General features: G+C 49.7%; 2 protein-coding genes and 1 long non-coding RNA gene across 4 annotated transcripts; 1 reads left to right on the top strand and 2 right to left on the bottom strand.

The window, feature by feature from the left end:
• Window positions 1-965: 965 nt before the first annotated feature.
• LOC115897725 lies at window positions 966-13,448 on the bottom strand. Its single transcript, XR_004057510.1, has 3 exons — window positions 13,316-13,448; window positions 3,476-3,539; window positions 966-3,190 (listed from the first exon to the last, which is right to left on the bottom strand). It is a non-coding gene; the product is annotated as an uncharacterized LOC115897725 (long non-coding RNA).
• Window positions 13,449-13,473: 25 nt separating this feature from the next.
• On the top strand, window positions 13,474-39,304 carry CIB2 (calcium and integrin binding family member 2). 2 transcript variants are annotated; one of them, XM_030931643.1, is made up of 7 exons: window positions 13,598-13,824; window positions 21,269-21,303; window positions 24,358-24,451; window positions 32,693-32,804; window positions 34,564-34,711; window positions 37,996-38,191; window positions 38,604-39,304. In XM_030931643.1, exons 4-7 carry the CDS (start codon window positions 32,736-32,738, stop codon window positions 38,623-38,625), a joined length of 435 nt encoding a protein of 144 aa, XP_030787503.1. In that variant the 5' UTR covers window positions 13,598-13,824; window positions 21,269-21,303; window positions 24,358-24,451; window positions 32,693-32,735; the 3' UTR covers window positions 38,626-39,304. The 2 variants fall into 2 exon arrangements, with proteins under 2 accessions (XP_010376961.1, XP_030787503.1); XM_010378659.2 differs by lacking the exon at window positions 24,358-24,451 and having other exon boundaries at window positions 13,474-13,824.
• Window positions 39,305-39,887: 583 nt separating this feature from the next.
• On the bottom strand, window positions 39,888-51,262 carry SH2D7 (SH2 domain containing 7). Its single transcript, XM_010378660.2, has 6 exons — window positions 51,087-51,262; window positions 49,649-49,738; window positions 45,833-45,998; window positions 45,332-45,544; window positions 42,339-43,013; window positions 39,888-40,469 (listed from the first exon to the last, which is right to left on the bottom strand). The coding sequence occupies exons 1-6, from the start codon at window positions 51,260-51,262 to the stop codon at window positions 40,419-40,421; spliced, it is 1,371 nt and encodes a 456-aa protein (XP_010376962.1). The 3' UTR covers window positions 39,888-40,418.
• Between the last annotated feature and the right edge of the window lie 793 nt (window positions 51,263-52,055).

Genomic DNA, 52,055 nt, shown 5'->3' with positions numbered 1-52,055 from the left:
TTATTATGAAGACTTTAGCATCTTGGTAAATGTTTATGGTTGTTCAGAAAAAAATCAAAATTTAAACTATTATCTATGTTCTCTTATAACTTCTTTTTATATGTGAACAAAGAGTAGAAGGAAACCTGCTCCCTCCCACAGAATTCCCCCACCCAATAAAATTCAACTCCAGCCTCCTAGTTGCTGAGGCCAAAAGCTTGAAGATCAGCTCTGTTTTCAAAATAGGTTCAGTTTTGGACATTTTTCCCCTTGGCAGCTGCTGCCACCAGGGTCCAAGTCAGAGTCATCTCTTGAGCCACCAATGCAGTGGCCCCCAAACTGGCTTCCCTGCTTCTGCCCCTTAAAATCCATCTCCTGCCAGAGGGATTGTGTTCAAACATAAGACAGATACATCCTTTTCTGCCCAAAACTGCCAGCGACATCCTCTCTTTCTCCAAGTAAAAGGCAATGCCCTGGAAGTGCCCCATAAGGCCCTAAAGGGTCTAGTCCTGATAGCCCCTCTCTGAGCTTCTCCCCCACCATGGTCTCCCTTGAGGCCAACCTACCTCCTTGCTATTCTTTATCAGGCCATGCTTCCTCCCACTGCAGGGCCTTTGCACTTACTGTTCCCAATGCCTGGAATGCTTTTTCATATGGCTTGTTCCATCAGCCACTCCCCATCTCCCCTCTCCCAGTCCCTGGCAACCACCAATCTATTTTACATCCCAATGTATTCACCTACTCTGGGCATTTCATATAAACAGAGTCATACAATATCTGGTCTCTTATGTCTGGCTTCTTTCATTTAGCATGATGTTTTCAAGACTTATCCATATCATAGCATGCATCAGTCCTTCATTCCTCATGACGGTCAAGTTATATTCCATCACATGAATAGACCACATTTTATTCATACATTCGTCAGTTGATGACCGTTTCAGTTGTTTTCACTATTATGAATGACACTGCTATGAACATATGTTTTCTTTCTGATTTCCTTTATTGTTCTTGAAATGTTACTTGTCAATAAAAATTGTGTTCCTAAAAAGTCCTTATACCTCAACTTTCTAGCAGCACATGTATTACCTAAAATGCACACCACCTCCACTGCCCGTGCCCCGTCATACGTCATTAAAGCCCAAAATTGCACGCTTCCCTGGAGGAGTGAAAAGATGTCTGAGATGAGTCTTCAATCAAGAGATTTTTCCCTTTGTCATACCTCCCTGTTAATAAACAGGAGACATGGCAGAGCCTAGCGGGAAGGAGCTGGGCCCTGAGGAAACTCACTCCCAAATGTTCCACTGCAGTGACTTCAGGCCAAAAAAAGTTACCCTGAATACTCGTGTTTCCACAGATGGGTTTTACTGTGTGGTCCCTCCAGCCGTCATTGCTGAGCCACCTACTATGTCAGGATTGGACAGGAAGTCAGAGGGGCTAGAGATGAAGCATTTCTATCCCCTAACTTGGAGGGAGTTCCTAGCCTCTGAGGGTCTGGGCAGGTACACAGATCGCCACAGGAGCAGGGAGACACTCAGGGCAGCTCTCACTGGTCTATTCATACTGCATGGAGAGACTCAGCAATGATTACTGATTAAAAAGATGAATTGTTACTATGACTTTGCATTTCCACTCTTCCGTGGCCTTGAGAGAGAAATCAAGGCCCACAGAGCCACTGGCCCTCAGGCCCCGCCACCTAGAAATCTCAGGGCTCTCCAAACTTTCACAATGAAAACTGAACTCATTACTCTCTCCAAAACCTGCCCTCTCTCCTGTGTTCCCATCTCAGCAGAGGGCCTCATCACCTACCTAGGTGGTAACCAAACCAGAGTATCAGCCTCAATTCCTTCATCACTCATTCAAAAAAGATTCTCTATGCATCTGTGATATTCCAGACCCTATGCTAGACACAAAGAAGAATGGAGTGACCCAGGGGAGGTGAAGTCCCTGCCTCCTGAACCTTAGAGTGGTTCTCAATGCTGCCAGATGCTCCCTTTTTATAACAAATATTTTGAATATCCTCTTTGCCATCCTGAAATGAAATTCATGGATAATCTAAACCACTTATACACGTAATGAAAAAACAAAATCAATATAATGCTGCTACTGTAATATGAAAGAGAAATAAAAGGAATACTGTAATAAAATAATGTGTTTCAATACATAAATGCTCAGGCCTAATACTCTAAAAGACATTATAAAGCGGTCACATGCTTGCATCTACTTTTAACAAGTAAGTTTGGATTTGAGAGAGGTATGATAATATTCAGGCCACAGTTTTTATCTTTGACATTTAAAAATAAGAGCTAAAAAAGTAGATCTTAATAGACCATGAATCACAGTGATGGTGACATTCACAAATGCAGATGAATACAGGTGTGCTGTATGGCGTCAAGCAAAATTCTTTTTTTTTTTCTTTTTTTTTTTTTTTGAGACAGGGTCAAGCAATCATCCTACTTCAGCCTCCCGAGTAGCTGGGAATGCAGTCATGAGCCACCATTCCCAGCTAACTTTCTAATTTTTTGTAGAGATAGGGTCTTGCTATGTTGCTCAGGCTAGTCTGGAACTCCTGGGCTCAAGCAGTCCTCCTGCCTCAGCCTCCCAAAGTGTTGGGATTACAGGTATGAGCCACTGCGCCAGGCCAGGTCAAGCAAAATTCTTAGTTGCCACAGGCATCTGGGTTAATTTCTTCTTTCTCAGTCACAAGTCATGTTGCCATCTCCGATGTTACCTCCAAAATGGTGATCAAGTCTTGTTAAAGTTTTGAACAAAGTAAATTTTATTCTTCCCTTGATTTGTATTCCTGGACAATTGAACAAGTTAAGATCACACAAAAAGGAGTTTATTTATAAAACAGAGTTGGGTTCCAAACTCAGGTCATTATAAACAGGTTTGTTTCCTACAGGAGTATCTGATTGATCTCCTCAAGATCCTGCAGGACATGAGACATTCTTCACTCGGCAGGATTGTCCCAGCATTACAGAACATCAGCATCCCCAAAACCCAGGCACTAAGTGGAAATAGTACCCTCTTGTCATTGCATCCATAAAACACCCATATAGCTCAAAACATTCCTTAGGGAGCAGTATCCCTCCTGTAAGAACACTGATCTGGAGGGTAAATATTCAAGCAGTTGATCCCAATCCACTGAAACAAATGCTGTAATATGGATTCCAGAGTCTGTGGGTCCTCTAAGCCTGGGGTACCTCAGGAACTAGGGGAGATGAGACAGAGTGTCATGGGGGTTACAGCAGAGATTGTTACAAGCAGACAAGACTTAAGGGAGGCCAATTTTCCAAACAGAAAGAAGAGAAAGAAAAGGAGTGCCAGGCAGAAAGGATACCAGGAACAAAGGGCCAGGTGGGAAGAGGTGGAGAAAGGCAGGGTCCAGACCACATGCACCTATCATGGCAAGCAGCTTGGACTCTGTCCTGGGGAGGTAATGGGGCGCCATCCAAGTCACCATGTGCTTTACTCATAAGTGCATTATTTTGCTTACTGAATGTTCACCAAAAGATTTGTCCTCCAGAGGCCCATTTGGGGATAGCATCTCTGGAGCCAGCCTATAAATAAGGAAATAAATGCCATCAGGGGTGTTGATAGAATCAAATTGACCTGACTTACCTCCTATCTGTTTATACTGCGGGGACTGGCTTTGCTCTATCTGCCTAAGTCCATGGGTCAAGTTCAGAGGATGCTATAAAAACAGTGATAAAACTTCCTTCAAAGCAGATAATGACTCCCAGTCCATCTCTCTTTCTGGAGTAGCTGAGCCTTGGGCTGCAAGGTTCATGGAGTAAATACTTGAAAGCCTATTCTCATAGTCTCTGGGGTGGACAGAGGAACTAGCTGCCCCTTTCAAAGGGACAACATTTATTCTCAGTGTAGGTGCCAGGGCAATGGTGGAAGATCCTCCAGGCACGCCTGGGTCCCAGTTCTCACATTGACATTCTCCAGATGTGTGAATTTGACCTTCCATTCTGTCACCTGCAAAATGGAGTTGTTAACACTCCCACGGGGAATTCAGAAGACTCTCTGATTAATGTAACACCTTATAACATCTTTAAAGATGTTTGAGTAAGCTGAAGCTAATAGAATGACAAAAGACTTTGATATACTTTGGATATTTGTCCCTGCCCAAATCTCATGTTCAAGTGTAATCCCCAATGCTGGAGGTGGGGCCTGGTGGAAGGTGTTTGGGGCCAGATCCCCCATGGCTTGGTGCTGTCTTTGTGATAGTGAGTTATAGTGAGATCTGGTCATTTAAAAGTGTATGGCACCTCCCCCTTGCTCCTGCTTTCCACCTGTTATTTTATTCACCTTCTGCCGTGAATAAAAGCTTCCTGAGGCCTCACCAGAAGCCATGTTTCCTGCATAGCCTGCAGAACCGTGAACCAATTAAACCTCTTATCTTTATAAATTACCGTCTCAGGTATTTCTTTATAGCAACGCAAGAATGGCCTAACACAGACCTGCTGAAGCTCCCATTCTCCTGGGCTAATCAGAAGATCAGAAGATGCAGGGAAATTGATTAAATCAGAACCCTCCCTACACAAACTTCCCAACAATCCTCCAAACACGGAAATGAACATCTAATCATTCAGGGCCTGCCTCTGAGGAACTCATAGTAGCCTGGGAGAGCCACAAAGATAGCTCTGGAAGACAGTTCATATTATGACAAGATGCTTCAGAGACATCAATGTGACCTGAGTTGATGGAGCTTGGGAAGGGTTAAGGGATTCCCAGGTAGTTTTTGTTCCTTTTGTGTAAACCATGATGTCAGGCCTCTACAGACACAGGAACCCCAGCTCACTGGGATTCTCCCAGAGGTCTTGCAGAACCACCTTAAGTGTGATGAAGAGCTCTTCTCAGTGATGATGAAAGCAACCTGTTCTTAAAAAGTATAAGAATCTGGCCAGGCGCAGTGGCTCACGCCTGTAATCCCAGCACTTTGGGAGGCCGAGGTGGGTGGATCACCTGAGGTAAGGAGTTCAAGACCAGCTTGGCCAACATGGTGAAACTCCATCTCTACAAAAACAAAACAAACAGACACACACACACACACACACACACACAAAATTAGCTGGGCGTGGTGGTGGGCGCCTGTAGTCCCAGCTACTCAGGAGGCTGAGACACAAGAATCGCTTGAACCTGAGAGGCCAAGGTTGCAGTGAGCCGAGATCACATCACTGCACTCCAGCCTGGACGGCAGAGTGAGACTCCATCTCAAAAAAAAAAAAAAAAAAGTATGAGGATCTAAGACATTTGGGGTGCTATTTTCACCCCATAGACACCCCCACCTTCCTCTCTGATACTGAAAGCTTGGCGAGTATAATCGCCTGATAGGTTCTTCCTACCCACTGCAAAAACAAAATCATTATATGTTGGCTTAGTTAACACATTTTTATGAAAAATAATCATATATTTGAAAACAAAAATATTTAGTGAGAAGAGTGGCATTGTTTTACATGCTTGCAAATGTCTTTAGAGCTTGGCTTAATAGAAAACTGCTCGGGCTGGGCGCAGTGGCTCACACCTGTAATCCCAGCACTTGGAAGGCCGAGGCGGGCAGATCATGAGGTCAGGAGATCGAGACCATCCTGGCAAACATGGTGAAACCCCATCTGTATTAAAAATACAAAAAAATTAGCCGGGCGTGGTGGTGGGTGCCTGTAGTCCCAGCTACTCGGGAGGCTGAGACAGGAAAATGGCGTGAACCTGGGAGGCGGAGCTTGCAGTGAGCAGAGATGGCGCCACTGTACTCCAGCCTGGGCCACAGAGCCAGACTCTGTCTCAAAAAAAGAAAAACAAAAAACAAATAGAAAACTGCTGAATTGCCACATTTGCTTCTTCATTCAACCTGTTGCAATATCACACACCCACATAACTTCTGGAAATCTTCACTCTACACTTGTGAGAAAATGAGAATGAGAAAGGCAAATAATGTCTCAGTATTATTATGAGATATTGTTGCGCTTGCAGACTTTCTGCAAAGATCCCAGAGACCCCAGGAGACCCACGATCACACCCTGAGAGAGGCCATTCTAGAAGCAGTTGGGACTTTACCCAGAAGCCCACACTTCAGACACCCTTCCATAAGGGCTTCAACTGTCTTGATGCCATTCCAGCAGCAGAAGGTCTGTTCATTAGCAAAATGGATGGCTGAAATAATTGTCCATTGATCAAATGAGTGGTATTTTAGATACGTGCAGGGTTGTTCAAATACCTCTGCTCTTGCACACACAGGACATAAAAACCTAGGGAATTTTGATGGGGTCTAGGTCTTAGGAGTCCGTCTGGTCTCAGGTTCAAGTTTCTGAGTAAGGATGCAGTTGTCTGATCCCAAATTGAAGGTTGTGTAAATATTGCTGCTTAAATATTGTTTGCATCTTCCTTGAATGAAATCCCTTCCCCCTTTTCTTTGAGACAGAGTCTCACTCTGTTGCCCAGGCTGGAGTGCAGTGGTGCAATCTCAACTCACTATAGCCTCCACCCCTCAGCCTCCCAAGTAGCTGGGACTACAGGTGTGTGCCACCATGCCCAGCTATTTTTTGTATTTTTTTTTTGGGGATGGGCGTCTCACCATGTTGCCCAGGCTGGTCTCAAACTCCTGAGCTCAAGCGATCCTCCTGCCTCAGCCTCCCAAGGTACTGGGATTATAGGCATGAGCCACTGCACCCCGCTTGAACTAAATCTTTCAAGAGGGAAGCTTATTGAAATATGCAAAAGGTCAGGAGCTAGGCCTTCATTGAGCTCATAGAGAAGGTTATATGAGGCCGGGCGCGGTGGCTCAAGCCTTTAATCCCAGCACTTTGGAAGGCCGAGACGGGCGGATCACTAGGTCAGGAGATCGAGACCATCCTGGCTAACACGGTGAAACCCTGTCTCTACTAAAAAATACAGAAAAAAAAACTAGCCGGGCGAGGTGGCGGGCGCCTGTAGTCCCAGCTACTCAGGAAGCTGAGGCAGGAGAATGGCGTAAACCTGGGAGGCGGAGCTTGCAGTGAGCTGAGATCCAGCCACTGCACTCCAGCCTGGGCGACAGAGCAAGACTCCGTCTCAAAAAAAAAAAAAAAAAAAGAGAAGGTTATATGACTGTTGGGGACCTGCTTGCTGGTAAGTGATGGTACAAGGTGTGGACTTCAGTCTGAGACTTGCTTGCCTCAGATCCCCTCATTTTTGTTTTGTTTGTGGGAGGAAACATAACACCCTTACCTACCACTCATTACTGGAGATTACTGAGATCTGCAGTAAAATGAAACTAGTTGTGGATGAATTGGTTTAGGTCATTTCATGATAGATATGGCCATAACAGGAGAGAGATGAGGGGGGCTTGGACCACAGTGATAGCGATGGAGTGCTAAAAAGTGGCTGGCTTCTAGATATGACTGGCTGTGCTAATGAACTGAGTGTGTGGAGTCCGAGGAAAGGAGAAAAATCAAGGGTGCCTCCAAAGATGTCAAAGGTACCCAAAAGAGTGGGTGGGACAGGATCCAAAAGAAGCAGATTTGTGGGGGAAATTGACCGGCTCCTCCCTCAACAACAGGACAGTCACCATCCAGGTGGGGTCCCATTTGAGCCATCCAATAACTTCTCACATCCAGAGTAGCTTCTGGGGAAGGCTCTAGGGCAGGTCAGGCTCCCGGAAGGGAGAAAGGGGTTTCATTCTGTTGGCTCTGTACTAAAGGACCAGTCACTATATCCTCCAGTAAGAAAATATTTTTCAAGTCAGAATATTTGGGGATCTAGTTGATTAAATGTTATGAACAGGTCCAGGAAAATGTACTCTTTTAAAGGGTGTTAGTTTTACATTTGCTAAGACCATGTGCTAGACCCTGGGAGATTCCTCTCTGTCTGGGGATACAGACAAACATGTAATCCCAGCTCTCCTGTTTCTTAGTGTTTGAGAGGGAAAAATAACCCTCCCCATGACAAAAAAAAAAAAAGTCCCAGGGTGTGTATTTATTTATCCACCAAATATTCATTAAGAACCTGCTATGTGCAAAATGCTAGAGAAAAAGAGACAAGCTGTTCAGTGCTAAGATCTAGGTCAGGTTAAACTAGGGGTGTGTGTGTATATGAGAGACAGAGAAAGAGAAAGAGAGAGAGACTGAGGCAGACCTGGTAACTGCTCACACACTACAAATCACAGCCATGTCAGGGAAGACGCCAAGATCACAATGCTTTATAGGTAAAGATAAGAGTAAGATTTGAATTGCCCTAAGATAGAGAAGACTCCCATGAGCCAAGAGGCCCTAAGCTGATAAAAAGTAGACGTGGGCTGGGCGCGGTGGCTCAAGCCTCTAATCCCAGCACTTTGGGAGGCCGAGACGGGCGGATCATGAGGTCAGGAGATTGAGACCATCCTGGCTAACACGGTGAAACCCCGTCTCTACTAAAAAATACAAAAAAACTAGCCGGGCGAGGTGGCGGGCGCCTGTAGTCCCAGCTACTCAGGCTGAGGCAGGAGAATAGCGTAACGGAGCTTGCAGTGAGCTGAGAGCCAGCCACTGCACTCCAGCCTGGGCGACAGAGCGAGACTCCGTCTCAAAAAAAAAAAAAAAAAAAAAAGTAGAGGTGGGATAGTAAAGGATTTGAGTGAAGGACTGGGGAATGACTCACGGGGCCCACAGGGCTGCTAGAAGACAGGCTGCAGGCTTCATTTACTTTAAGAGATGGTCCCACCCAGACCTTGGGCTTAGGGATTTTCCATCTCTGTCATTAAGATCTACCTAGATTCAGGCTGAGAGGAGGATCACAAGGTCAGGAGACCGAGGCCATCCTGGCTAACACAGTGAAACCCCATCCCTACTAAAAATACAAAAAAATAGCCGGGCGTAGTGGCGGGCGCCTGTAGTCCCAGCTACTCAGGAGGCTGAGGCAGGAGAATGGCGTGAATCCGGAAGGCAGAGCTTGCAGTGAGCTGAGATCGCACCACTGCACTCTAGCCTGAGCGATAGAGCGAGACTCAGTCTCAAAAACACAAAACAAAACAAAAAACAAACAAACAAAAAGATCTACCTCGATTCTAAGTCCTAGAAGAACAACTTGCAGATTGAGTTGTTCTGCAATAAATGCTACCAAGTGCTTGTTTGTGATGCAAGGTCATCTCAATCACAAAGTGCATCTTCATCGCCAACGAGCACTTGGGCAGCAGGTCAAGATGACCTCTCATCCCAAAGAAGCACTTGGTAGCATTTATTCCTGTTTTGTTTCCAAATTTTAAAATAAACTTCATTGTGTGAATCAGAAATGAAAAAAATAACCTAACATTTAATGAGTATCTGGCACCCCTGCTGCCTTTTCGTGTTATGTTATTTATACAACTGCAATTGACAAGGAGTCAGCCCCCTTTAAACAGTGGTAATCACGTTTCCCTGTCCTAGACTGTGTGATCAAGAGAAGAGTCTGCTAGGCCATGGTGGCTCACGCCTGTAATCCCAGCACTTTGGGAGGCTGAGGCAGGCAGAACACTTGAGGTCAGGAGTTCGAGACCAGCCTGGCCAACATGGTGAAAACCCATCTGTATTAAAAATACAAAAATTAGCTGGGTGTGGTGGCTTATACCTCTAGTCCCAGCTACTCAGGAGGCTGAGGCAGAAGAATCACTTGAACCTGGGAGGCAGAGGTTGCTGTGAGCTGAGATCATGCCCCTGGGCGACAGAGTAAGACTCTGTTTCAAAAAAAAAAGAAGAGTCAGGGCCCAGATTTAAATCTACCTATTATCAGCTGTGTGACCTTGGGCAAGTCACCTTCTCTGAAACTATTTCTTTATCTGTGAAATGGGACAATAATATGAAACTCTACAGACTGCGGAGGCTATTGTGGAATAATCAAATTTAGTAAATACAGCACATCCAGTACAATTCTGGGCACTAGATAGGTAATCAGTAACGTTTCATTCTTCTCCCTCGGCCCATCCTCCCTTCCAGCAAACACACACACTCTGTTCCTTGGGGACCACACTCAACATCAGGGAGCAGCTAAAGCACAGGATTTTGAATCAGAGAACGAGGTTAGAGCTTTGCTTTGCTACTTCCCAGCTGTGTGGCATCAGGCAAGTCGTTTGGCCTCTCTGAGCCCGAGGTTTCTCATCTATAACATGGAAATTGTGTCCCTTCCCCTCCTCACAGCATTGCTCAAGAGAGAGAGCTTCAGATGGGCGATGGTAATAATGATCTAAAAGGATTTTTTTTTTTTTTTTTTTGAGATGGAGTTTCGCTGTTGTCACCCCAGGTGGAGTGCAATGGCACAATCTTGGCTCATGGCAACCTCCGCCTCTCAGGTTCAAGTGATTTTCCTGCCTCAGCCTCCTGAGTAGCCAGGACTACAGGCGCGCCACCATGCCAGGTCAATTTTTTTTTGTATTTTTAGCAGAAACGGGGTTTCGCCATGTTAACCAGGCTTGTCTCAAACTCCTGACCTCAGGTGATCTGCCAGCTTCGGCTTCCCAAAGTGCTGGGATTACAGGTGTGAGCCACTGCACCCGGCCTAAAAGGATTTTTTTTTTTTTTTTTTTTTTTTTTTTTGAGACGGAGTCTCACTCTGTCGCCCAAGCTGGAGTGCAGTGGCCAGATCTCAGCTCACTGCAAGCTCCGCCTCCCGGGATCACGCCATTCTCCTGCCTCAGCCTCCCGAGTAGCTGGGACTACAGGCGCCCGCCACCTCGCCCGGCTAGTTTTTTGTATTTTTTAGTAGAGACGGGGTTTCACCGTGTTAGTCAGGATGGTCTCGATCTCCTGACCTTGTGATCCGCCCGCCTCGGCCTCCCAAAGTGCTGGGATTACAGGCTTGAGCCACCGCGCCCGGCCCTAAAAGGATTTTTGAGAGGAATTTTCTAGTCTGGTTGGTTGCCTCTATTTCTCCCCTATGAGAAGAAGGGCTCCCGGGACTGAAAACACAGTCCTCTTTGTAGAGGTTCCAGATTTTCTACCTGGAACACCTGGTATGCAAATGAGCAGCATGTTAGCAATTGTACAAGTATGCACCAGAGCAGGATCTGGACACACAGAATTCTGGCCTGTTCATGCACAATGTGGAATCTAAGATGGGAAGAAGAAAAACGTGTAATAGTGGTTATGCGGTTTCAAAAGGGTTTCCTTTTCCCCAACTCTAACATGGGAGAAAGGGCAGGTACTGAAGAATCCTTTAAATGTGCCTTCTCTGCTCTAAAATTCCACATTCTCTGAATCTCTGGGGATACATCCTGCCTTCTTTCCCATGGGTGAGGCCCTTATTGCATGCGTCCACAATGAAGAAAAGACGGTGAGGTGACCCCTGAAGGCTGGTCACCAATCCCCAGGCTAATGAATTGCTTCTCACTCCTCTGATAGCTATTGATGGTGCCTCTGAAGACTCTTGTGATTTCAATAGGGTGACATGTCTGTTTAGCTGGCTGCTGTTCTCACCAGGGAGTGGCAAAACAAGGTTGGAAAACCCCAACCAGTAGCCTCAGATATAAAAGAAAACTAAAACCACGAGGGATCGTCTGCCAAACTTGGAGCCCTGTTCCCATCAGAACCCACAAGCCTCAGCAGCCTAAGCAATCATTCTCAAGTGTGGTTCCAAGACCAGCTGCATTAGCATCACCCAGGAACTCTTTCGATACCCACATTCTTAGCCACCCCAGACCTACTACATCAGAATCTCTAGGGGTGCAGCCTCCCAAGTAATTTTGATACATGCTCCCAGGTGGTTTTAGAACCACTATCCTAAAGTAACAAACCATGCATTTTAAAGCATAAAGTCTTGATCTCACCCAGGCATGGTGGCTCACACCTATAATCCTAGTACTTTGGGAGACTGAGGCAGGAGGATCACTTGAGCCTGGGAGTTGGAGACCAGCCTGGGCAACATAGTGAGACTCCATCTCTATTTATATAAATAAATATATATATATTTATTAAAAAAAAAAAAACCTCCCGATCTCTTCAAAGTCCACTTTCAGTTGTGGAATGGTATGTTGAGCCAGTGCCTGGGTCCAGTCCATGTTCTATTAATTCCTAGCTGTGGGACCCTGGGCAAGTTACTGAACCTCTCTCAGCCCATCTCTTTGCCTATAATATGGAGATAATACCTACTGATTCAGTTATCCTGAGTTTAGAAATAACAGTTGTATGGGCTGGACCCCAAAAAGATAGCAGTGACTCCATTTGGTGGATGGGGAAGGAGTTCAGTACATGCCACCACAACATATGCTGCTCTGGCATATTGAGCATTTGAGTTAAAGCCACTTGAAAAACAGCAGATGCAAGAAGTGCACTCTTGATCCTCCTTCTTTTTCTAAAAAACAAGAGATGAGGCTGGACATGATGGCTCACATCCTATAATCCCAGCACTTTGGGTGGGAGGCCAAGGTGGGTGGATCACTTGAGCCTGGGAGTTCAAAACCAGCCTGGGCAACATGGTAAAACCCCATCTCTACATGAAATACAAAAATTGGCCAGGCCTGGTGGCTCACGCCTGTAATTCCAGCACTTTGGGAGGCTGAGGTCGGTGGATCACCTGAGGTCAAGATTTCGAGACCAGCCCATCCAACATGGTGAAACCTCGTCTCTACTAAAAATACAAACAAAATTAGCTGGGCGCTGTGGCATGCGCCTGTAGTCCCAGCTACTCCAGGAGGCTGAGGCAGGAGAATTGCTTGAACCCAGGAGGCGGAGGTTGTAGCGAGCCAAGATCAGGCTACTGCACTCCAGCCTGGGCGACAGAGTGAGACTCCATCTCAAAAAAAAAAAAAAAAAAGAAGTATTTAGGTTTTGCCAGTTCTCAGGGTCTTCATTTCCTTATGAGGGTTTCCACGTTGTGTAAAACTTGTATTAAATCTGTTTTTCTCCCCTTAATCTGTCTTATGCCAAATTAATTCTCAAGCCCAGCCAAAGACCCTAGGAGGGCAGAGGTAAAGTCTTGCTTCCCTTACAATGGCATTTGCTTAAAAGCTCCAGAAAATGTCTTGGCCTTTGTCACACTTCTGTGAACACAGTCAAGTCCTTTAAATCCTCTCAAGTCTCACGTTTGTAACCAAGGGCTCAGAGAAAGCCAAGTAAATCCTGACCTGCTCTCTAAGGAACCCAGAAGGTCTGAGATGCCCTGCCTAGGCCGCGGCCAAAGGCCAGATGGGCTTCCCGAGGCCTGGCCGGGAGGGCCTCAGATGTCAGCTTGACTGACCCCCTCCTTCTCCCCAGAGCGGGAGGGCCCCGGGAAGGGCTTGACCAAGATCACGACGCGAGACGCTGGCGGAGCGCGGCCCCAGCTAGATCCACTCACTCACAGTACTCGCTGCCGCCCTCGCCCCACTGCCCTCCTCAAGAGGGTTTTTTCCCAGGCCCCGCACCCTCACCCGGTGCGACCTGGACTCCCACGGCGGGACCCGGGCGCACGCCTCTTCCTGCCACAGGGCGGCGTCGCCGCCGCTCCGGGTCTTTGTCCCCGCCTCCGAGACCCCCGCGCGCCCCCAGCACTTCCGGCCGCGGGAGCCCAGGGTTCGTGCGGGGTAGCGTCTCCCGCGGCCAGGTCGCCCCCTGCCGGGACCCGGGCGCGCTGCAGCCGCGGAGCCGGGTGCCCGCCCCTCTTACCGCCGGGGGCGGAGTCGCTGCCGCTTCGGGTCCCGGTCCCCGCCTCCAAGACCCCCGCGCGCCTCCTCCAGGCGAGCTGCGGGACGGGAAGGGTCCGGCCGCCGTGGGCCGCTGCCAGCCGCGGGGCTGCCAAGGGCCGCTGGCGAGAGGCGAGGGCTCCGAGTCTGGCGGCCGCTGATGGGAGGCGGAGGCCGGGCGGGCGAGCGCCGGCGCAGCGGCCACCATGGGGAACAAGCAGACCATCTTCACCGAAGAACAGCTAGACAACTACCAGGTGAGCTCGGCGCGCCCGGCCCCCAACGCTGGCCCCGCCGCCCCTCCCTTTTCTCGGTCAATGGCGGAGGCCTCCCGAGAGCCAGCTCTCCCGGGTTCAAACCCTGCCTCTGCCTTCAGCTTGCCGCGTGACCTTGGGCCGGTGACTTCCCCTCGCTGTGCCTCAGTTTCCCCAGCGGTGTAATAAGAGCTCTTTCCAGTTGGAAGAGCCTCTCAAGCTCGCCTCTGCCCAGCTACTCTCGCCGTAGGCAGGACCCGAACCCCTCCCAGCCACCCATTCCAGTGCCCACCTGGCCCCGAGAGGGAGTCAGTAAACTAGGCTGGACAGAGGACCGCCCTCCCCGCTCCCTGCGCCCCTAGTCCCAGGAAGGAGCCCAGGAGAGCGAGTCTCTGTAAAGCAGAAATGAGAGCTGGGGTCCTGTCTGGGCTAGGAGTGGGATGTGTCAGTTCCCACATACAGTCTTCAGTTGGAACTGTCTTGTTTATCTGCTGGGGTTCTCTCCTTCTGACCCCAGCATGGAGATAACTGGAGCAAGAACGCAAGCCTGGTACCAGCCTTCTAGGGCCACCTCTCCCAGCTCCCTTAGGCCCTCGGCAGCCACCTCCTTAGACCTTTCTAGGTTTTCCTGCCTCCAGAGCCAGCTTTCCAGATCTGGAATCCCAGTACCATCCCACCCAGGTAGAAACTTCGCTGTGGTTGCAGGATGAAGCCCAATCCCTTGGCTTACCCAGAGCCCTGGCCAATTGCTCAGTTATCTCTGCAGCCTCAGTCTCCCCAGGTCCCTTCCCTGCTCTCTGCATGGCAGCCTTCCTAAACCCATTTGCAGTTGCTCCAGCTCACCAGGCTCATTCCTCCCTCCCTCTCTCCCTCTGCCCATGCCTTTTCCTGGGCCTGGATTCCTCTCCTCCCTCCAGATGATCTCTCTCACCCTTCAAGTCCCACATCTGATGCCTCTCCCCTGACTCCTCAGGTGGAGGAGGCAGGATTGTGTTGTGGCCTGTGTAACTGGGCAGGAGGAACACCAGCAGAGTCTCCATAGGCACTTGTTGCCTTCATCAGTGCTTACTTTGGCTGTGAAGGAAAGCAGGCGTGAAGTGTGGGTCCTCTGAAGTGGGTGAAGGTAAAACAAAGGCCCCTTCTCCTCCTAGAAGCCCTACTTGTCAGTAATGGATTTCTCAGCTCCCCAGGTGAGGCCCTGGGAAGGAAGAGGGGAGACACATTTATGAAGCACCTGCTGTGTACCAGGCACAGTAATTGATGCCTTCTATGCATCAACTCACTTGATCATCACAGTGAGGTAGATTATTAGCCCATTTTACAGAAGTGTAAACAGAGGCTGAGGAGCCATTCAGGGCTCACACAGGATTTCAAATCTTGACTCCCAGGCTCTCTTCTTTAGTTGAGAGTGGACTGGGCTGGGCCATGTGTGCTCTTTGTCCCCAAGGCACTCAGTCTCAGACACTCAGAGACAGACTCTCACCTCCAGTGTGTGGCCCTTGTGATAGAGGCAGGTGATGGAGTGTGTTCTAGGGAAGGGCGCTAGTGGGCAGTCGGAGGCTAGCAGGGAAGGGGGCAAAGTCCAGAAACGATGCAGCACTTGAGCAGGCCTTGGGAAGATATGTGGAGTTTTGCCCAATGGGGCCCAGAGGAGGCATTCCAGGTGGAGGGGACAGCTTGGATAAAGGCTTGAGAGTGGGCAGGTGCAAGCAGGCAAGCCATGCTCAGAAGTGAGGAGTAGCTTCAAGAGGGTGGGGAACCGGGGTTCCCACTCCAACCAGCCTGGCATTGGGTTACTCATCGGAGCCAGTCCCAGTGTTAGGTTCTGATCCTTTGCCAGAGCCTAGCTAGACCCTGCCAGGCGGGGTGGGAGAAATGAGTGCTGTGAAACCTGAGAGCCCCACATCTCCTTCCCTCTGGATCTCCAGCCAGCCACGTGCCAGCCAGGGCTGAGTGGGGGTGAGCCTGAGTTACAGCACCCTCTCTCCTAAGTGACCCCTAGGGTTTCTTGGGACCTCCCAGCCTGGCAGTCTAATCTTTCCCGGGCAGGGTGTACCCTCCTGGTTCCCGGTGCCACTGATTCCCAATGTTCAAGCTTCTTTCCAGACCACTCCTCTGCATTGTACAGCCATTCCCCTCAAACCCAGACCCCTCAAACTCCAAAACAGGAGTCACAGCCTCACCAACACCCACTGCTGCTCCTCCAGCCATTCCAACGCTCTGCTCTCCCTCAGCCCATGTTTTCAGTTAAGAACAAGGCCTGTTACTCAGCCTCCTTTGTGGCTCACCTGGAGGTCCCTTCCTCCATCCCCACAGCCAGGGCCCTGGGCTAGGTCTGCTCAGTCTCCTGCAAACTGTAGGTCTGACTGCTCCCTCCCACGCCCCTCCTGCCCATCCCCCTCCAGCCACCTGCCCTCTTAGTTCTTTCACTCTTCCTTCATCTCTTTCTTCCTCCTTCCTTCCTCTGTCTTTTTTTTTTTTTTTTTTTTTGAGACAGTCTCACTCACTCTGTTACCCAGGCTGGAGTGCAGTGGTGCGATCTCGGCTCACGGCAACCTACGCATCCCAGCTCCGCCTCCCAGGTTCAAGCAATTTTCCCTGCCTCAGCCTCCCAAGTAACTGGGATTACAGGCACCCGCCACCATGCCCATCTAATTTTTGTATTTTTAGTAGAGACAGGGTTTTGCCGTGTTGACCAGGCTCAAACTCCTGACCTCAGGTGATCCACCCGCCTCGGCCTCCCAGAGTGTTGGGATTACAGGCATGAGCCACCGCGCCCGGCCTCCAGCCTCATTTCTTACTCCCTTTCCCTTTGTACCCCAAGTTTCAGGCACACTGAAGGGCTTCTGGCCAAGCCCTCCCTCACCTCTGGCCCTTGTTCTCCTGCTGCTCTCCCTTCTCCTTTGCTAACCTAGTCTGGCCCATGTATCTGTCCAGGCCAGGTCTCACCTCTTTGGGATGGGCTCCCTGACTCCCTCCCCACCAATCCATTCAGCTGGGAATACTCAGGGAACCTGACACATACACATCCCCAGTCCCTCTTGTGGCCACAGAATGGTTTATACTGGGCACCTCACTGTTTACACTCCATCTCCCTTCTTGTATGGCCCCTATCCAGGCACAGAAGAGATGCTTGGAGGATGCTGTCAAATGAATGAACAAATATTTGTTAAGGCATGGCTCAAGGAGAGCAAAGAACTCTGCACAAGGATTCTGAAGCCCTAGATTCAAGTCAGCTGGGTAGTTGATGCTGTGGGCCTTAGCAAGCCACTGTTCCCTTCTGGGCCTAAGTGTCTCCACCTCTAAAATGGGAACAACTATTAACCTGGCTGTGCTCATGTCACAGGGCTCTTGTGGGAATCAACTAAGATCACTGGAGACTGACCTTGAGCTGTGTGATGGTCACCTGGGCAGTGCTGAGGCCTGAGCTGGCAGAGCTGGATGGAGAGCCATTTCCATTACAGCTGGGACGGCCCATGGCTTGGCTCCTGATGGCTGGCACAGGCAGACCAGGCATGTAGATGGGAGGCAGGCAGGCTACCTGAAACAAGTCACCCTTGAGTTGAGCTTTGGAGAAAGGAAAGGGTTTGGACAACCTGGAGAAAGAGGAGAGATGGGGAATAGGGTGAATAAGGCTCGGAGGCAGAACTCAACTTAACTGGGAAGACATCTAGGCTTCTACTGTGAAAGCCCAGCCTGTCCTGTTTTCTGCTGCCAAAGTTCTGAGGGTCCATCAATCCTGGGTTAGGCCCCCTCTCTGCTTCCCTCCTTTCCACTCCTCATGACCCGGACCTGAGTTGGGACCTTTGCCTGAAGACCTGTCGCTGTGTCCCTATGTACTGTCAGGAGCCAAGCAGTGATGGGGCACTTGCTCTCCAAAAGTATAAGAAAGGGTTCCTTCAGACATGGGGCTGTAGCTCCCAGGGAAACTGAGGATGTAGTGGTGGGCAGGGTCATTGGCGACTCCAGAGAAGGAAAAGACAGCAGAGCTACCGACTCTGGGGAGATGCCTTTGGGGACCTTGGGTGGTGGATGGGGCTTTTGCATTGTTTCCTATCAGCTGGGGCCAATAGACTTCCTGTACCTTATCTCATTTCCTCTTCACACTGTCCCCTTCAGAGAGGCACTATTTCCACTTTACAGATGCAGAAACTGAGGCTCAGAAAGGAAAATGACTTGCCTAAGGGTCTGAAGCTAGACTAGAATTTAACTCTGACTACCAAACCTTTTCCCCTGCTACACTTCTAGGCCACCCTGAGTCCTGAGAAGCTTTTAAGAACACCTGCCATATTCACTCCCTGTGCACTGCCTTCCTGGAGTGAATCCCAGGGAAACAAGTCAACAGAAGAAAACGTGAAACATCAGTTGATAAGCAGGTTCATGGCAGCTTTGTCAGTGATGTTAAAACCAAGAAACAGGTATTACTAAATGTTCAGAAAGAGAAGAAAGGTTAAGACTAGGCAGGGGCTATGCCCTCACTGAGATACTCTGCAGCCACTGAAATAACGTAACTGCTGTGGAAGGCATATGTGGAAAAATCTGATCACTTATCCCACAAGCCTGTGTTAAGCACCTGCTGTGTATAAGTATAGGAATACACAGCAGATGCAGGACATGGAGTGGTTGGTGTACAGTGGTCATGGCTCTGTTTGTAGTCATAGGCAGTGGTCAAGAAGCACAGAGGATCTTTTCTTGCCTCTGCTTCCTTGCAGTGGGGGCCCCAAGCTCTACTCCCATTTAAAAGAAAAAAAGAAGGCCAGGCGCAGTGGCTTATGCCTGTAATCCCAGCACTTTGGGAAGCCGAGGCGGATGGATCTCCTGAGGTCAGAAGTTCGAGACCAGCCTGACCAATATGGTGAAACCCTATCTCTACTAAGAATACAAAAATTAGCCAGGTGTGGTGGCGCATCCCTGTAATCCCAGCTACTCGGAAGGCTGAGAAAGGAGAATCACTTGAACCCAGGAGGCAGAGGTTACAGTGAGCTCAGATCATGCCACTGCACTCCAGCCTGGGCAACACAGCGAGACTCCATCTCAAAAAAAAAAAAAAAAGAAAAGAAAAGGGAGAAAAAGGAAACACAGAGGCCTGAGTTCCATTCCCAGCCCTCCTGGGCTGTGTGTGCAACTGAGGGCAAGCTACTCAACTTTGCTGAGTCTCAAGTTACCCATCTTTAAACTAGAGAGATAATGCCTGCCCCCATTGGCTAATGATAAGGATTAAGCCAAATTGAATATTCAGAGCCCCAGGTGCCAGATGCATGGTACATCATGTACTGGCTGTGATGTGATTTTCAGCCTGGGCTGCATGTTGGAACCACCTGAGTGGCTTTGAAAACTACTGATGCCTGGGTCCACCCTTGGGGATTTCTCTATAATTTGTCTGGGGTCTGCTGAGGGGTGGAGGACACAGGTATCTTAAACAGCCCCCCAGGTGATTCTGCTCTAGAGCAGACGTCCTCACACTTCAACATGTATCACCATCATTGGGAGGGTTTTTTAAAATGCAGATCTCTGGGCCCCACCCACAGAGTTTCTGATTAAAGAGATCTGGAGTGGAGCCTGAGAATCTGCATTTTCACCAAGTTCCCAGTGAGGCTGATGCTGCTGGTCCAGGAGCCACAGCCTGAGGACCATTGATGTAGGGAGGTGTAAGTAATTGTGACAGGGAGCAGGGTTATAGGGGAAGTGTTTGCATCTTTTGCCAGTAGAACCCTTGAATCAGGACCTGGATAGTTCCTTTCCAACACATGGGATAGGAGAGAGGAGAGGGGAGGGAAAGGAGGACAGATCAGCGGGGAAGAGAGCAGGAGCTGGGATCTCTCCCCATTCCCAGTTCCGCTGACTGCCTCCTCCAGGCTAGGTGGGAGAGCCCTGGCCCTTCTCACTGGGCACCTTAGACTATGGAAATGGCCCTGGGGTGGAGGGAAGTCCACATTCTGGAGCTTCTGGAGTTTGCTGAGCAATCAGCCCACCCTGTCTCCAGCCTGTCTGTGCCTGAGGCCTGCTAAGTAGGGAGTGTTCTGTCTGTGCTGGGTGAGGAGTGAGGGCACTGCTTCCCCAGCCTGAGCCTTTCTGGGCTCCTACAGAGGAGCCATTGTCAAAAGCAAAGCTGAGACCCCCAGGAGAACCCCCTGTGTTTCCAAGGAGGCAGCATGGAGCCTTAGTCTAACCCCCAGGGAGCAGCAGCTTAGAACAGACTTGTTGGGCCAAATGGGGCCTGGAAATTCCTGCCAACTCTTGCCTCTTCAGCTCTCCTGAAAACACCCAGTGGAAACCCCAGATGTTGTGTGCATCCTGCGGGCGTCCTCTCTTTGGCCCTCTCAACACACAATCCAATTGCCCTGATGTCTAGTAGCTTCAGGTCTCATTCAGAGCAAGCCTGGCTGTTTGCAGGCCTGAGTTTCAGCCATTCACTCCTCATCAGAGCTGGCTGTGGTCAGCTTATGGCCCCAGGAGGCCCTGCAGGCTCTGGGCTCTGCAGACCTAGGAGGCCTTCTTCCTTCATGTTGTAACAGTGAACAAAGGTGGAGGAGCTAAACAGCAAGGGAGGTGCACAAAAGCCCTTCACGGCTGGGCATTTTACAAAGTGCTGGGTCCTTTTCACCTCCATACTTTTCACCAAGGTCTGGCATAGTGGCCATTGTCACTGACTCCCAGTGGTTGATACTCACCTTGGGTAGGCCACGCTGTGGATGGAGGCGGGTCATCTAGACAGACAGGACCCCTCTGAGATGAGTTTGTCATCTGGATGGCCCTAGGAGCCAAGTGCTGCCCCCACCTGGAGTAATGCTCACCTGGGAGTCCCCAGCAGTGCCTACCTTCACCTCTACCTCGGATGCTACCCGGTACCCTGCCCATCTTTCTCCTTCCCGTATCTCCCTGGCCTCTTCACTCCCTTCCCTGGGTGACCTCATCCCTTTCTGGCTTCAGACACCAGGTACATACTGATGCTTCCCCAGTCTATGTGCCTGGAACTCTCAGTCTCTGAGCCTGGGACTGCACAACCCCCCTAGCACCATGCTCAGGGCTACAGTGAGGATGGCACCCCATGCAGCTACACGAGGTGGCCCTGTGGGTCCTCATTCGGAGTTGTCCCCCAGCCACTTCCCCATCATCCCCCAGAGTATCCCACTGGCACTCAAATCAGCCACGCATACCTGTGAGCATTCATCTTCCTCCTAAATGTGCACCCTAAAGCATGCTATAGCCCCCGACCATGCACTAAGCTCCTTAGGCCTAGCCCAGGATGGACAAAGGTTTTGGGAGGCATTTTCTGTACCTACTAGAACCAACTTTCCCCAGTGGGTGAGGGTGGGGTGGGGAGGGGTAGTAGTGACTCTTCTGCCCCCAGTCCGCGGCTATCCCCTGTGAGCCCTGTGGCATCGAGGCCTCTGAGAAAGAAAGGGGCCTGGGAATCACACACTGACTATGTGTTTTCCCTCGACAGGACTGCACCTTCTTCAATAAGAAGGACATCCTCAAGTAAGTGTGGCTTCTCGTTCACCCTGTTGGGACTGGGACTGGGGCCGGGGTGAGGCTGGGGCACCCCACATGGGCTGGCTGTGCTAGCTGGGGCTGAGGCGGAGCATTGGCATCTGTCAGGAACCACATTCAGGTCCCCACCCCGCCACTGGGCTGGTATGGAGTTAGAGCTTCCCACTCCTCCCAGGGCCCAGATCCTCCTGCTGGGGAATGAACATCTACTTACTACATGCTGAGCTTTCGGGTGGGTGGTTTCAGGCACATTCTTATTTAATTCTCATTGTGACCTTATAACAAGAGAATCCATTTAACCCCATTTTACAGATGGAGCTTAGCAACTTGGCTGAAGTCACAGAGGCAGGGACTCAAGACCCAGCCTCTAACTCCAGGTCCCTTGCTATTTCACTGCATCCTGGGTCCTGGTATAGGAGGGAGTCCCTTTCTGTTGTTAGACAGGGGTCCCTAAGGGCCCTTTGGCTCTAGCTTTGATGTTCTTCCCCTCCTAGGATGTCTAAAAGTTGAGGGCATGCCCATCGCCCCTGAGCTATTCATCAGGGCGCTGCTTCTTCCCAGGACAGCCCTTCTCCTTGGTGTTGGTGGGGATGGGGGTGGATCTGGATGGCAAAGATGAAGGGGATTGGCAGCCTCAGAAACCCAGGACCAGATGGTTAGCAGGAATCACTGAATACCAAGAAACCTGCCCCATGGGCCTCAGTAGGCCCCTCTGCCTGGGCTATCAGGTGGCACTAAAAGCCAGCGAAGTCCCAGGATCACTTTCCCTGGAGATCGACGGTCAGGCTGGGACCAGAGCCCATTGCAACTTCCCAAGAGAGCCGTGCTGCGGCTTGTCACTGCCCTAACCACTCTGCTCATTCAGTCAGTGCCTCTCGGCTTTCCTCTCTACCCAGGCCATTCCAACCTGTACCCTGCATGGGCAGGGGCCATCCCACTTCCACCACCTTAGAAAGTCTGGGCAAGGGGCAAAGCCCCCAGGCCTGGCATCAGTAGACCTGGGCTCTACTCCCACATCTCAGTTCTATGGCCTTGGGCAACCATTTGACCTTCCCTGAGCCTCAGTTTTCTTCTGTATAATAGGGATAGTGAAAGCTACCCTCATAGCATTGCCGAGAGGCAGCATCACTGGGGTATAGTGTTTGATAGGTGGGATTTGCCCTGTAGCTTGAGACATGTCAGGGGTGAGGTCCCCATTTGGACAGCATGGCTTTCAGTATTGGAATAACAAAGCTGTCACCCCTAGCATTCTTGTGGCACCTTTTACCTTTCAGAGTTCTTGGCATGGAGCCTCATTTGAGCCTCACAGGGAGCTTCGGATCCCCTGCATTTGTAGATGCCAAGCCCAGGCTGCCTGTCTTCTGAGGCCCACCATCATTTTCATTCTGGCAACAAAAGTGCCTTGCCCCGGCCTTTGCACTGACTGTCACCACTCCCTGGAGTGTCCTCCTCTCCTCTGCCCACAGCATTGTTGTGCATCCTTCCAGACCCAACTCCAGAGTCATCCCCTTTATAAGCACCCCAACATCCTGCCACCCTAGTGCTCCCCCAGCTGCTCTAACAGCCTGTTAGGGGCTCTTTGGGTTTCTGGGCCCAGGTGCCCAGCTCCCCCCAGACTTGCTATCAGGCAGGACTAATGGGGAGCATGGCACCTGTTAGCCACCACTGACCATATGAAGAGTGCGTGGGTGAAAGACAGGATTGGCTGAGGGAGAACATTCCAGGCTAGGGAGCAGCAGAGGTGAGACACAGGCCAGCTTTTCCCACTCCCACTCCCACTCCCATCCTCCAGTGGTCTCACTGAGAGCAGCAAAGTTGCCTGTGTGGGGAAGAGGAGAGAGGAGCTCGAAGGCCAGTCCAGGAATCAGATCCAATATCATGGGCCTTTGGTGGTGGTTTTAGTCCATTCACATGCTGCTATAAAGAACTGCCTGAGACTGGGTAATTTATAAAGGTAAGAGTTTTAATTGATTCACAATTCTACATGACTGGGGAGGCCTCAGAAAACTTACAATCATGGCAGAAGGGGAGGCAAACACGTCCTTCCTCATATGGCGGCAGGAGAGAAAAGTGCCGGGCAAAGGGGAGAAGCTGCTTATAAAACCATTAGATCTTGTGAGAATCACTATCATGAGAACAGCATGCCCCCATGATTCAATTATCTCCCACCAGGTCCCTCCCATGACATGTGGGGATTATGGGAACTACAATTCAAGATGAGATTTGGGTAGGGACACAGCCAAACCATATTAGGGGTATCCCTGGCCCCTTGGAAAATGAGGAGCTCCAGGCGGGTGAGAGGACTTGGGGAGGGGTTTTCTGGCTCCCCACAGCCCTGGCCTGCACACCTCTGCACGCATCAGCACCCTAGGCTCTGTAACTCAACACCAGAGCAAAACCCAAGCCTGAGGCCCTGTCTGCAGCTCGGGGATGACATTGCTTGCAGGAGCTGTTTTCTCACAGGGCCCTGTGTCCGGGAGGGCTGGGTGACGGTGTTATTAAACATGAAAAGAGCTACCTGGAGTTTTGCTGCCCACCTGTCCACCCTCAGGGAAGGGTAGTAAGACAAGGCAGGATTCAGGATTGCCTGTCCCTGGAGAGACCAGGCATGGCCATGATGGCTCAATTCCAGTTTCAGCCCCTTCACTTTTCTCCAGCCTTCTCTGTGGAGAGGCCAGCATGACTGACTGCCCCTCCAGGAAAGCCCTCTCCACTGTTCACATCTCAGGTCAGGGTGACACAGCTGAGGCCTGGAGCCCGGAGAGGGCAAGGTCAGCTGCAGAGCCAGGCTGTCCAGCCCCAGGCCTTGCTCATCTTCCCTGCTCCCGAGGGCCTTTCAGGGCTGCTACTCCCCACCCCCACCGGGATGGTTTTCTTGGTAAGCTGCTCCCTGAGTACTGATCAGATGGCGAGGAGGAAACTTGAGCAGGAAGTGTTTCTTTGCAGGTTGGGGCCCAGCTCTCTGGCAGCTTTGGGGCAGTGATACTGAGTCACAGATAGCCTGCCTCCAATTCTCCTTCCCTCTGCCCTGCCCGCCCCCAGGTAGATCCGATTGCTCCCCAGGACACAGCTCCTCCATTCCCACACTGAGCCCGAGTGGGCAGCCCACCCTGTTCAGTCACCTTGCTTTCCATAGGTAAGAGCTTAGCACTTCGACTTCCCTTGTCCCCTAATTTAGGCTGTGCTCTTTTAATCAGCGGGACAGTAGTCCTTGTCCCCTTGGTACACAGAGAGGCCCACCCAGCCAGCACCCCAAAGTGTTTGTCTACTCGTTCCTTTATTGTTTATTTTCTCAACCTTTTAAAAGCTTTGTGCAACCTGTTTTAATTACTTACTACACACATACGTAATGGCTATAGAAAAATTAGAAAATGAAGCCAGTCAAGAGAAGACAAAAAAAAAATTACCTGTAAGCGTATGACCCAGAAATAGTGGCTGTTAACCTTTTGGTATATATTATGCCAGTGTTTTTCTTTTGTATGTGTTTATCAAAAAGTCAGATCATGGTCGGGTATGGTGGCTCACACCTGTAATCCTAGCACTTTGAGAGGCCGAGGTAGGTGGATTACATGAACTCAGGGGTTTGTGACCAGCCTGGCCAACATGGTGAGACCCCTGTCTCTAAAAAAAAAAAATACAAAAGTTAGCCAGGTGTGGTGGTGTGTGCCTGTAGTCCCAGCTTGGCACCTGTCCGAATAGTCAAATTCTTAGAAACAGAAAGTAGAATAGTGGTTGCCAGGGGCTGAGAGGAGGGGGAATGGGGAGTTATTGTTTGATTAGTATAGAGTTTCAGTTTTAGAAGAAGGAGAGAGTTCTGGAGGTGGACCAGTGGTGATGATGGTCGCATAATAATGTGAACATATTTAATGCCACTGAACTGTACCCATCAAGATGTTGAAGATGGTACACTTTATGGCATGTGCATTTTACCACAATTCAGAAAAACTAATAATTAAGATGGTAAATTTTATGTTTTTTAAAATTATTATTATTATTATTACTATTATTTGAGACAGAGTCTCGTTCTGTCGCCCAGGCTGGAGTGCAGTGGCTCAATCTCAGCTCACTGCAAGCCCCGCCTCCCAGATTCACGCCATTCTCCTGCCTCAGCCTCCTGAGTGCCATACCTGGCAAATTTTTTTTTTTGTATTTTTAGTAGAGATGGGTTTCACCATGTTAGCCAGGATGGTCTCGATCTCCCGGCCTCGTGATCCACCCGCCTCGGCCTCCCAAAGTGTTGGGATTATAGGCGTGAGCCACGGCGCCCGGCCTATGTTATTTTATCACAATTTTTTTTTTTTTTTTGAGACGGAGTCTGGCTCTGTCACCCAGGCTGGAGTGCAGTGGCGCGATCTCTGCCTCCTGGGTTCAAGCGATTCTCCTGCCTCAGCCTCCTGAGTAGCTGGGATTATAGGCACGTGCCACCAGGCCGGGCTATTTTTTGTCTTTTTAGTAGAGATGGGTTTCACCATGTTGGTCAGGCTGGTCTCAAACTCCTGACCTCATGATCTGCCCGCCTTGGCCTCCCAAAGTGCTGGGATTACAGGCGTGAGCCACTGTGCCCGGCCATTTATCACAATTTTTAAAGTTAAAAAAAGGTAAGACAAAAGATCTTCCTGTCCCCTTACTACCCAAGATAATCACTAACATTGTAGTGACCAGCCTTCCTTTTAGTCTTTCTTTTTGTAGGTATATAAATGTATACAAGCTTTTTTTTTTTTAAATGGGATTATACTGTGCAGTCTGCTTTTTTCATTTAACATCTTGCAAACAACTTTCAATGTCATTAGATATTCTGATATAGTGTTTTAAATGGCTGCATTTAATGGATATTTCTTAATTCGTGTAGTTGAACATTTAGATTTCCAACTTTCCACGATTTTAATTTGTACTTCAGTGAATATTCTTGTGGTACCATTCACATAACTGCACATGTCTGGGTATTTCCAACAAATTGCCTGATCAAAGATATGGATATTTTTAAGACTTTAGCTTTTCCCCCCACTGCTGTTATATGCTTTTTGTCTTCTGACCCCAGATCATTCATTGAATAACCCAAGAGTCTGAAGCTCAGCTGCCTGTAAGGGGGGCCAACATGCACTGTAAATAAATGAAGCTGTCTAGTTGAGTGGGAACTCTTTGGAATGGATACCTGCAAAAATAGCTGCTCCTTAACCCCAGCTGGTTATTGCCTTGGGGGACTTTAGACCATCTTGATGAAGAAACCTAGGTTTATAGTGTAAGATCTTTCAATCTGTATATGTTGGCAAAAAAATTCTAAATTTATTATTTTGACATAATTTAATTATTTTAAAATGCTATGTGAAAACTAGGCGTGAATGTGGATTGCTGGTTTGTGACTTTCAGAGGAATTAATGTTTCCCCCACTGATTTCAAATGCTGTGTCATGGGCTCATTCTCATTTATGTTGGTATCTACCACTTCTAGTCTGCCTTGTAAATGCCAATGTCTATTTCATTCATTGTCCTTATTATAGCTTTAAACTGTTTTAATACCTGATAGAGACAAATGTTTCCCCTGTTTCTCTTTCTTCAGGGTTCCCCTGCAACACTCCTACATTTATTCTTCTAAACAAGCTTTTTTTTTTTTTTTTTTGCCAGTAGCTTGAAGAAACACTTAACCAAACAAACTTTTGAATTGGTCTGGTTAGATCCCAAATAGATCATTTGCAGATTTTGATTAGGATTGTATTCATTTTATAGAAGAATGAACAGAGCATTGTCATCATTACGGCATTAAGTCTTTCCAATCAGGAATGTACAATAATTATCTAGCTACCTAAAATATTTTTATATCTTTTGTTAAACTGTCATTTTTTTTTGATACTTCAAAATTAGTGCATTTTGCACCAATTTTATACTTAGTTGTTTTTGTTTTTTCGGTTCTTTTAAATTGTGAATTTAACTTTTTTTTAATTAAAAAAAATATATAGAAACAGTCTCACTGTGTTGCCCAGGCTGGTCTCAAACTCCTGGCCTCAAGCAATCCTTTCCCCTTGGCCTCCCAAAGCACTGGAATTACAGGCATGAGCCACTGCACTCAGCCAAATCCTATTTTTGAAAAGGCTAATGTTGATACATAATAGAAAAACTGTTGTGTAGAAAGGCTTCTGAACTCTATTTCAAATAGTCTTTAAGCTAATTATTTTTGGTTTTCCAGTAAATGATAACGTGCCTCCTCTCCAATATTTAAGTGTACTGTTTTACCTAATTAGTTTTAACTAATTACATTCCTCCCTGAGTATCTGCAGGGGATAGGTTCTAGGACCTCCCAAGGATACCAAAAACTGCAAATGCTTAAGTCCTTGATATAAAATGGCATAGTATTTGCATATAACCTATGCACATCCTTCTGTATAATTTTTTTTTTTTTTTAGGCAGGATCTCAGGCTGGAGTGCAGTGGTGCGATCATGGCTCACTGCAGCCTCAAACTCCTGGGCTCAAGTGGTCCTCCCACCTCTGCCTTCCGAGTAGTTGGGACTATAGGCACATGCCACCATGCCTGACTAATTTTTATATATATATATATATAAATATTTTGTAGAGACAAGGGTCACACTGTTTTGCCCAAGCTGGTCTCAAAACTCCTGGGCTCAAGTGATAGGCTTACCTCGGCCTCCCAAAGTGCTGGGATTACAGGCATAAGCCACCATGCCCAGCCCCTCCTATATACTTTAATTCGGCACCTCCTGTACACTTTAAATCATTACATTACTTATAATACCTGTGTAAAGGGTTGCTATACTGTATTAAGGAAAAATGACAAGAAAAAAAACTATACATGTTTAGTATAGATGCAATTTTTTTTTTTCAAATATTTTCCATCTTCAGTTGACTCACAATGCAGAACTCATGGACCTGGATGGCCAATAGTAGATTGATTCGTGCTCCTGGGGGGAAATGTTATGTAATAATGGTGATTATAGGCATCCCACATTGACGGGTATATCCCCAGTATATACAAAAATTAGCTGGGCATGGTGGTGGGCACCTGTAGTCCCAGCTACTCAGGAGGTTGAGGCAGAAGAATTGCTTGAACCCAGGAGACGGAGGCTGCAGTGAGCCGAGATTGAGCCACTGCACTCCAGCCTGGGTGACAGTGCGAGACTCAAAAAAAAAAGAGAGAGAAAGAGATACCCTTTTGTTTCTGCTCCTAAGCAGAAACTCCTTTTGTTTCTGTTTTACTAAGAATTTTAAGTTTTTTTTTTTTTATTGACAAAGTATCATATACTTTAAAATACTTTTGACCAGGTGCAGTGGCTCATGCTTGTAATCTCAGCGCTTTGAGAGGGCGATGCGGCAGATCACTTGAGGTAAGGAGTTCGAGACCAGCCTGGCCAGCATGACGAAACCCCATCTCTACTAAAAATATAAAAAAATCAGCCAGGTATGGTCGCATGCCCCTGTAATCCCAGCTACTTGGGAGGTCGAGGCACAAGAATCACTTGAACCCAAGAGGCAGAGGTTGCAGTGAGCCAAGATGGTGCCACTGCACTCCAGCCTGGGTGACAGAGTGAGACTCTGTCTCAAAAAAACAAAAATATTTTAAATTTTTATTAATAAATACTTCTTAAATTTCAAATAATTGAGAAGTAGGTGAAATAACAAGTAAAAGTTAGCCTCCTTCTTTTCACAACTCTCTACTCCCACCTCACAGGGACTATCAGTGTAAACATGTAGTATATAACTTCTCAGATATTTTTCTGTATCCACACATACAGTCATAAATGCATCTATCAAATTGGTCAAAATGTTTTTTACTTAATATGATTTGTAGTCACAGATTTCCAAATATTGAACTATCTTTGCATTCTGGAAGAAATCCTACTTGGTTCTAACATACTATTCTTTTAAGGTCTTGGACTTGATTTACCAGTATGTTATTTTTCTTTCTCTACTTATTATTATTATTTTTTCTAGATGCAGAGTCTCTGTTGCCCAGGCTGGAGATCCTCCTCCTTGAGCCTCCTGAAGTAGCTAGGACTGCTGATGCATATCACCACATCCATCTAATTTTTATTATTATTATTATTATTTTGTAGAGACATGGTCTCACTATGTTGCCCAGGCTGGTCTCAAGCTCCTGGCTTCATGCAATTCTTTCACCTTGGCCTCCCAAAGCACATTTAGATTACAGTCATAAGCCACTGTGCCTGGCCCCTAGTATGTTATTTTATAAGACTTTTTCATCTATATATGCAAGTACCATTGGTCCATTCTGGATGCTGCATATTAGGTTCTCGTATCAGCGTTCTTGTTAACTTTGTAAAATAAAGTGAGGGCTTTCACATTTCTTGCCTCATACTCTGTAGCAGTTCAAGTAGCATAAGTATGGTTTCTGGTCCTGATGTTACGGTAGGACGAATATATAACTCTTCTTGAACTCAGTGTCCTTTATTGGGGGAGAGGTGACAGAGATGTGGTTCTTTGACAATGCTTAGAGTTTCTTTCACAGTGATTTGGTTTTTCAAATTCTCCTTGGATTTTTCTTTAAAGAAAAATTCCAATGTGATTTTAGTTATTGTTTTAGAACAGATCTGTGTCCCAGCTGGCCTTCCCACCCCAGAAGATACCTCCTCAACCCCGCCAAGCACCCATAGCCTCTCTCCCTAGTCCACCCCTTCCAGGGAGTCTCTGACATGGCAGGCAGTATGCTAAAAGTTGCCAGTTGAAGGCCAGTGGTTTTACGAACATCCAGGGGTGAGAACAGTAGAACAGCCCCTGCTTTACTGATAGGGAACTTATCCTCCAGTGGATTAACCCACTTACTCACACTGCTAGTGAGAGGTGTAGACAGGGCTCCAACCTCAGCCTGACTTCATGCTCCTGCTGCAGCCATCCCACAAAACTTCGGAGGTGTAGGCCAACCCCCAGAAACACTCCAATATCATACCCCGACACATGGGGTAGGGTCAAGGTCAAGTGGGAAATGTAACAGTTGGAAGCACAATGGATATGTCAAAGTACCAGAGGCATGAATTATGAAAGAATATGCATGAATTTTGGAACAAGTGGTTATTCCTTGTTTGGGAACAGTGTAAAAAAAAAGTTTTCCTCTACACAAGAAATAGGAGCAAAGAAAGTCCTCGAGTGCCCTCTTGTGGAGAGTCTCAGCTTGATCCCACCACCCTGGCATTTGCTGAGCCTCCTCCCACCCAAAGTACAAGTTTAGGGGTTTTCCCCTCCAGCTCTGTCTCCAAGTCTTGGCACATCCTTGTGATTTCAGGCCCTTTTTAGGGATGTGTGACTAGCAAAGTGGGCATGTGGCATTTTATCGTTTATTTGCCCTGGACAGGCTGTGAACCAGGGGATGATGTGCTTACCAGGGCTTGACTTGCAGGGAGAAGCCAAGTGGTTGGAGTCCAGAGGTCCTGGGTTCAAGTCCTGTTTCTACTGTTCATTGGCTTTGTAGGATGCAGCACTTGATTCTTGAGCCTCAGTTTTCACCACCTGAAAATGGGAGACTAATATCTACCTCTCAGGGTGATGTGGGGATTAAAATGAGTAAAGCAATCCACAGAGATTAGTTCAGGACCTGGCACAGAGTAAGCACTTGCTAAACAATAGCTGGTGTTATTATCTGTTTGAGCTGGGTAAGTAATCAGGTGCCTTGCTAAGGACAGCTAGGCAGCAGCACCACAATAATTGGTAGAACCCAAGGGAAGGTTGGGTGGCTGTGCTGAATGGCTTGTGAAATAAAGTGAGGGCTTTCACATTTCTTGCCTCATACTCTGGAGCAGCTCAAGTAGCATAAGTATGGTTTCTGGTCCTGATGTTATGGTAGGACTAATGTATAACTCTTCTTGAACTCAGTGCTGTGCTGAATGTGCTGAAAGGTGGGCCTGGGGTGTGTCACAGGGTCAAGCCACTTAAAAGGAGACCTGGGCTGATCTGGCTTTGGGGGTGGCAGGGCCAGCCCAAGCCCAGGAGATACAGGATCATACCTAATCCATTCGCCAGCAGCCTAGGGCTTCACCTTAGGCGGGTTACCTACCTCAGCCCCCAGTCAGTGCCCCTTACGCTTGTCCCACCCATGGCAGCACTTAATGGACACAATTTTTGTTTTTAGAGATAGGGTCTCACTCTGTTGCCCAGGCTGGAATGCAGTGGGGCAATCATAGCTCACTGCAGCCTCCAACTCCTGGGCTCAAGCTCAAGTGATCCTCTAGCCTCAGCCTCCCAAGTAGCTAGGACTGAGCCACAATATCCAACTAATTTTTTTTTTTTCATTTTTGTAGAGACAGGCTATGTTGCCTAGGCTGGTCTCAAACTCTGGGCCTCAAGTGGTCCTCCCACCTTAGCCTCCCAAAACACTGGGATTACAGGCATAGGCCACCATACCCAGCTCACAATTTCATCTGAATACAATTTGTACCTGTCTTGGGATGGGGGGCTATTCTCTGGGATGACAGGGACCTGGACAAGTGACATAGGGCAAAGAAAGACTGAATGATGGGGCAGGGGGCGGGGAGGAAGGGAGCTTCCAAGTGAGACAGTGCCAGGACGCCTTACACCTTTGAGGGTCCATGCAGCTTGTTGAGGTGGGCTTGCTTTCCTGGAGGCTGGAACAGGAACTAGGGACCTGACCCATCAGTGAGGAGGGAGGGCCAGGCCCACCAGGGTAGCGGGCTGGGTCTCGAAGGCCCCCAGCTAGAGAGGTTATGAGTGACCCATTTACAGGGGCTTCCTGAGGGTGTGAGGACTGCTGAGAGCTCTCCCAGAGAGACCCAACCCTCAGGGCCTAAGTTGGGGTGATGGGGCCATGAAGTGGGCCCAAGCTTTGATGGATCCCCAGGAGTATCCGCAGGAAGAGTGGCTAAGAGTTTCTGCTTGGATTTACCATCTTGGGCTCAACCCATGGCCCTTGATGCTCCCTAGTTATGTGGCCTTAGACAATCACTCTTAAACTCTTCAGCACTCGGTTTGCTGAGCAGTAAACTGGGGTCAGGATGCATCTGTCTGCACAGTGATGTGGAGGAGGATTAAATTAGGTAGTGTGTTCATTGCTTAGCACAGTATCCCGAGCATAGAAAACCCTTATGAGAGCCCAAAGGAGAAAAAATTAGAAGACTTGGATGCAGGCCCAAGGAGTGATGGTGGTGGTGCTGATGGGGTGGGTGTGGTGGAAATAGGGTGGCCTGGACACAATCTGGTTATCAGTACAGAGGTCTGGGCAGAACTCACCTCCCTCCCAACTTCATACCCTGTGGGCAGAGCAGAGAGCCTCCCATTGGCCCCTCACCTGGTCCTGGCTGAGGATGGGCTGCAGAGGCACAGGCCTAGGCAGGGCAGCATTGGGCCACTAGGACTTAGGGATGGCACCCCCTCCAGCACTTTTCCTCTGCTTTCCTCCAAGGCTGCATTCACGATTCTACGAGCTGGCCCCCAACCTCGTCCCAATGGACTACAGGAAGAGCCCCATCGTCCACGTGCCCATGAGCCTCATCATCCAGATGCCAGAGCTCCGGGTATGTGCAGGGCCTCTTGCTGGCGGGCAGGGGATCTGTGCCTCTGGACCAGCAGCAGAGGCCCCTAGGTCTGGGCTGAACCCAGCTCCACCCTTTGTGTCTGTGTGGCTCTGAGCAGATCACAGAACCTCTCTGTGCCTCAGTTTCCTCATCTGCACTCTGAATAAATAAGCTATGTGGGCTCTGTAAGGGTGCTGTACATCAGTGGCCACCCCACTGCAGGCCATAGGCTTGTGCTCATCTGCTTGTCCCTTTGTTAAGTGGCCCCAAGCCTGTTGTACTTGGCAGACCTGCGTCTGCTTTGTTAGATAATTTTTCTGTCTCCCCCTTGTCTGACCGTGGCTTCTCACTGAGGTCAGCATTGTGGTCATCCATAACATAATTTCTCAGACTTTAATGTACCTGTTAAAATTTAATTTTAAACCACCCGGGGATCTTGTCCAAATGCCAATTCAGGCTCAGTACACATGGAGTGTCAGGATTCTGCTTTTCAAGCAAGCTCCCAGGTGAGACTGATGCTGCTGGTCCTCAGACCATATATATTTCAATGTTTCGTTTCATGAGTTCCTTATCCATAATATGTAAAGTGCACTCAGCGTTAAGAAGGCATTTGGGGCATAACTCCCCATTGCAGTGGTACTTTGTCAGTAGCCCCTGGCCAGGCCTGGGATGTGTGGCTTGATGGTGGGGTCAGAGTGCTATATGGCATCCACTTGGGGCCTACGCTCTGGTTGTGACCTCAGTCCTGAGAGACAATGGACCCCAGGTTCAGCCCTGGACCGACACCCCGTCTGGCCCAGCAAGGGGCTCAAGAGTAGGCTCAGAGGGTTGCTGGAGCGGGCAAGGCACTCTTGGGTAGGACCCAAGTGGTCTGTCTGTGAGCCTCCTGCACTGGCGTGGGCTGGGCACGGAATGGGGCTAGCCAAGTGCTAGCTTAGTTGGGATGGAAGGGCTGTAGGATAAGTGATTTGGGGATCTAGAAAAGCATCCGTGTACAGCTCCCTGGGAGAGGCGGCATCCAAGGTAGTCTAGGATAATTCACAGGAGCAGAGTGACGGCAGGCCTGGGCCTGAACTGGCTGTATGACTCTTGCTGCTTATCTGGTCCAGTTATCTGACCCTACATCCACCTTCCAGATCCTGGCCTGACATGGCCTGAGCTGAGGGCCACCAGTGCCCTTGGTTGTCATCTTTTTCTGCTGGGGACAGAGCCCTACACATCCAGGCAGAGCCTCTGTGCGCTCTTCTGGGTAACAGGACGAATCTGTGCTTCTGCTTCACGTGAGGCGGTGCCTCCAGTGAGAACACATTGGCTGTGCTCAGCTTTTTTTTTCTTTGGAGACAGGGTTTTGCTTTGTCACCCAGGCTGAAGTGCAGTGGGACAATCGTGGCTCACTGAAGCTTCAGATTCCTGGGCTCAAGTGATTCCCCCACCTCAGTCTCCCAAACAGCCGGGACTACAGGCGTGTGCCACTGTCCCTGGCTGTGCCCATCTTAATGATGTGACATGACCCAACAGAATGCTTCCTGAGCTCTTACACGTGCTGGGCCTGGTGCCAACACCTTACATACTTTAGCTCATTTAATCCCATCACAACCCAGTTAAGAAGGTGTTATTATTCCCTCTTTACAGATGGGGAAACCGAGGCTCAGAGGGATTTGGTCAATCCTCCAGGGTCACACAGGCTGTCCACAGTCTGGCTCCAGGGCCCTCCTGATTATCCTGCACCCACAGTGATTGCTGTATGTGTTTCCTTCAGGAGAATCCCTTCAAAGAAAGGATCGTGGCGGCGTTTTCCGAGGATGGTGAGGGGAACCTCACTTTCAACGACTTTGTGGACATGTTTTCTGTGCTCTGCGAGTCGGCTCCCCGAGAGCTCAAGGCAAACTATGCCTTCAAGATCTACGGTAATTAGGGCTAGAGGAGGGGGCTGTGAATGTGAGGGGGGCAGCATGTGGGGCCCTCAGGCTGTCTGGTTACTGCTGGCTCCTGCCCTGGGGACACCAAGAACAGTGAAGCTGATCTGTCCTCTGAAGAGTGCCTATCCAGTGGGGTGGCCAGGGGAGACGATCAGTCCCTGAGAGACATCTGTGGGGTTCCTGAGAACAGAGGAGGGAGGGACTCGCCAACCCCAGGTCGGGTGGTTAGTGTGAGAGGGGTCCCAGGCATGACCTTTAAGCAGGGACTAGCAGAGGCTTGGACTAGAGAAGTGGGGACTGGCAGACCTGACAGAGGGCGCAACCCATGCAGACACAGGGAAGCGCAGAGCTTGGTAAGGAGATGGGAGGAACTTGAAAGGTGGTGGGACAGGGGGTATGAGTCTGAAGAGAATTTGGGGCCAGGCTGTAAGAGCCAGCCACAGAGTTTGGGCCTAGTGCTCTGGACACCAGGTCCACTGCAAGGTTTCCAGTGGGGAAGGGCAGCTCTGTTTCCTGGAAAGATCACTCAGCAGCTTTGAGGTGTAAAATGGAGGAGCTAGAGAGGCTGCCTAGGCCATGGTTGTGAGGCCAGGCCTACAGGGCGGCCTCCGGAGCCCCCCAACACTGCCAGAGGTAGGGCTGCCTGGGTTCACCCCACCCAGCCCTGCCCTCGGCCCTGCTGTCTCACCAGCCATCAGAGGGCAGCAGGCACTCATAAGCCAAGGACTCACGCTTCTCCCACAGCCATAGGGAGAAAACTTCATACCCACGAGCTCACCCGCTGTGCTGGCCTGACAGACCCATGGGGACTGGTGTCAAATCCTCAGACAGACCTCAGTTGAGATGGCTAAGGCCCAGGAAGGGGCTGGGACCCAACCTGGACCTGAAGAGTCAAGGTCAAACCTCCTGTCCTCAGCACCTTTGATCAGACACTGGATCCCAAGGCAGCAGGGTCTATCAGGGGCTGACATTTCACTTTCTTTTTTTCTATTTATTTATTTATTTATTTTTAATATTTTTTTTGAGACGGAGTCTTACTCTGTCGCCCAGGCTGGAATGCAATGGCGTGATCTTGGCGTACTGCAACATCCGACTCCCGGGTTCAAGCGATTCTCCTGCCTCAGTCTCCCAAGTAGCTAAGATTACAGGTTCCTGCCACTACACCTAGCTAATTTCTGTATTTTCAGTAGAGATGGGGTTTCACCATGTTGGTCAGGCTGGTCTCGAACTCCCGACCTCAGGTGATCTGACTGCCTCGGCCTCCCAAAGTGCTGGGATTACAGGCGTGAGCCACTGCGCCCGGACTGATGTTTCACGTTCTAGTTATGTTTCACATTCTAGTTATGTTTATTTCAGAGGACTTTGGTTTCTGTCTGTGCACCCACGTTTTGCTTGCATATCAGAAAGAAAATACCTGCCAGTCTACCCTCCACGAACTATGCCCACATGGGTCATGTAAAATGCTTCTCAGATTCCACCCAACATCTGCCCAGTCTTGGACCCCACAGCATTGCTCCTGGGATGGGCTGCTGTCTGCCCAAGATAGGGAGTGCAGATCACATGGACTGGGTGGGCACAGGAACACATGGAAGAACTGTGGCTTCCTTGCTGCCCTAGGCTGGGGGTGGAGTGGGGAGAGGCAGCCAGGGCCCTCCTAGTCTGGTGCTGGGGAGGCCTGGGGCCTCATTTGCAACAAGGATCATCTTACTTCTGAGCCTCAGTTTACTCATGTTAAATGGCCACAGCAATTGAGCCAGCCAGCAAATCTTTCCAGAGATTTGCTATGTCCCATGCCAAGGGCACAGATGAATCTCCCCTGATGCCTACCCTAGAGTTGTGCCCAGGCCTCTGCAGAGATAGGGCAGAATCACCCCCAAGAGCTTGGGCTCCAGGGTCCAACAATGACCAGGGATGTGACCTCAAGCAGGTACCTTTCCTTTTCACCTCTCTGTTTCTTTTTTTTTTTTTTTTTTTGAGACAGAGTCTCGCTCTGTCACCCAGGCTGGAGTGCAGTGGCGCTATCTTGGCTCACTGCAAGCTCTGCCTCCCAGGTTCATGCCATTCTCCTGCCTCAGCCTCCCGAGTAGCTGGGATTACAGACGTCTGCCGCCAGGCCCGGCTAATGTTTTGTTTTTTTGTTTTTTTTTTTTTTTTGTATTTTTAGCAGAGACGGGGTTTCACCATGTATGCCAGGACGGTCTCGATCTCTTGGCCTCATGATCCACCTGCCTCAGCTTCCCAAAGTGCTGGGATTACAGGCGTGAGCCACCGTACCTGGCCACCTCTCTGTTTCTTCATGTGTATAGTGGGGATTCAATTGTGCCTGCCTCATAGTCTTGTTTTGAAAATTAAATGAGAAAGAGCATGTAATGCTCACATGATGGGTCTTCATCACTAATGTCAGAGTTTGCCAGTGGGCACGAGAAGCTCATCTGCGGGGGAGAGGACCCTTATTGCTAGAAAGCCCTGCCACTGGGAGGTGATGTGTGAGCCAAAATTTGAAGGATAACCAGGAGTTTGCTGGGAAGGGACCCCAGGCAGAAGAAACAGCACATGCGCAGATCTGGTAGTTGGGCTGAAAATGTAAGGAGAGAGTTTGCTTTGATGCAGCCATGCATGGCTTGGTCCTCTGAACCATTTTGCTATCCTTTGGGGCAGTGATAGTGCCTTTTGCTGTGTAGAATCAAACCATGTTCCCTGTTCTGTGTGCACAAATGCCAGGCACAGGCCCCTCTCTAAGGGCCTTTTGATTTTGAGTCTCCTGACCCATCCTGTTTCCTGGCCACACACCACTGAGGCAACATGGTGCGGTTTAGAAAACTTGGGTCTTAGAGTCACATAGGCCCCAATCAGAATCCCTGCTCTATCTCCGAGTGGCTCTCCCACCTTGATTAAATCACATGGCCTTTTTGGGCCTTAGTTTCCTTAGCTCTAGAAGTCTAAAGGGAACACAGGGTCCACTGTGGGCTAAGGCCAGGAAGGGCTATCTGGCCTAAGCCTGAAGTTCTCAGGAAACCTCAGATTTGGACTTTTGACCTGTTTCAGGATGTGGTTTAGTCATTGTGGGGTTGTTGTGGGTGGTGGATGTGGGTGTCTAAGCTATGCCTGGTGGGTGAGCCCTCTTGGGGGCTGGGATCCAGTGTCCCGAGAGTGTGCATGGAGATGCTCTGGGGACATCAGAAGCTGGTGGAGGTAGTGGGACCAGCTGGGAGTGTAGGGGTCCCTGGGTGCACGCAACCTGGACTTGAACATGTCCAACCCCCGCCCCACAGACTTCAACACTGACAACTTCATCTGCAAGGAAGACCTGGAGCTGACGCTGGCCCGGCTCACTAAGTCAGAGCTGGATGAGGAGGAGGTGGTTCTTGTGTGCGACAAGGTCATTGAGGAGGCTGACCTGGATGGTGATGGCAAGCTGGGCTTTGCTGACTTCGAGGACATGATCGCCAAGGCCCCTGACTTCCTCAGGTGCTGCCATTACAGGGGCCGGGCTTGGGCAGGGCAGGGCAGGGCAGGCCGGGATGTTGGGGCTAAGCCCCTGTCACTTGCTGTTTGTGAGCAGTGGTGTGTGACCAGGAAGCAGGAGGTCACGTTCAAGGCACCCTTGCCCTAGATGTGTGACTGGCCTTTGTCCCCTGCAAGGGGGAAGGTGGAAGACCTGGGGGCCCCTTCAGTGATAACTGGGAGCAGAACTCCCTGGGCACCGCTGTCCCTCCAAGCTTGCCTTCCCTCAGTATTGATTACTTGCATCCACTATGCAGGGTTCCCTATTGAGGCGCTGTCCAGCATGGGGCTGGGGCCTGCTGTGCTTTTCCCTGAGGAGCCTTTACCTGCCAAACCCAGGGCCTCTCACCCTCTCTTGCCCTTTCTCTCTTTCCAGCACTTTCCACATCCGGATCTGAGGACACTGCCGAGGCTGCAGGGGCCTGGAAGTCCACCGTCCTGTCCTGTAGTCACATGGGTGTGGCCTCCAAGCTCCCCAGGAAAGCAGTGGCAGCCTCTGGGGTTCACACCATGAATATTTCCTGTGGCCCTTTCAGCAAAAAACAGCCTTAACCAGGAAGGGGGCATGTGAGGGTTAGGACCCTTCCCACAGCCCCTCTGTGGTCCAGCCCGAGGACCCATGGCCCCTCTCCAGGCCCTCCGCACCCCGCCCTATGCCCCAGTCCTCTCCCACTCCAGGAATGCTCCCCAGCCCCCAGAGGGAAAGGCAGATAACCCAATAGGAGGTGGTGGGGTCTGACATGTCCAAGTGCTGGCAGACACCCTGGTCACCCAGGACAGAATGGGAAAAAAAAAAAAAAAGAGGTCAGGGTTTTAATGAGCTATGCAATCTTTTTCCAAAACCCAAGGTTGGGCTGCTCCTCACCCCTGCCTGTTCCTCTTCTGCTGGCCTCCTTCACAATGTGAAGCTGTAGGCACAGTGGGCTGAAGGGCTCTTGCCCCTGTCTCTGCCTCTGGGTCATGAGTACCACCCTGCCTGCCTTCCCCAACACCATGGAATCCTCACTGGTGTGTGCTGTCCACAGATGTGTGAACTCCTGGTAGTAAAACACTTTTGCATCCCTGTGCTCTCCATGTCTGCTAATGTTAGGAAATGTTTGAGGGTACCTTTGCTTCTCATCCTTGAAATCCCACCATTGGCGTCTCACCTCTCAGCATCAGGCAGTGCCTCCTGCTTTAGGCACTAGCTTTGATTTCAGCGTGTGTGCCATTGGAAAGAAGATACATCCATGCCCCGAACCTTCTGTAAATTCCCTGACAGTATCTCTGGTTAACATTCAGGAGTGCTAACCACTCAGGCACAGGGACAGTTGCTTCAGTCTCAATCCTTACAACCCCCAAGGAGGGAGGGACTCTTACAGGCCTATATTTCAGGAAAAGCTGCATAGCCAAGTGGTCACTAAGGGTAGACTTCCCACAAATGCGACCTCAGCCAGCTCTGCCCAGGGTCAGCGCAGGGAGGAGGGGTACCTATGGTGTTGTCGCTGGAGATGATCAGTCCTGTTTGCTGCATCCCGGGCTTGGGGTAGTGGGGAGCGGGGCAGCAAGCCAGCTGTCCACCCTTACAGAGAATGGGAAATGTGGATAGGAAGGGAAGTGACACACAAAACAGGAAGTTTCCTGAGGGACAGAGCTCCAGGAAGAGCCAGCCTGACCTGAGGGCACAGCTGGAGTGAAGAGGCCTGAAGCAGAGGATGTGGCTTCTGGCCCTCCCCTCCTTTTTGCTGATGGGGCCACAAGGAGGGGAATTGGTTTTCTCAATAGCAATTGCATGATGTCACTTGGCCAGTTAGAAAGGTGTCTGTCCTAGCACACAGCCTGTCACACATTTGGTAAGTGCTCAGTAGTGGGAGGCAGGTTCAGTCAGTCTGCCTGGGCCTCAGAATGCTCATCTGGGAAATGGCACTTGCCTTTGGCCAGTGTCACTCCTCTCCAGCCTTGATTCCCTCCTATGCATGGATGGGAGGCACAAGGAAAGCAGGACATAGCCAGGAGCTGCAGGTGGTTGGAAGGTCCCCTTCCACCTGCTCTTAGGCAGGCACCTTGGCTGTCTCGGAGCCTAGTTCTGTAGTAGGCCGGATGAGTCTGAAGATCCAAAGGGTGCCTTCAAGTGAGCTGAGGGCTTTGCGATAACCCCTGGCATGGCCTGGGTACCAGGAAACCCACTGGTGGGCTGCCAGATGCCAGGCCCTCAGAATTTGTGCTTCCTGTCCGTGAAGAAGAGCCTCCGAAGCTTGTCAGGCTGCAAGGAAGGAGGAGATACTGGGGCCTGGGGTCGCTGGACAGGGAGGGAAAGACCCAGGGTCCGAGGACCCCTCATTGACCTTGGGTTGGGGGCCCAAGCCCAGGACATGAGGCCAGGTTGGAATTCTGATGGTTGATTCCACGAGCCTCTCCCGGTGCCTGAAATCCCACCTTTAGCTCTCCAATTTTGGATGCAGGGTTCACCCTCTTCTGGCGAAGGAGAGGAGGGCAAGGAGTGTAGAAAGGGTGGCGAGCCTCACCTTACCTCCCTGGAGTGCCCTGGTCTCCCCTGACCCGCAGTTGGGGGGCCTCAGGATGCACTGGTGTCGAAGGTAGGGTGGGGTGAGGCTGTACCCAGGCCCACAGAGATGGGAGAGGACATGGGGCAGCCACAGGGAAAGAGCAGACATGGGATGTGGCTTCTGAGGGTCTCAGGACTATCCACTGCTGGATCCGTGGTTCCCGGAGAGTCAGGATCTCAAAGGCTTCTATCCATGGGGTATGGGGGCACAGCCCTGTCCTGAGGGAGGAGCCGTCAGCACTTCCCGGGAAGATCTTTCCACCAGGAATCCGGCCGGAAGATCTGTGTGTGCCTGACTGAGATCAGAGGACTTGCCCCTGGGGAAGGGACTCCCAGGTTTTATTGTCTCCGGGTATAGGCAGAGTGCAGTTGGGACTGAGGGCTCCAGAGAGTTCATCTGCCTCCCTGAGAACCCTGGACCAGCCCCACTCCTGGCCACTGCTCTCCACACTCCTGGTCCCCTCTCCTCCTTACTTATCAGACCCCTGCAGAAACCAAGAGGGAGGGGAAAGGACCCCTGGTCTGCTGCAGAGAAAGTCCTTAGAAGGTCCTGGAAGCCCCCAGCTTACACCCAAATCTAGCAGCTGCCTCTCCCACCACCACCACCACCACAGAGATCCTCAGAATAATAGCTGTGTTCATCAAGAGCCCTCTCTGGGCTGTGTCCTGAGCAGGAGAGGATGTCTAGTACTATCCTCTGGGCACCTGCCCCTGGATACAAGCAGAGGATCAGCCCATTTTACAGATGAGGAAATGGAGGTTCCGGGTGGGGTTGCTAAACAAGAATGTAGATGCCCAGTTAAGTTTAAATTTCAGATAAACAAAGGAATAATGGTATTTGAGACATACTTTGAAATGGTTTTCGTTTTGGTTTGGTTTGTTTTTTCGTTTGTTTTTTTTAAACAGAGTCTCACTTTGTCTCCCAGACTGGAGTGCAGTGGCGCAGTCTGGACTCATCACAACTTTAACCTCCCAGGTTCAAATGATCCTCCTGCTTCTGCCCCCCAAGTAGCTGAGACTACAGGCCACCATGCCTGGCAATTTTTTGTATTTTTTCGTAGAGATGGGATTTTGCCACGTTGCCCAGGCTGGTCTCAAACTCCCAAGCTCAGGCAATCCACCTGCCTCCGCCTCTCAAAGGGCTAGGATTACAGACACGAGCCACCATGCCTAGCCTCAAAAATGTTGTTTATCTGTAATTCAGGTTTAACTGGTTGTCCTGGAATTTGTCTTGCCCAAAGCTACAAGGCGAGGGAGTAGGGGCAAAAGGGCTGTTCTCCTGTACCCAGAGGCTCTGAGACCCCTGCAGAGACTGATCTATTGTAGAGAATGCCCTTAGAAGAGCCTGGAAGCCCGTCTTACATTCAAATCTAGCAGCTGCCTCTCCCACCACCACCACCACCACCACCACCACCACCATTTCCAGGCAGATGTTAGGGCTGGAAAATTCTGTGTACTTCCAGGCAGTGATGGTGACCTGACCTGCCTATGCCTGGGGGCTACAGGTTGTCTCCTACCACCAGGTGCTAAGGGCTGGGAGCCGCCCCACCCCGTCTTGGAGCTCACCTTGTGCATCCATCCAGTCTCCTTGCTCTTGGTTGCTGGGATCTGCTCATAGGTGTTCCCAGGCTCTGGGAGCCCTGGGGGGCCTGAAATCCTCTTGTAGCCATGGTCCATGGGCCCATGTACCCATGGGCTATATGTGGGACTGGCCCCAGGATGTGGGGCCCTGGCTGGGTCACCCAAGCAAGCTGGGATCTGCTCATAGGTACTGCCTTCTTGGTCTGGTGTATCCCTGGGCTCTTGCAGGGGGCCTTCTGTCCCAATGAACTCATAGATATCTGCAGAGCTGCCCTGGGAGCAGGGCTGAGCCTTTTGGCTCAGCTTTGGAAACTCTTGCCTCCAGGTAGCCCCCAGGGATCCCATGGCATCAGAACACCCCCAGGAAGTGGGAGACTCTGTGGGACCCTGGTCTGGGCTCACCCCAGAGAGGACAGGCACCAGGCCATCAGGCCTATTCTGTTCTCCATCTGAGAGTCTCCTTTGGGCCTCCCTGTCTGGGGAGTAGGCCTGGCTGCCAGCTGGAACTGGTGCATGCCTGCTGGACCCCTCTGTGCCCAAGCCTAGCCGTGCCTGGTTCATCTTCCTCACGTCTGCATAGATGATGTCATTGGGGCCTCCAAAAGACTCTTCCAGGAGAGAGGAACTCCTCTCAGGGAGTGGGGGCACTCTGATGGGAGCCTGAGGAGACAGGGACAGAGAAACTCTTAAGGGGCAGCCCATCACTAAGATGCCCTCCAGTACAAACTCTCTCAGATAAGCCGAGGCCCCCTGTCTTGGCTATAGTCTTCCTGCCTGTACATGCAAGGGTTGGATACATGACACTCAGGGTCCCTTCCAGCTCTCATGCTCTAGGACTTGTTCTTTTTTTGGTTTTTTTTTTTAAGATGGAGTCTCACTCTGTTGCCCAGTCTAGAGTGCAGTGGTGTGATCTTGGCTCATTGCAACCTTTGCCTCCCAGGTTCAAGCTATTCCCCCACTTCAGCCTTCTGAGTAGCTGGGATTACAGGCTCCCACCATCATGCCCAGCTAATTTTTGTATTTTTGTAGAGACGGGGTTTCCCAATGTTGGCCAGGCTGGTCTCGAACTCCTGACCTCAGGGGATCCACCCGCCTCGGCCTCCCAAAGTGCTGGGATTACAGGTGTGAGCCACCACACCTGGCCTAGGACTCGTACTTTACCTTGGCATTCAAGGCTTTGGGTCACCAGCTCTACCTCCCACCCAATTTTTCCCTCCCCTCCTCCCACCTCCTCCCACTTCCATTGTGGTCCACTGTTCCCTCAGTGCCCCCAAACCCACTCATTGCTGCATTTCCCTTCAGAATGGCCCATCTCCAAGTCCCATCACTCATTTAACAAATATTTAGTGAGCACCAACTATGTGCCAGACACTGTCCTAGGTGCCAAGGACTCTGGTGAGCAAGACTAACTCTTGGGAGTTTATATTCTAATCTGGGAGATGGGCAGCATACTGCTGCGCTGTGTAGCACAATATGGTTTCATGTGCTATATGATGGGCGAATATATCACAAGACAACGGAGTGTGGGGGCATGATCAGTGCTACAAAGAACAAAGCAGGGTCATGGGATAGAAAGAATGGCAGGTGGGGAAGGCAACATTTTCTGTCATAGGTGGGCCTTTCTGAGGTGATATTTAAGAAAGGAATGGAATGCAGTTAGAGTGTAAGCCATGCGAGTATCTTGTAGGAAGAGCATTCCAGGCAAACGGTAGAGCCAGTGCAGAGGTCCTGAGGTGGGAGCAAGGTTGGTATGTTCAAGGATGATCTAGAAGGCCAAAGAAGCCAGAGAAAAGGCCTCACTGAAGCCTCCAGTGAAGAAGCAGGGGGTAGCAGGGCATCTGGTGAGGCTCTTGTGGGCCCTGGTGAAGTGTTTAGGTTTTATTCTAAATATGAGGAAAAGCCATTGGCATGCTGTGATCTGATATAAAGAAAAATCTTTTGGCCGGGCACGGTGGCTCACGCTCGTAATCCTAGCACTTTGGGAGCCGAGGCAGGCGGATCACCTGAGGTCAAGAGTTTGAGACCAGCCTGGGCAACATGGCAAAACCCTATCTCTACTACTAAAAATACAAAAAAAAAAAACTAGCCGGGCATGGTGGCGTGCACCTCTAATCCCAGCTACTCAGGAGGCTGAGGCCGGGGAATCACTTGGATCCAGGAGGCAGAGATTGCAGTGATCCAAGATGGTGCCACTGCACTCTAGTCTGGGTAACAGAGTGAGACTCTGTCTCAAAAATAAAAGTAAAAATGGCTGGGCACAGTGGCTCATGCCTGTAATCCCAGCACTTTAGCCAAGGCAGGCAGATCACTTGAGGTCAAGAGTTCAAGACCAGCCTGGCCAGTATGTTGAAATCCTGTTGCTACTAAAAATACAAAAATTAGCCAGATGTGGCGGCAGGTGCCTGTAATCCCAGCTCCTCGAGAGGCTGAGGCAGGAGAATCAATTGAACCCAGGAGGCGGCGGAGATGGCAGTGAGCCGAGATTGCACCATTGCACTCCAGCCTGGGCAATGCGGTGAGATTCCATCTCAAAAACAAAAACGAACAAAAACAAACAAACAAACAACAAAAAAAATATCTTTCTGAGTCCATGGGGTGCTATGGAGAAGAATAAAATATTGACTCACAGGCACCCCACACTATAGCTTACTAAGGGATGTTCAGGCATTTCATATCCGTTTTCTCATTCAAGCTTCACAAGAACCTCAGGCATGGTAAACTGAGGCTCAGAGAAATTATGTGACTCACCTAGAGCCACATCGCTAGAAAATGGCCTTGGCCAAATCTAACTAGCCAGAGGCAGGCAATGGCACGGGTGAACCCTGGGTGATTCCAAGATGGGTCTGCACCTCTGGGCCTGGCTCACCCTCTACATCCGGAGGCAGTGGCTGGCCTGGCCTCAGGGTCTGACTGGGAGCATGGCACCCACATCCCTGGTCTGGCAACCCTGACTCTAGGTGGCCCATAATGCTTCTCACCTCCATGCTTTCCTCCTGGGAGAGGTTCCGGGGACTCACATCCAGACTCTTCTGTGCATGGAGGAAGGAGACCTGGGGCTTTGGAGATGAGCAGGGGCTGGCGGCCTTGTCTGGGACCACTGTGGGGCATACCATGGCAGGCAGGTTTTCTGGGTCCACGATGGTCTGGTGGAGGCCCCGGGTGATGGCATCATACATATCATTGTCCTCTGGCTGGGGGTATGGGGATACAGCAGGCATGTGGTCACACAGGCCCAGTCAGTCTCCAGAGCCTACATGAGACTGCTGGTAAGAGACTGCAACATTCCCACCGGGTTCCTGACCTCAGGTAAGACATCACCACAGTCTCCCTTTTTCCAATAGAGATCATGACCCCACACCGAGTGCCCCTGGATGACAGTAAATAGGGAGGGCTTGAAAAGGGGTATGCCTGAGTGATGGATACCCCAGGCCTGGGCTCCCTGCCCAGCCACCCTCACCCTGGGGAAGTGGGGCGCCTACCCGGGGGCAGGCAGTAGTGAGCATCTCTCCGAAGGGCTCAAGCTGTGCCTCCTGGTAATGGCGCACAAGCTCAGCCAGGGTGCTGTGGCTCTGGGTGTCTCCTGAGATGATGTAACGCCGGTTTCGAAGCTGGTTGATGACAAAATGTCGGCAACGATTGCTGCCCCTGCAACACAAGGCAGCCCAGCCTTGGCCCACGGTCTGAGCTCTGTGCCCGGGTGCAGGAGAGGGGTCCCAGCTCTTGATCCAGAACAGACCTGCCTGATCTGGGGCCACTGTACCCCACTTGGAGCCATGGTGTGTTCGTCAGGAAGCTACGGAGAGGTTTTCAAACCATGGAGCCCTGGGATCTTGGGAAGTACTTAAGCCTGCTCTGGTGGAGTCAGGGAAGGCACAGCTGCAACTGGAGTGAGGCAAGTGAGGCACTCATCTTGAGTGCGAAATGTACAGGGGCACCAAAAAACTCAATCAAGAAAACTAATAATGCAGTATTTTAGAAAATCAAAATATATGAAAAAAAATCCACAATGAACAAAACACCAAAGTTTTAAATAAAGACAGGATCCAACCCTGCACCTGTACAACTCGACCTCCCCCTAGTCCCCACCCTGGTGCAATGATGGAGTTCCATCTCCCACTCCCTCTTTGGCCTGTAAAGTCCCACCCTAAAATCTCACCCTCTGCATCTTCCTTTTTCCTAGAAAAATAACGTCTACACAATGATGTGCATACATCATAAATGTGCAGTTTGATGAATTTCCACATAGGAACCCTCCCATGTAACTGCCACTCAGATCAAGATATAAAACCTTTCTAGCCCCCAGAAGACCTACTTGCACTCCCGTCCAGTCAATGCCCCCCAAAGGTAGCCACCATTCTGACGCCTATCAGCATAGATTAGCCCATTAGAGAACTTCTATAATACGTCTCTTGTGTCTAGTACCTTTCACTCAACATTGTATCTTGGAGATTGATTCATGTCCAAGTAGAATTAGTTTCTTTTTTTTTCTCATTTATATGTAGTATTCTAGTTAATGAAAAATCCAACATGTACCTATTCTGTTGATGGACATTTAGGTTGTTTCCAGATCTGGGCTATTATAAATAAAGTTGCTGTGAGCATTCTTGTACATATCTTTTGGTGAATATGTACTCATTTCTGATGAGAATATACCAAGGAATAGAGTTGATGGGTCATGGGTACACCTGTATTTGGCTTTAGTAAATCATGCCAAATTGCTTTCTAAAATTATTGCAATGGGGGCACAGTGGCTCATGCCTATAATCCCAGCACTTTGAGAGGCCCAGGCAGGCAGATCACTTGAGGTCAGGAGTTCAAGACAAGCTTGATCAATATGGTGAAACTCCATCTTTACTAAAAATTAAAAAAAAAAAAAAATAGCTGGTATGTGGTGGTTGCCTGTAATCCTAGTTACTAGGGAGGCTGAAGTAGGAGAATTGCTTGAACCTGGGAGGCGGAGGTTGCAGTGGGCCGAGATCGTGCCATTGCACTCCAGCTGGGTGACAAGAGTGAAACTCCATCTCAAAAATAAAATAAAATAAAATTATTGCAATGTATGAGAGCTCCAGTTGTTCCACATATTCTGTCTTTCCATTATAGCCATCCAATGTGGCTTTAATTTGTGTTTCCCTGACAGCTAATGATGCTGAACATGTTTTCATATGCTTATGGGCCTTCTGGGTTTTTCTTTTTGGTAAAGTGCTCAGTTCTTTTGCTTTTATTTATCGAATTATCTGTTTTCGTCTTATTTATTTGTAGGAGTTCTTTATATATTCTGGATTTGAGTCCTTTGTTACATATTTGTATTCTAATAGATAACCTATTCAAGACTGCACGCTGATCTTTTTCTTCTCTTAATAATATCTTTTAATTGTAAAAATTCTTAATTTTGGCTAGGTGTGGTGGCTCACGCCTGTAATCCCAGCACTTTGGGAGGCCGAGGCAGGTGGATCACCCAAGATCAGGAGATAGAGACCAGTCTGACCAATATGGTGAAACCCCGTCTCTACTAAAAATACAAAAACTAGCTGGCTATGGTGGCGTGTGCCTGTAGTCCCAGCTAGTTGGGATGCTCAGGCAGGAGAAGTGCTTGAACCCGGGAGGCAAAGGTGGCAGTGAGCAGAGATCGCACCACTGCACTCCAGCCTCGGCAAGAGAGTGAGACTCTGTCTCAAATAAATAAATAAATTTTTAAAAATTCTTAATTTTAAGGAAATCAAATTAATTACTCTTTTAAGATTAGTGCTTTTCGTGTCTTGTTTAAAAAATCTTGGCTTCTCATTTTCAAAGGCATTTTCATTTACCTATGACAATGTTTTCCTGTTTTCTTCTAGAAATGGTATTGTTTTGCTTTTCTTTCTTGGATCTACAATCCATCTAGAATTAATTAATTTTTGTGTATGGTATGAGGTAGCAGTAATTGTCTTCCATTTAGATATCCAATTGCTCCTGCACCAATTATTGAAAAAGCAAGCCTTTCCCCCATGGAATTGCAGTGATGCCTCTGTTGCAAATCTGGTAACCAAACATTTGGGACTGTTTTGGGACTCTTTTCTGTTCCCTTTTTCTATTTGTATACCTTTGAGCCGTCCCACTTTGGTCTCTTTCGTAAGTTAGTATTCTCCCTAAGATCTTATCTGGGAAGAAACAAAACAAAAGAAAAAAATCCCCAAAGCTCAAAAGACATTTGAAAACTACTGAATTAGTATATTTCAAGATGCCTAGCACAGTGTCTGGCACGTAGAATAAAAATATTTTGACGACGACTAACATTTATTTAAAGTCCTTACTGCATTATATGCATTGTGCCAAGCACTTTTAAATGTATCAACTGATTGCACACTTTCATCAATCCTATGAAGCAGGTACTATCATATTCCCATTTTACAAATGAGGAAACGGGGTAACAGAGAAGCAAAGTAACTTGCTCAAGGTCAGCGTTTGAACAGGGGCAGTCTGAATATGTGACAATTTTGAATCAGAATCTGAAGACTTTTAAGTTTACCCTGGAGCCCTGGCCTCCCTCCCTACTTAGAGAAATCTTCTTACCTCCTCTGAATTTCCCCTTCCAACCGACCTACTCTTGGGACAAGATTCGACATCACCATCTCTGCCTTTGTCCTGGCTACCTTGTCTCCTTCTCTCTATCCCCACTATCCTATCCTAGCCCAGACCTCATTATCTCACATTCAGGCAATTGCAGGAGTCCCCAGTGCCCCCACACCTCCAGCTCTGACTTCCAGTCGTCTCTCCATAGGCTGCCTAAAGGACCTATGCAAATACAGCGAACCAGATCATCCTTCAGGATCTACAGACTTAGCTAGGCATCCAAGGCCATTCTAAGCTTCTCCCACCCTCCCCTCCAGGCATTCCTCCAAAGGAACCAAGTGTTCTGCTGCACCCAGCAACCTGCAGCTCCCCAGCACCCTTGTCTTTCATGCCTCTGTACTTTTGCACATGGCATTCCATCTACCAGAGATGCCCTCCTAAACCCCAACCACACCCTCCTTTCTGCCTAGCAACTTGTATTCTTTCTTCTATCCAAGGCTCAAAGTTCACCTCTGTGAAGCCTCCTCCAACCCCTACTCACCTCCTTTGAAGGCTGTGGCTTCATCGGTAGCATACGGCCAGTGCTGCTCAGGAAGTGTCTGCTGAGCATGTGATGGATGAATGAAGGAGTCAGGAGTCAGGACCCAGGGAAATCTAGGCAATTTGGGCCAGTGGGGCCTCTGCACTAATCTGCAAGGCTAGGTTATGGTAGGCTGAGCTCGCTTGCCCAGAGGGCTTCCCCTTACCTGTAGGACAAGATGTAGCCGGTGGCTCGGTCACTGAGGCGGATAAGGAAGGAACCAAGAGCTCTGTCCCTGAGTAGCTGCTCCGTCTGCCTGGGCAGAGGACATGCCATTAGCTGGGGTCTGTGCCCTAACAGCAGCAGGTACAGCCTGACTTAGGCCTCTCTTGGAATCCCTGCTGGCCATGCCTTTGGGTTCCAGACCTCCAACCCTTTATAGTGGAGCCACTCAGACCTGTGGATTGGTCTGTGGCCTGTCAGGGCTCAGTATGTGGTCTATCTGGGCCCAAATGATTAAGTTCAAGACTGTCTGGGGCTGGGTCAGGGTCTGAAGTCATATGCACCCCCCGACTCCCCACTGCAGCCTCACTAGCAGGCACACTGGTTGCTGACCCTGGCCACCCACTCTCCACCTGGATGGTTGTGTAGCAAGAATAAATCCACACAGCTGGAGATGTTGAGGTTCAGTGGGGGGTCCCTCCCTCAGAACCACTGTGTACAGTACTACAAGATGTGCACTACACACGAGCTTCTGCAGGGAGAAGATACTGCTATGTCTGAAGCAGCTAAAAGGGACTCATTCCTCTTCCTGTCCCCTTCAATCCTAGGCAGCTACAGAGATTTTTCACATGGTGCCAAATATTTTGGAGGCATGGTGAAAAGTTCCACCTGTCTTGTGGTTTGGCAGTACATAGACCAGTACATATTCCTTCACTCAGTTACTCACCAAATACTGAGTGCCTGCTCTATGCAGCTAAATCATTTGCAGGGCCAGGTGTTAAATGAAAACATGGGGCCCCTGGTTCAAAATGATTTAGAATATCAAGACAGTGACAGCAGAGTATTAAATCAAATGTGGAGCCCTTTTGACCCTGTGCTGTTGCACAAGTCAGTGCCCATAAAGCCGGCCCTGGCTCTGTGCAGGTGCTGTGCCAGGACCTAAGGACTGGCTGGATTTGTCATTCCTTCACCAGGTGTTTTGGTTGCTTGGAGACCCAGCCCAAATATAAAGCCAAACCTGTATCTTGGCCTTTATACCTAGGGTAACCGTGCATCCAGGTTTTCCTGGGATGGCCCCATTTATGACAGTTCTCCTAGCTTAGTTACTAATAGTGTCCTGGTTTGGACGATACATGATATGGTCCCCTAGTTACTCATCAAGTCATGGTCTGGCCCTCTTTCTGTCCTCTGGCAACCTGGCAGCCCCAGCCATCCTCAACTTGTACTAAAGTAGAGGCCGTTGCCGTCCCCGACTCTGCCTACAGAAGCCACTACCAGAGGACATGGTGCTCCTCAGTCTGTTCCCCTGCCCCCCGCCTCCAAGGGCCCCTGCCTAGCCCAGGGAAATGACAGGAACCAGTCTGATCCATAGTTCCCAGACCATTTTCTCAGCTCCAAGGGGCTGTGGGCTATGAGGGACCTGTGGGCAGAAGCAGCCTTACTTGCGGGTGATGAATCCATGAAACCAGGGAGGCAGGGCACCGTTCTGCAGAATGAAGGGGGCCTGTGTCTCCATGAACCACTTCAGGGCAAGCTCCTGGAGCTCAGCCAGGGCCTGGCTGTCCCCTGCCCCCTCAGGATCTCTCCCTAGGCTGAGCTGCTTTAGGCTGTCCTCCATGCTGGAGAGCACCGGAGTGGAAGCAGAGCGCACCCAGCGCACATGCCTCTATATCTGCGTGTGCTCTGGCTCATTTGCCTGAGCCCATGCCCTACCCAAGGACCCGTAGCACACAGCAGCCCTATTGTCACCTCTGGGTTGGTGGCTGGTTCTCTCCTCTGATGCTTTGGGGTGGGGCACTTTGGCTGGCTGCAGACATGGGGGAAGTAGCCTGAGAGGGGTAGGGAAGGCCCTCCGTGGCTTCCTGGCCAGCAGATGGGCTACCTCACTGGGTCTGGCCATGTTCCCCACAACCTCTGGTCTTTGTCACAACTAAAGATCGGACCCTGGCAAAAGTCCACAATGCTGCCCCTGGGAGCAAAGCAGTGGATTTAAATTCTAGGTATCCTTCCTTCATGGAGGCTATTTTTATTTTGATGGAGAAGTTCTGTGCTAACTAAGTCTTCCTTCCACTCAAGATTTATTGAGTCCCTACTGTGTGCCATGTAAATCTGGGCCCTGGGAATAAAGCAGTGAACAAAACAGCACTTTGCCCTCATGGCACATACATTCTAGAGGGAGACAAATATATGTGTAGAATATAGAGTCAGATGGAATAAGCACTCCAAGACAAAGGCAGAAGAACAAGAGAGCCCATGGGCTACGTTATGCAGATAGAGAGTCAGGGGTCAGGGTCAGCCTTGTTCAGGAGGTGACATTGGAACAGTGAAGGAGGAAGCCAAGCAAGCACCTGGCAGAGTGGACCCTCATCAGCAGGGGGACGCACGCGCAAAGATGAGGAGGTGGGACTTTG

The sequence above is a fragment of the Rhinopithecus roxellana genome, chromosome 5 (genome assembly GCF_007565055.1).
Source record: "Rhinopithecus roxellana isolate Shanxi Qingling chromosome 5, ASM756505v1, whole genome shotgun sequence".
In the NCBI taxonomy this organism is placed as follows: Eukaryota; Metazoa; Chordata; class Mammalia; order Primates; family Cercopithecidae; genus Rhinopithecus; species Rhinopithecus roxellana.
This window is presented reverse-complemented; position numbering and strand designations above follow the sequence as displayed.

Excerpts from the sequence above, each read along its gene's own strand:
- CIB2 (XM_010378659.2), top strand. The coding sequence starts at position 13,774 with ATGGGGAACAAGCAGACCATCTTCACCGAAGAACAGCTAGACAACTAC. Across the intron at positions 13,825-21,268 it reads AACAGCTAGACAACTACCAG|GACTGCACCTTCTTCAATAA; the intron begins GTGAGCTCGGCG and ends TTCCCTCGACAG. Across the intron at positions 38,192-38,603 it reads AAGGCCCCTGACTTCCTCAG|CACTTTCCACATCCGGATCT; the intron begins GTGCTGCCATTA and ends CTCTCTTTCCAG.
- SH2D7 (XM_010378660.2), bottom strand. The coding sequence starts at position 51,262 with ATGGAGGACAGCCTAAAGCAGCTCAGCCTAGGGAGAGATCCTGAGGGG. Across the intron at positions 45,999-49,648 it reads GGCTACATCTTGTCCTACAG|GGGCAGCAATCGTTGCCGAC; the intron begins GTAAGGGGAAGC and ends CTTGTGTTGCAG. Across the intron at positions 43,014-45,331 it reads CCCAGGAGGAAAGCATGGAG|GCTCCCATCAGAGTGCCCCC; the intron begins GTGAGAAGCATT and ends CTGTCTCCTCAG.